At 36.4% G+C, this 72,089-nt stretch overlaps 2 protein-coding genes across 3 annotated transcripts; one reads left to right on the top strand and one right to left on the bottom strand.

Moving 5' to 3' along the window:
* The first annotated feature begins 15,575 nt into the window (after positions 1 to 15,575).
* Positions 15,576 to 21,834, top strand: LOC149851256 (sugar transporter ERD6-like 7). 2 transcript variants are annotated; one of them, XM_089999519.1, is made up of 18 exons: positions 15,576 to 15,780; positions 15,900 to 15,962; positions 16,197 to 16,286; positions 16,404 to 16,463; positions 16,577 to 16,642; positions 16,859 to 16,924; positions 17,157 to 17,232; positions 17,856 to 17,920; positions 18,018 to 18,110; positions 18,400 to 18,480; positions 18,676 to 18,760; positions 18,990 to 19,036; positions 19,125 to 19,187; positions 19,264 to 19,323; positions 19,431 to 19,484; positions 19,572 to 19,631; positions 19,720 to 19,834; positions 21,406 to 21,834. In XM_089999519.1, exons 1-18 carry the CDS (start codon positions 15,670 to 15,672, stop codon positions 21,537 to 21,539), a joined length of 1,389 nt encoding a protein of 462 aa, XP_089855645.1. In that variant the 5' UTR covers positions 15,576 to 15,669; the 3' UTR covers positions 21,540 to 21,834. The 2 variants fall into 2 exon arrangements, with proteins under 2 accessions (XP_089855645.1, XP_089855654.1); XM_089999528.1 differs by lacking the exon at positions 21,406 to 21,834 and adding an exon at positions 21,150 to 21,241.
* A 9,070-nt stretch (positions 21,835 to 30,904) lies between these two features.
* LOC149851255 (eukaryotic translation initiation factor 3 subunit C-like) lies at positions 30,905 to 46,296 on the bottom strand. The gene is made up of 4 exons (XM_089999540.1): positions 46,183 to 46,296; positions 45,806 to 45,864; positions 43,844 to 45,673; positions 30,905 to 32,091 (listed from the first exon to the last, which is right to left on the bottom strand). The coding sequence occupies exons 2-4, from the start codon at positions 45,827 to 45,829 to the stop codon at positions 31,093 to 31,095; spliced, it is 2,853 nt and encodes a 950-aa protein (XP_089855666.1). The 5' UTR covers positions 45,830 to 45,864; positions 46,183 to 46,296; the 3' UTR covers positions 30,905 to 31,092.
* Positions 46,297 to 72,089: the final 25,793 nt, after the last annotated feature.

The following is a 72,089-nucleotide window of genomic DNA, read 5'->3' as shown; positions in this document are numbered from 1 at the left end:
CTCAGATTCAATATGATATTTCCTTCTCTATCTGCCAGTTATCTTGTGCTAACTCAATTGCTTTGCAGGAAACACATGGAAAATGCCACTTTCTCTCCTAAGTTAGAGACTTTTCAATTTCAATTTCACGGCTGTAATAGTTAGGTATTAATGAAAATTTTATATTGCCAGTATTAGAACAGAATGTATGAGCATGTATCATTAATCACTTGTTTCATATCATTTTTCTCTTTTCTTTTAAAATTTCACGAATGGGAACATGAATGGCACGTGCACCATTTTAATAAAAGGTGGTTAAATCCTAAGTTGATGATTCACATCAATGGCCATAGTCAAGGTGTGAACAAGACTTAGGATTTTCATCTTTTATGGAATACCACTAGGTCCACATTGATTCTCCTTCAATAATCATCATATTTTCTAAATATTTTCTTCCTTTATTAAAGTTTAATTTAAAATTAACTCGAAATATATATTAATGGCCATAGTCAGGATATATTGAGAGTTAATTTCATTTTAAACTCTATAAAGGCACCATAATATATTTTATTCTTCATATGAATTTAAACACAGATTATTATATAATACATTCAATGACCATAGTCAGGGATGTATTATATCTTCAATCCTATTTCAATTCATCTAAAGAATGAAATATGCTTTTCAAATCCAATTTCAAATTCTTTAAATTTATTCATCCTTTAGGATAGAATTACATCATATTTTCAAAATTCTCTTTCAAAACTCCAAGTGATTTTGAGCATTTTCTTCATTTCTCAAATCAATGCTTATTTATAGATTCAAAATTCAATTTCAAAGTCCAATTTGACTTTGAAATTTCAAAATCATATTGTATTCAAACTTCAAATTTTCAATTCAAATCCAAATAAACTTTGAAATTCCAAAATTCATTCTCAAGATTCAAATTCAAACTCAAATCAATATCTCAAATTCAATTTCAAAGTTCAATTTAACTTTTTGAAATTTCTGATTCATCTTCTGATTTCAAATTCAAAATCAAGTTTGTTTCTTTATCTTCACATTCAAAATCAAAGTTTGAGATTGATTCTGAATCTCAAAGATTCGATTTTTTTTAAGTTTTAAATTTAATCTGGGTTTTCAAAACCCACATCCATCTTCAACAATCCCATTTGGGCTTTCTGATTAGAATCTAACTCCATTTAGGGATCCAGATTTCCAAATCCAATCTCTATTTTGGATCCCAGACTTCAGATCCAATTCCATTTAGGATCCCAGAATTCAACTTCATTTTGGATCTTAGACTTCGGATCCAATTTCATTTAGGGTCCCAGAATTCAACTTCATTTTGGATCTTAGACTTCGGATCCAATTCCATTTAGGGACCAAGAATTCAACTTCATTTTGGATCTTAGACTTAGGATCCAATTCCATTTAGGGTCCTAGAATTCAACTTCATTTTGGATCTCAGACTTCAGATCCAAAATTCATTTAGGATTCCAGAATTCAACTTCATTTTGGATCTCAGACTTCAGGTCCAAATTCCATCTTGGATCTCAGCCTTTGGATCGAAATCCATTTCGGATGTTCGATTTCAAATCCAAGCCTATCTTGATTCCCAAATTCCAAAAACCAATTCCATTTTTCATATCCCATCTAGATCTCTTAAAACCCAATTCTATTCTTCAAAATCAATTTGGATTTCTCAAATCCCGTTCTGATTTCAAAAACTTCGAATCTGGAATTCAATTCCATTTCAAATATTCATTTCCTCTACTAAATTCAGGTTCAAAATTCAAATTCAAAGTTCATTTCTGACTTTGAAACTTCCTTTCTTTTCCTTTTATCTCAGCTTCAAATCATTCATTTCAAAGTCCAGATTTATTTTCCCAAACTCTGATTATTTCGAAGACTTAGAATATCTTTCCTGGTCTATCTCAAGTTCTAAGTTAGATTCAACTATTCAGAAATCATTTCTTTATTCCTTCATCACATTTTCACTTGGAAAATCTCAGATTTCCAAAATCATTTTTTTCAAAAGAGCATACATCCTTGCATTGCACAAAGATGATTCTTTGTGCATTTAGACTTAGAATAAATTTTCAGATGATATTCTAGCAAAACAAAAAGGCATAAATTCGATCCTTGGTTCGATTACCCTTGGTAAAGGCGTTAGGAATGGTCGAACCTCGTACCACTGAGCGAATCCCGTCTCTCAATTTTCCTGCAAATATTTCAAAAATGGAGGCGAGTAATTTTCTAAAATATTTTCAAAATTAAGGTCAAGTGAGACTCTACAAAAGAGTTCCTTTCTTTCTTCCTTTTCTCATTCTCTCTTTTTTTCTATCTTTTACTCCCCTTCAAAAAAGGGGAACAGAGGTTAGAAAGGCGAAGAGAAAGAAAAAGAGGAACGAGAGAAAAAATTTTGCGATGATCACATAGGCACATACCCAAAATGTGAAACTTAGCGGCCTCTAGCATGTGTCTCAGTTGCACCTCCTCCTCCTTGAGAACGCCCCAACCAACAAGAGAAAACCAACAATCTGACAAAAAAACAAAAATAGAAGGGGAAAAGAAAGAAAAATGAAGAAGATGAGGGAGGGACCGACCTACCCCAGGTCAGTCCTTCTTCGAAGCTCTAGCTGAACAGCTCTCCACCAAGGCTGAACTCCATAAAAGCACATGGAAGAGGGGCTGAGGATGGTGGTGTAGGTGGTGGCATACCTTCGACGACATCAAGGAGGGGGACATATGGTGCAGGGGAATAGGGAGTTTGGGAGAGGAAGGGGGGAGTGTTTTAGAGCAAAGAAAGAGTGAGATAGGGTAAATCGTGGGGTTCAAATCATGAAATATGCAATAAAGATGATAAAAACTAACTACGATGCATGCCATGATTCTAAATACTACGGAGAAGGGGGAGAAGAAGTTTACCTTACGGTTTACCTCTGACGGAAGGGTTGAGAAAAAGAAGATGGTTTTTTCTTGAGTTGCACGTGCCTCCGTCGACCAAGGCAAGAAGAACCAGTGATAGAAAAATGTTAAAAGCAAGATGAATCAAAGGGAGAAAGGAAGAGATCGAGGGAAAATCGGTTGAGAACGAAGAGGAGGAGGAAGAGAAGAGAAGATGAAGAAGAGGCTTGCAATTTCTCAGAAGAGAAAAATGTGGGTTCTTGCTAAAAAAATATTATTTATACTAAGCATTAGGTTAAAACACAATTTTCTATGAAAGTCCATTTTTTTTTACAAATTCTAGAAAGGGTCTTCCTCAAAAATGTGTTTTTCAAAAGAAGCGCTTCTAAACTAATTACAATTAGTTAATTAACTCCTAATCTAATTAAACTACAAATTAGAAACTTTTAAATTAAACAAAACACTGAACAACGCAGGGCATGTTTTGAAATATGTAATTTTTTGATATTTTCAATTTCAAAGTAGTTTCTCAAAAATAATGATAAGACTGAGTTTTTAATGCAATTTTTCAATGAATCATGCATAAAATAGTCTGAATAAATTGCAAAAATATATGCATGATTAAATTCCCTCATGCTTATCATTTGCTAGTCCTCGAGTAAACTGACCCTGAACAAAAAGCAAAAGACAAACAAAGCAAAAACCTAACTCACTTTCGTAGGAATTATGGTTGCATTTAGCGTATGAAACAAGCCTTTTAAAACCTTGGGTTATCCCAGTGGACGAGTAAGGTCTCGTGAGGGTTTGCAATGATGCTACCCACAAACATCTTTGTCATGTATGCATAAAAATTTAACTTCAAAAACCATTAGGCAGTTAAGGAGTTTGCTTTCACAAATATTCAATGCCATTACATTATCAAAACATAATTAGGGTCTTTTACAGGCTACTATAGAATAAAATCTTTTATTTTACTTTTCTAAGAAAAACCATAATCATTTATGCGTTATTCTTAAAAAATCAAATATATACATGTCATTATTTAGTTATCCTCACTCATATGTTTTCTGCATAGGTTTTCTTAATACTTATTCTTAAGCAGTGAACTTTTTCTTTCTTGCTCTTAATTTTCTTTCTTTTTCTTTTTTCAGATTTTCAATTTTTCACACTTTTTCTTTTTTTTTTTTAGCACTATTTCAAATTTCCAGTTTTTGTGACCCATGTAACGAGCTTTGGGTCAGTAACTCCCAGGCCAGACGACCTTAGGGCACCAGATACAAAGTATCCCTCAGACTTAATTGCTTAAGTCAATAGACCTTCTATTTTCATAGTTTTACGTATAGCTTGCTTCATAGTTTTCAATGTCAACATCTATTAGACTCTCTATAAAGTCTATGTAACGAGCCTTTCGGGCCGGTGGCTCCCAAACTAGATGGCTTTAGAGCACCAGGTGTAAACACCCCTTAGGCTCTACTTGCTTGAACCAAATAGGCTACAGATATTAACTTGGGAAAAGAGGTGACTTCCTTCGTTATCCTTTTCGACATGAAATTTAAACACTTCAACTTGTGTTTGAGCTCAACTACTAAGGAATACGAAGAGATCAAACAACTAAACATATGCTCCTTTTCACTTTTTGAGCTCTTCTTTTCAACGTTGTTCATTTGCTTAGTTTTTTAAAAATAAACCATGCATATTCATACTTATGATTCAAAATAAACTCTAGCATGCATCTATCGCCATTTCTTTGAAATCCACAAAAATAACCATGTTTTTCTATATCAGTGTCAGAATTTTTTCTGTGTAGAGCTTAAAAGTCTTTAAAAGCATTAGATTATGTACAACATTCATATGAGATCAAACTCATTCCTTAAAAGTATAATTTTTATGAGTTTTCATCAATGTGCAAGTAAAAAGACAGAAAAACTTTGGGTGTGCAAACTACACCCTCCCACATACTTGAATGACACTGATCTCAGTGACACTCCCCCATGCTTGTATGAAACTATATGAATACACATGAGAAACAGAAAAAATAGGAGAAAAGTAGTAGAAGTCACCTGATCCACACTGTCAAATCTTTTCTGATGCTACCTTGTACTAGCTTTGCAGAGATTCCACCTGTCTCAATGCTTATAACTCCTAAAAATACACAAAATGCAATGCATACATGATCTAACATTCATGCTCATAAACAAAAAAATGATAGAAAATTAACAAAACTACTAATATCACAACACTAATATGGGTTGCCTCCCATAGAGCGCTAAATTTTACTTTTTCATCCAGACAAATCTCTGGTGACCCTTTATTATCAATGAGATCAATGGACACGAAGTCATGCTCAATCGGGAGGTCTGAGAAAAATGGTTTCATTTATGACCCTGCCCACAATATTTCCTCCAACTCTACTCCAGTAGGCCCTGCAATAGCTCTCTAATCTGCTAAGAACGAGCTTAGTCTTCATGTGAAGACTATTCTCACATGATGCTGAGCCATAAACCAAATTTCTATCTAAGCAAGCATCCAACAGCGGATCAAATTGCTTCTATTGAATGTTTGTCACATGAAAGCATTCAGCATTTCCTGTCGCTCTCGTGGCAACATAAAAAATGTTTATCTGCAGTCGCTTGCTGCTAAAAGAAACATCCATATCCCTAGTACGATAATCAATATGAGCGTTGGCAGTGGCCAAGAATGGTCAGCCAAGAATGATGAGGGTCTGTTGAGTGACTTCAGTGCCCTCCATGTCCAAAATGAGAAAAACAATAGGGAAATAAAAGTCTTCGACCTTGACTAACACATCTTCTAAGATTCCTCGAGAAAGTTTGGTAGACTTGTCGGCCAACTATAAGATGGTCGTGGTGGGTTTTAAATCCCCAATCCCAAAAGTATCATAAAGGAAACCCAACAGTATATTCACACTTGCCCTAAGATCGAGCAGTGCATGCTCGATGGTCATGTTCTCTATGACACAAGAGATGATCGGTGCCCCAAGATCCTTCAGTTTAGATGGGGCTTGGTGTCAAAACACAGAACTCACCTGCTCAATCAGGAAGATCTTCTTGGGCAGCGATCTTGACTTTCTTTTCTGCATGCAAAGTTTCTTAAGAAACTTTGCATAGGCGGGCACTTTTTGGATGGCATCCAACAAGGAGAGGTTTATGTGAACATGCTTGAATATGTCAAGCATTTCATATATTCTAGACCCATGCTTGCCAAAATCATTCAGTTTTTTCAAAGCATAAGGAAAATGGGCTCTAGGAATATACAAAGGAGAAGACATAGGCCGTGGGCCCTGCCCGCTTTCCTTAAGCCTAGTAGGGGAGATTGACTGGTCAATAGGTCTGTCACTAGGCTCTCTAGTCTTCTTCTAAGTAGGGAGGAGTTTCTTCTCATTCTGAAGGGTCATAACAGAGTTGGCCTGCTCTTGATGAGACTCTATGAGATGCAGGTTGTGGTGCATGGGTTTTTTACCCCTCGGGTTGATAACAGACTGATTTGGAAGGCTTCTGTTGCTTCGTCTGTTCAAAGCCTCAACCAACTATCTCATCTGGGTTTCTAGCTTCGCTATCGACTTTGTATGGGAACTGAGGTTGACCTTGATGTCAGAGAAGGCCTCAAGAAGCTTCTCTTGAAAAGACTGACTCGATGTGGGCTCTTAGAGAGAAGGCAAGTTAAGTTGGGGAGGGGCCTGTGGAAATGTGGACTGCAGGTAACCTTGTGGGAGGTTACCTCGTCTAGCCTGTGTCTAGGAAGGCAGATGGGGTGTGTTTCGTAGATTGCTCCATGCAAAGTTGGGGTGATTTCACCATCCTGGGTTATATTTGTATGTATACAAATGTATATGGATCGTGCACTAGTCTGGCGAAACCTCGGGCAACACTCACTTGCTTCTGAACAAATTAAGGACAGAGTGGCGTTGCCGGACAATCCGAAATATAGTGTGCAGGGCTAGCTCTTAGCTCATACACTTTTCCTACGTGATTTAATAAAGCTGAGTTGGCCAGTAATTGATCAACTTTTCTGGTCAACTGGTCCACTTTGATTTTGCAATTCATGTTCGGACCCAACTTCATAAATCCCTCCCTTTTTAGGACCACTAGGAATATATGTGGTCCTATCAAGTCTCGAGGATAGGGCATGGTGCATAGCATTTTCACTCAATGTTTCGAATAGGGCTCATGCCTCATCCTTGCTCTTGAGCATGAACGTGCTCCTACACGAAGAATCAACCATTTGCCTATCCTTCTCGGTCAGGCCATCGTAAAAATACTGCACCAGTTGCCAACGAGACACCTGATGGTGGGGGCACTTTCGGAGATCTTTCATCTTCTCCCAAGTCTCATGAAATTGTTCTCCCTTAATCTGAGAAAAGCTTATGATGGCTTTTCGAAACTGGTTCATCTTACCAATTGAAAAGTATTTCTTGAGAAATTCTCACTGCATGCGTTTCCAAGTGGTAATTTGAACTGTATCTAAGGCTTTCAGCCAGTGTTTGGCTTTGTCCTTGAGGGAGAACGGGAACAATGCCAACCTCAATGCATCATTCCAAAAATTATTGATCTGCACCGAAGAGCAAATCTCGAGGAACTCATCGAGATGACGGTAGGGGTCTTCGTTGCTAAGGCCATAAAATGATGGTAACATTTGGATTATACTGGCCTTGATCTCTAACTGTGGTGCTTCTAATAATAAACTCAGGGTTTTCAACACGCTCAACAAGCTCGGGGTCAAGCGAGTGTCGCCTTTGCATACACCTTAAGGTAGACCAGTGTAGCAACCATCCTAAAGCAGGGCTTTTTACCTACCTAACGCACAACGTGATCAAACCACAATAAAGCATGATGCGGGTAAAATAAAATAAGGAAAGAAAGCAGTAAACACACACCACACACTTGCAACCAAATAGATATTTTGCGAAAAGCAAACTATGAGCACGGTACCAATCATGCACAGTCACCCTTTAGGGGTAGCCTAATAGGTGGATCGTGCAGGAATAGTAAACTGATCTCTAGGGCTCACAAGCACTTGGTTATATAATTTAAGTACTGAAATAAATTAACAAGCCTAAGTAATAAGCAGAAAAATAAATTAGCAGCTCTAAATAAGTAATAAAAAGGAAACTAGCAATCCTAAGTAAAACGAGAACACACAATGGGCAATAAAGTGAATACTCTTATTTCTATCGCCGTTCTCCAGCAATGGCATCAAAAATTTAGTGCAAGTTTTATGAAATAGATTTTTAAAAGAGATATTTTTAATAAAAACATTGTGAAAGCCAGACACCAAATAATAAAAATTGGCTCGCACAAGTGGTGGAGTTCGGGTCGATCTTAGGGAATGAGAGGAAGTACTTTGTATTCCACAAAGGTTAAACTACTCTTTATTGCTAAAATAAAATTAATTAATTAAATAAATAAACTAAGAGTACAACCCTCTGTGAAGGGCTTAAACAAATAAATAAATAGTTTTATTACAGACCCAATGAATTAAATAAATAAAACCTAAACTAAAAAGAAAGGAAAAGGTCTTCAGTGCTCGGAGCTTCTAGTCCCTTTTTATCTTCACTGCTTCCCTTTTTTGTTTCTTATCATTGGTTTTTAGTCTTGAAGGGCTCTCTGAGGGCCTGAAGGGGCACTCGGAAGGGCCTGAAGAACTTTTTGAGGAGACCTTTTTGGGACCTCAGAGGGCTCTTTGGGGGTACTTTTGAGGTCTCACCGCACGTTGGAATGCTCTTCTGTAAAAATAAAAACATAAAACACAAAAATAAGAGAGAAACCCACACAAAAATTGAATGTTAGTATGAACACAAATCACAAAAACATGAAATAAACTAACATGAAATGACAAACCACGCTAAAAGACAAAATAGTAAAACTAACTCTCTAACTAACAAGAACTAAGTTATGAAACTACTAAAAGACAAATTAATAAAACAAACTAACTAATGAACAAGAAACAATTGATGAAACAAACTATGGCAAAATAAAAAGAAACAAGTAACTAATTAACTACCAAGAAGAAAACGTGAATATTGTTTAGAACTAACTAAACTAATGTATTATGCTAATCAAATAAAAATGTTAATGCTAATCAACTAATTAACAATTAGTAAATCTAATGCTAATTGAATTATAAAACTAAAACAACACTAATGATTACTAACATGCTATGTTAAACTAATAAACAAAACTGCACTTCACAGGATGATGCAACACACAATGATGTGATGGGTATGCGAACCATGAACCGAACTCAGCTCAAAAGATCACACTGGTTACTACCGAAGAATCGTCAAATTGTTGGTAGTAATGGATTGGGTACACGATCGATGCCGACCAGCTGCAAACCCAACAGACGTTTCACGTAATATGCAGTTAAGGTGCAAATTGGGTTTGCACCTTTGGGCTCTAAAAAACATAGCAGCCGATTTTGGGTGGACCAAATGCAGATCACATCTGATCTGCATGATCAAAAGATCACGCAGGTCAGATCAGAGTCGTTAGATCTGACCCAGCCGGTCGGATCTAACGTGATCTCCTTGATCGCGTGCTACTCTGAATCGATGAAAAAGAATTTATATATATAAATGTGAACCGATCCTCACTTAGTTTGTTTGATCAATGTATGCTGACAATTTCTGAGTGTGACAAGTAAAAAAACATATACGAAAAGAAAATAAATGCTAAGCAACTACACTACGCTACGATTACTCTTTTTTTTTAGAAAGCGGTAAGCAATAAACTATATAAGATGCAATATGCTGAAATTAAAACAAGATCAAATCATGAAATATGCAATGAAGATGATAAAAACTAACTATGATGCATGCCATGATCCTAAATACTATAGAGAAGGGGCATAAGAAGTTTGCCTTGCGGTTTACCTTCGATGGAAGGGTTGCAAAAAAGAAGATGGTTTTTCTTTGAGTTGCATGTGCCTCCGTCGACCAAGGCAAGAAGAACTAACTATAGATGAACGTTAGAAGCAAGATGAATCAAAGGAAGAAATGAAGAGATCGAGGGAGAACCGGTTGGGAACGAAGAGGAGGTCGAAGAGAAGAGAAGAGGGAGAAGAGGCCTGCAATTTTTCAGACGAAAAAAATGTGGGTTCTTGCTGAAAAAAATATTATTTATACTAAGCATTAGATCAAAACACATTTTTCTATGAAAGTCTAAATTTTTTTATAAATTTTAAAAAGGGTCTTCCTCAAAAATGTGTTTTTCAAAAGAAGCTCTTCTAAACTAATTATAATTAATCAATTAACTCTTAATCTAATTAAACTACAAATTAGAAACTTCTAAACAAAACAAAACACTGAACAACGCAGGGCAAGTTTTGAAATTTATAATTTTTTGATATTTTCAATATCAAAGCAGTTTCTCGAAAATAATGATAAGACTGAGTTTTTAATACCATTTTTTAATGGATCATCACATATTTTAGTTTTTTTTCAATTATTCTTGAAATAATCTTCATAACTTGAGACAAAGGTTCATAATTAATCAAAATCAAGAATATCAAGAAAATCAAGAATTTCAAAAAAATTAAGAATATCAAGAAAATCAAGAATTTACGATTATAGTCATGAATACACCAATAATTCATCATTTATTCATTTTAATTATCAAGAAAAAGTCTCAGGTTTTACATCCTACCCTCCTTAAAAAAAAAATTTGTTCCCAAAATTTGCTATAAGCATAAAACTAAAGAACTACCCAAATATAGTTCATCACGCTTCCACTACGTACTCTAATTAAATAATTTAACTTCAAAAATAAGATTCGTATGAGTTTCTAGGCTCTATAATCAAGGTTGTTGTGTGATGTACCTAGCACTTTATTTCTAGGTTCTCAATTCTCATAATATAATTCAATTAATTTTTTTTTCAATGCAACCATCAAAAGCAAATAATTTAAATAGAAAATACTTACAGCGATGGTGGTCGACTAGACGAGCTTCGAGTCATTTTTTTCTTATGCTCTAATACTAAGTTTGTGACACCTCAATTTTTATAACAAAAAAATGGTAGAATTATTTTTTTTAAACCCTTTTAAAATACTTTAACAAATATGGTAGAAAATTCATCAGGTCTAAAAGTTGGCATGCTACTTTTCTTATCCATGCATAACCATACGATTGTAGGGGTTCAAAAGGAATAGATTTCAACTTGCATAAACTATATCAATGTCCACAATCATTCAAAGAAATTAATTACTTTAGTCCATTGACATAATAATCAAATAATAAATCAGAGTTCAAAAATCTTGTAAATGCAAAAGAAAGGTAGGCTCAGTCTCCGTCGCAACCTTCTGTCTTCACATATAAGCTACTCCTCATTACTTAAAAAATATTAAACTGTATAAGGTCAGACAACACATGTCTCAGTAGAGTGAGATATACTAAACTCGTAAGATAGAAATACAAAGTAGGAATTTCAATAGTAGTTTCATAGTTTAGCATTTAAAAATTTACTGAAATAATTACATAACTATTCATGCATATTCAATCTACCAAATTAAATAAGAGAGCATCAATTCACTTATTCAAAAAGTAAAATGCATGAGCAGTTAATATGCATGACTTACCATATGCAGAAACCCTTTGATGCGTGCATATATTCTTGTCTTTAATTACATTATATTTCTTAAATGATGCATGCAATGCCTAACTAATGCACATACATCTTAAGTTATCACTTCTTAGCCCTGCTGATACGACACAGACTTGACTCACATATCAAGACCATAGTTCAAGCAGTGTTTTACATACAGTGGTGACTTTATCTTGGTCGGGCGCTTTCACTAGGACGGGGTGAGGGACGATAATATAAAAGAGATTCTCAATACCTTTCAACTCGATGCATCAGTTTTTCTCATGAGTACATTGCTCTCTACGTTGTAGTCTATTGCAGAAGTTTTCCAATAAAATCGTGGGAGGGGAGAAGCAACCTTCCATTTTTTAAACATAAGACTGAGTTTTTAATACGATTTTTCAACGGATCATGCATAAAATAGTGTGAATAAAATGCAAAAATATATGCATGATCATTTAGTCCACATATTTTAATTTTTTTTAATTATTCTTGAAATAATCTTCATAACTTGAGACGAAAGTTCATAATTAATTGAAATCAAGAATTTCAAGAATATCAAAAAAATTAAGAAAATCAAGAATTCATTATTATAGTCATGAATACACCAATAATTTATCATTTATTCATTTTAATTATCAAGAAAAAATCTCAAGTTTTACACTATCCATATTCCATAGAGGATTCGAATGAAACCAAAGTTTCATGTTCGGTTTTGAATTAGAGACGTTAAAAATGATGAATCGACATCGAGTATAACCCCTAGCCTTCCAAGCTAACGATGCAGGTTCGATTCTCGCTACCTGCTCGATATAAATCATAATACATCCATCATTGATTTGAATATGCATCTTTATTCCCTAGGACGCATACAATATGATTGTTTCTGTTTCTGTTTCTGTTTTTCTCTAAACAGAGAATGGAAAGGAAGAATAAGAAAGAAGAGAAAGTCTACATAAAATATGTGCAAACTTCTTCAAGTCCATATATATTTTATGTAGGCTTAAAGAAAGTCCACACAAAATATGTGTGGACTTCTTCAAGTCGGTATATATTTTATGCAGACTTGAGAAAGTTCACACATATTTTATGCAGACTTCAAGTTTTAAGAATGTCATCACGGTTGTATCTCAGCGCTCCTTCATCGTTTTTCAACAAATCATGTATCGTTGAAAATATATTTGTATCTAGTTTTTTTGTTCTTTTCTATATTTTCATAATTATTTATTTTTTGGGTCAAAACGTTCTCTAAAAGTAATTATTTAGTTGTTTTAACTTGTAGAGCATGTTTCTATTCCGGTATTAAAACTCGCTAATGAGAACCTTATAAGGGTTTTCAGTTCGTTATGAGGTTATGTCTGAGCTTTCCAACGATTGTAAAAATAAAAGTTTTCAATGTCAAATTGAAAAGATACAAATATGAGAAGAGAGACTGTTCGTACATGCAAAGGGCAAAAAGTTTGTTTTTTAAATCCAGATTTTGAAGATGAGAAGAACATAAAAAATGGTAGGTTTTTAAGAAAATGTATGAAATTAACCGTACAGATCATTTTACCTTGAAAAATGTCATTGAGTTTTTTTTAATAGGCTAACCTGGTTTATCAGGTTATCCCTTCCAACAACCTCCTCCCATCCCCACCCCTCGCATGCACTTATTAAACAACCTCATGCCGACCATTTCTTGCCAGCCACTAAACAAAAAATTGTCAGCCCGACACTGCCTAGTATGGGCGATACCTCATCGGTTCTTTTTGGCCGGTTACCAGCATGAAATCGCTGAAAATAATTTTTCATTTATTTTTGTTTTTAAGTTTTTGAATGGCCATTTTTAAACCATCTATTGGCTGAAAAATGGTCCGGCCAGCCCTGGCTAGCGTTGATCTTGCTAGCCTGTACAGGCCTGGCTATTTTATGGCCAGTAGATGACTAGGCGTCATGGCTTTTACATTTTATGTTACACCTGAGCATTTTCCAGCCATCTACTGACTGGAAAATAGTCGGGATGGCACCAGCTGGTACGGCCGGTGCTAGTCTGTTTTTTGGCCATTAGATGGCTAAAAAAATTCTGACTTTTTTTCAATAATAAATGACTCTGCCAATTTTCCAGCCATTTATCGGCAAGAAAATGGTTGGGTTGACACCGGCCAGCATGATCGGTGCAAGACGGCCAGCTCAACCATTACCAAGCTTTTATTGGTTCTACCATGTCACCCAAACAGGCCCTAAAATTGATGTAGGACAACGGGTCAAGAATGATCGTGGGTTCAACCCAAGAGATTTGGCATGGTGGACCGTTTGATGGGTAATCTAAGTTCAAATCTCATGAGCGTCACTCTTTTGGCTAAGCCAATGTTTTGCTTGGTGATTCTCTGAGGTCGAAGGGTAAGCCCTGGCAGTGTTACGCTGACATGGATAGAAACAGTCAGTGCGCGGCTAGGTCTAAGCGGTCTGTCCGAGTAAAAGAAAAAAATGGTTGTGGGATGTGAAAGAGCGACCACATATGATGTGAGGTGTCCATGTTCTACCAGTCTCCCACACAAGGCTTCTTGCACCTCTTTTCAAGGCGATTGAACTGCTGTCAGTGCTGTCACCCTTCGTGGATTCTTGCTCATAGATAATTGCTACGTCCAAAATTTCTTTTGGACAAGATCGCTTATTACTCTGTAAGAGTTTGTCACCAAGTCATTAAATTGGATGGTTGATGTTTTGAGTAGGGTGGTCGTGGAGTGCCACCTAGTCACGCTGTACGGGTTCTTCTTCTTAAAGAATATATATGTATATATATATAAGAGCGATTTATTAATATAATTAAAGATATGTATGAAAGAGTAGTAACAAATGACCGCACTTGTGGAGGGGTGACAACCAATTTTTCGATAACGGTTGGGTTACATTAAGGATCTGTTGATGATATGTTGTCGTAATGTATGTTGTTTGCTGATGATATTGTTTTGATTGATGAGTCTAGAGCTGGGGTTAATGCTAAGTTAGAATTATGAAGACAGACATTGGAAGCTAGAGGTTTTAAGTTGAGTAAGAGTAAGACTGAATATTTGGAATGTCGGTTTAGTAAGCAACGAAGTAGTGATGGGAGTGTAGTGAAGCTTGGTGAGCAAGAAATACCGGTGAATGATTATTTCAAATATTTGGGATCCATCATTCAAAAGTATGGAGAAATTGATGAAGATGTAAATCTTGGGTGGATGAAATGGAAAAGTGCAACTGGAGTGTTGTGCGATCGTAGAATGCCATTGCGGTTGAAGGGAAAGTTTTATAGGACGACTATTAGACCCGCTTTACTATATGGTACGGAATGTTGGGCTGCCAAGAGACATCATATTCAAAAAATGAGTGTAGCTGAGATACGGATGCTTAGATGGATGTGTGGAAATACAATAAAAGATAAGATTCAGAACAAGGAGATACGTAAGAAGGTAGGTGTTGCACCCATTGAAAATAAAATGCGAGAGAATCATTTACGGTGGTTTGGACATATTCGGCGAAGGCCTAATGATGCTCCAGTTAGAAAGTTGAAGAAATGAGAAAATATATTAGTTAAAAGAGGTCGGTGTAGGCCTAGAAAGACTTGGATGAAGATGATAGGAAAGGATATGAATGCTTTGAACCTCACCGAGGACATGGCATTTGATAAAAATGATTGAAGGAAAAGGATTCGTGTGGAAGACCCAAAATGAATTTCTTTTGTGGTTCATGTCGCTGACCCCAATTGTTTTGGGATGAAAGCGCAGTTGTTGTTGTTGTATATATATAATAGCGATTTATTAGCTAATGTCCGAATGATCTATTAGCTAATTTCCAAAACTGTCTTGATAATAAGAAAATGGCAGCACTTACTATGCGCTAAATAGGCTGGACCCTTTTTTTTAGTTTAATAAATTATCCCAATCATATGGGCAAATCATTTTATTGGTCGTGATTTGCTCATTTTCCTTTTGCAGGAAAAAATCTAGCAAAAATACAAACAAATCGGTGAATAATTAAACAGTGGTAAAAATGCGTTAAGATGATTTTCAATGACTGAAACTCAAAGTGGCTATTTATCATTGAAGAAGATAACCGAGCCAGAGGCTATCTTTTCTGTTCTTTCATTTTTCCTTTTTGGTTCTTCTTCCATTTCAAGCAGAGAGAGAGAGAGAAAGAGAGAGAGAGAGAGAGAGAGAGAGATGGGTTCGGAGGTATCAGACTCTCTTCTTCCAAAAGAGAGGGAATCGATCAGGATGGTTCTGCTCGGCACGTTCGTGGCCGTCTGTGGCTCGTTTGAGTTCGGAACATCGGTCAGTCCGTTTCTTTAGCTTTTCAATCAGTTCTCTTGGATTTTTTACGAAGGATCTACTGAAGAGGCAGATAATCTGATATATACACAATTTGCTTGGTCTGTGATGTATATTTACAGGTGGGCTACTCTTCGCCTGCACAAGCAGGCATCACCCACGACCTCGGTCTCTCTCTTTCTCAGGTCTGCGTCGTAAACCAACATATTGAATTCTCTGAACTTTTCAGAGTCAAAAAGTATGATGTGGGGCTTTGGCTCGACCTGGTTCGAGTCTTATCATCATTTGATGCTCAACTTATAGTGTGGTGTAACTTAGCTCTGTTTTGCCCTTATGATTGTTAAACCAAACTGTAGGTTTTTTGGTTTAGTGTGGTGTAACTCCACTCTGTTTTCCCCTTTTGATTGTTGGACCAACAGTACTCAGTTTTCGGTTCGATAGTGACGATTGGTGCCATGTTTGGTGCGATAACGAGTGGTCGGATTGCTGACATCCTTGGTCGGAAAGGGGTACTACAATTCTCTCTCTCTCTCTCTCTCTCTCTCTCTCTCTCTCTCTCTCTCTCTCTCTCTCTCTCTCTCTCTCTCTGCATCCATCTGTTGATTCATGTGTGAAACTAAGAGCAGACAATGAGGGTGTCTTCTGCTTTCTGCATTGCTGGATGGATCGCCATTTTCTTTTCTAAGGTTTTGTTTCTTAACCTGTGACAATATGTTGCTATGCAATCTTTTCTAGTTGACAACAATCATGAGAAGAAGTATCTTCTTCGATTAATAGGAGGAACAATTTCTATGTACAGGGTGCTTGGTCTCTAGACCTTGGACGATTATCTATGGGATTTGGAGTTGGCATCATCTCTTATGTGGTAATTTTGTATAGCAGTCTAAATACGCTCTGTAAAAATAACCAACTTTCATGACATTCTTTTTTATGGAAAATTTATACAACTAGTGCAGAAATGTCCTTTAAATAATTTTGAATATCAGCATGGTTCAAGACTTTTGTGGCAGTTATGCAGCAGGTAATATAAATAATTGTTTCTAGGAATGACCATTTTTGTCCAATGGCAATGAATCAACAGGTACCTGTGTACATAGCAGAAATAGCACCCAAGGACTTGAGAGGTCTCCTTGCAACAGTGAATCAGGTGAGTCGAATAAATAGAGTGGACAAGTTTTGAGCAATAATACTTCCATACTAAGGTGATGCTTGGGCAACAAGTGACCATGATCTGAATTCATGAACTTGTATATATACTTGCAGTTGAAATGTTGGAACTTATGCTGTTCTATAACTTCTATGAGGTTACATAGCTCAAGCTGCCGAGTATTAGTGCTGTATGTCCATGTCTTCTCATATCCAACATGTTTATGTTGCAGCTGTTGATTTCATGTGGGGTATCTGTTGTCTACCTGCTAGGAACGTTGCTCACGTGGCGTGTGCTGGCACTAACTGGTGAGCACCACATTATTCATATCAAGATGCTAGTCTTTTTCCCTCTTGTTTTTCATGTTATAAATGTATCCATTTAAGCAATTACATTCAAATTTGAAGAACCATGCTATACAAGTTGAATTATTCTCATCTAAAACTTGCCTAAAAGCTATTAGCTCAGGATACTCACAGTAGGCCATCAACTTGACTGAGTTAAAGTGTAACTCCACAGGGTTTCAAGTGATATCCAACCCTCAAACTTGGACGTGTTCTGCTTTGATTGGGCTGTCCATGTTTGAAAGGAGTCAATGGGCTTCCAACTGATGGTTTTCATGCTGTGGATGATTGACAACTTCCTGTTGTTACTTGAAAACCTTTTCATTACTATGTTTCAGGTTTTCTGTTTCTGCTATTTAAGTTTGTCACTTTAAGTGATGCATATAATTACTGTAGAAATTTGGGTCTCGTATCTGGTTTGATATGCCAAAGCCAAAGCCAAAGCTAGTTGTTGCTTAGATTTGTTGTACACATAAACTGTAAGAAAGAAAAAGAATGGGAAAAGAAAACTAAACAATGTAATTAAGCTAGAGTTAAAAACAGAGGCATGGCTTTGTGACTTATGATTGGATTGTACATGTTTACAGGAATCATCCCATGCTTGATTCAACTAATGGGTCTCTTCTTTATTCCCGAGTCTCCAAGATGGCTGGTTGGTTACCCAAGTTAGCATATGCCAAGTTCCTAACAGCATTGTTGTACAGTTTGCAACCCTAGGTTATTTGTAACTTGTTGAATTTTTACTATAGGCAAAGGTTGGCCAGCAAGGAAAATTCAAAGCAGCATTACAAATTCTTAGAGGGAAAGGTGCTGATATTTCTCAAGAAGCAGCAGAAATTCAAGTTTGACCTCAACCCTATAAATCAATTCACATATATGGCACAGCTTTGGCTCTGGTCTTGAGCAACACAACCAAGTTTCATTCAACTCTGGCTACAAGCATCTTGTGGTTTTGAGCCCATGTAAATCCAGTGTCTTCCCGTCCATATCCCTATCTGGGTCGGCAATTGCCTGTTTTCCTACAAAAAGCTTGCAGATTTGCTTAAAGCAATATTGTAAATGAACTTTTATGCAATCCTGATGAGTAGTAGTGTGTCTTATGGCTAAGTCAAATTCTCTTCTGATGTGCAGGAGTATACAGAATGTCTGCAATGCCTGCCAAATGTCAGTTTGCAGGATCTATTTCAAAGAAAATATTCCCGTTCAATCATTGTGAGCCTTTGACTCTCTCTCTCTCTCTCTCTCTCTCTCTCTCTCTCTCTCTCTCTCTCTCTCTCTCTCTCTCTCTCTCTCTCTCTATATATATATATATATATATATATATATATATATATATATATATATATATATATATATATATATATATGGTTCAGGAAGTTATTCACTCATTATTTGGGTAACAACCAGGTAGGAGTTGGTTTAATGGTCTTCCAACAATTTGGAGGAGTTAATGGGATTGTATTCTATGCAAGCGATATTTTCGTCTCTGCAGGTTGGTTAAGCAGATTCACAAAGATATGATTCAGAACTCATGGTTCCTTGTCTAAATTGGTGCCATGTCTATGAAAATAATTATTTACAATCTCTTGGCTAGCATGTCCTGTGTAGCCAATTATCTGGTTTAGGACTAGTAGAAATATCCAATGCCCCTGTTTTATGAGCTTTAACTTTATGATACTTCCTCTAGAATGATATGATCTTATACTATAATGTACATTCAGGTTTTCCTTCTGGTAAGGTTGGCACTACTATAATGGCGATCATTCAGGTGCTTCTCTTCATATTCATAGGTCTGCTTTCTTTCTTGCCACAAAAATGGTAAAAGCCAGCTACTGATTTGCTGATGTTTTTCACAGGCACCATTGACCTTATTAGGTGCCATTTTGTTGGATATATCTGGAAGGAAACCGCTTCTGGTGGTAGGTAACTCGTACAGTATTCTGGTACTTAATCAAGTAAAGAATGCTATACAGTTTCTCATGCCAAAAACAAAAGATTTCTGCTGCAGGGACATGCATAGGATGCTGTATTGCTGGAGTGTCTTTTCTCTTCAAGGTAACCTCAAGCTATTTTAAATATGAATATGATCCGAATGTGAGAGAGAGTATGTGTTTGGATGCATGCTTCAAGCTAAGGTATTCTGTACTTTTCTGGTGAAATAGGGCCATGGTTGGTTGAAAGAGTTGGTTCCAGGAATAAACTTGGCAGGCATATTGGTATTTGCATTTGGATCCTCTTACACTTTGTTCATGTCTATTTTGTAAACTTGCAATATTTAATAGCCATTTCTGTGTATAAATCAGGTGTATTCTGCTTCCTTCTCAGTAGGCATGGGTGCAGTTCCTTGGGTAATCATGTCTGAGGTGAGACCCAGTTCATGTGCTAACCAAAAACGATGAAAACATTAAGGTTATCCTTTGATTATTAATACTCTCTCTCTCTCTGCTTCAGATATTTCCCATAAACATAAAGGGCATGGCAGGAAGCCTTGTGACCTTGGTGAATTGGTTTGGTTCTTGGGTTATTTCCTACACTTTCAACTTCATGAAGAGATGGAGTGCTACAGGTGATTAAAAGTCACCTATACAAATTCTTGTTAGTTCTATTTATTTATCGGCTATGCCTTGCCTAGAGTTAGGTTTAGTTCTACTCAATCTTTGAAATTGGATCCAAGAAGCTACATAGAGAACAATGATCTCATGTTCAACCAACAAATCAATCCGTAGAATGGGGTACTGTAACCATAGTTGGCAAACCTGGCAAGTTGACTCGGGAATCTACCTTGACCCATATCGGACCCCAACTGGGTCACCAATTCAGGACAGCCGATCCACATGCCTCTTATGTGTTTTTTTCATGCATTTTGTGATTTTAATGCATAATTCCTATAAAAGAATACTTGTTATAAAGAATTATATGTTTTTAAATCATAAATATTAACAATTATGTATAGTTGAATACTTATATGGCTTAGTCATTGATGTCATGTGCTAAATTTAGTGATTATACAATATGAATTTTGATTTTTTTATATCTTAACACTAGAAAGTGCATAGTCCTAACTCGTCCGTGTTACCGAGTCGACCCGCTGACTCGCGAGTCAAGGGTTGGATGATCCGACTTCGAGTCACGAGTTTGCCAACTCATCCATGAAGTCAGCTTTAAGTTGGGTAAGAAAAAGGATGTTTGAGAAAGTATTGGTTAGATCTGGACCGGAGTTACCAGAAGCTTCTTAGGTTGGTGGGAAGCAAGTTTCCTAGAAACTCGCTTTGGAAGCGCGATACTCATCGCTTCCGAAACTTCACGGGAATCTTGATTCCCCTATGCTTCCCACATGCATTATCTATGCTTCCTATATGCTTTTCTCATGTTTCCACTCACTTCTCATGTACTTTATCTAAATTGGTAACCGTCATTGTTAGATTTTAACAAAAAATTAACTCTTTTACGAAAAATCTTGAAATATAAGAATGAATTATTTTATTTTATTTTTTATTTGTTTCTTGTTCGATTCCTATTCAGTTGCTATATTTTTTTATTTTTTATTCATATTTCGCTTTCAAATTGATACTTCGCTTTCCGCTTACTATAAATTTTAAAATGCCTCGCTTCTCGCTTCTCGCTTCCGCTTCCTGTATCGTTTCTCGCTTCTGCTTTATAGTTTGACAACCTTGATCTAGACCCACATATATAACAATGGGGGCTTGAGCTTGAAACACAACAGGGGTGATCATGCTAATCATTGCTTCCATTATAGAAGTAGAAATGGATTCTTTCCTGTTATGATTGCAAAACAAGAGCTTGCATGCTGCTGCCACCCGTAAAGAGTTTCTTTTTCGATTTCCCTTTTTCTGTTTGATTTTCTTCCAAAACTGTTTCAGCTTGATGGGTTGGCCATCCCTCTTACTAGTCTACCAAGGAAGCTGTTGGATATAGGTTAATACCTGGGGATTGGCAGCCTTATGAGATGGCATTCAATGTGAAATCATATGAGATTTGTCTGCTCCATCTATTTAGTTGCACGCATGGTTTGTGATCCTGTATCTTTTGGTTGTTGTTTTGAATCTTTCTTCATTGTCCACGGTTGTCATACGTGCCATCAGCTAGAATGACATGCATTTTGTTTGTTGTTTGTAGGAACATTTTTCATATTTGGCGGGATTTGTGCGGTAACTATCCTGTTCGTGATAAAGCTAGTCCCAGAAACCAAGGGGAGGACCCTGGAAGAAATTCAGGAATCCATGACCTCATTGGGTTCAACTGATTCCTGAATTAGCCTGAATTGGATCATTGGTTTTAACATGTACCATCAGCAAGGTGTATCAGTCTCCTGCAAATGCAGCTGCAGAGGCAGAACCAAGAGGGCTGCATTTCTCTCCTTGCTAGTTGCTTATTATTTTTCTTCAAATTTATTACCTTTGTTTTAACTTCTTATTCTGCACCTCCTATTAAATGTTAAAGATATTATATAAATGCCACCAAGGTGGTATCCCATGTGGTAAGCGGGGTCCTGTGCCAAACTGAAGGCCCAGGTTCGAATTCCTCTGCCACATGGGGCTTATGAGATAACTGGTAGGGGTCTGATAACCCCAGCTTGCCTTCCAAAAAAAAAAAGATATTACATAAACACATATTGGCTGCATGAAATATGAACTGAAGGAGCTTAAAAAATGCACATTCAAGTCATCAGCAACAGTTATGTCCATGGTTATAAAGACAAAGCCACAGTTAAGTTGACTAGCCCTGCCTCCAAAAAGCCTAACATTTTATCAATATATGAACTATAAACTAACAATGATTCATCCTTCAATATGGGAGCGAAACTAAATAAGTTTGAAATGACAAGGAGAGAGAAGTTTTTCCTTTAAAACCGATAATGGTACAAACTTGCAGAAGCGGTACAAAGAAATGCTTGATCTTAAATAATAACCACAGAATGACATAATTTTGAAATATAATTCTATGGGCTTAAACAAGTTTTAAGAACCTGGTTTCATACAAGTGTTTTTCTTGCATATTTAGGATTTATTTGTAGCATTGTTGATCCATCCATGTTTGTTAGTCACAAAAGTTGTGGCACTCTTATCTTGCTCATATATGTTAATAATATGATTTTAACTGGAAGCAATACTGAACTCATGAAAAGATTTATTAAAAAATTTAGACAAGAATTTCCTATTAAGAATTTGGGGCATCTATATTTTTTTCTTAGGTATTAAGGTTGACTATAATACTCAAGGAATATTCTTGTACCAAGAAAATATGCCAAGGACCTTTTGGAGTGGGCACACATGAAAGATTGTAAGGCCATCATCAATCCTTTGGCCAAAAAACAACAAAATAATCTCATCGAAAAATTTCATGATCCCACCATGTATAGAAGTTTAGTGGGAGCCCTATAGTATTTGTCCATTACTCGGCCCGAAATATCTTTTAGTATGAACTATGTTAGCCAATTTATGCATGATCCCAATATTGCTTATTTTAAAGTTGTTAAAGAGATTCTGATATACATCAAAGCTACCATGGGCTTTGGGTTATGGATTTTAAAACAAAACACATCCGATGCGGATTGGGCCGGATACCCAGATACTAGAAGATCCACCACTAGTTTCTGTACTTTTCTTGGTAGTAATCTCATTTCTTAGAGTGCCAAGAAGCAAAGCACAATGGCTCAATCTAACATCGAAACAGAATATAGATTCATGGCCTCCACTACTGCTGAAGTTACATGGATATCCTTTGTTCTTTGATATATTGGGATCATTTATACAACATGCATCTTCTCCATTATGACAACATTAGTACCCTTCCCATGTCAGCAAATCCAATTATCATATTCGAACCAAATATATTCAAATTGATTGCCACTATGATCATGAGAAAGTGGCTCAGGACACTTTGGTCATCAAGTATGTTTAATCTAAATGTGAGGTTGCAGACAAATTCACCAAGCCTTTAACTAAGTTTCAGTTTATTGATCTGCGAGACAAACATGGCCTCTGTTATCGGCATCATTTGGGGATCAGCAGCTTAAACATCTTAAAGAAAAGTTAGATTTGAGTCAACAATCTCAAGGAAAGTCATTTGATTCAACAACTTCAAGGAAAGGGAAGTATTAATACAGGATAGAATTATAATTTTGCTCAAATGATCCAACAACTTAAAGCTCACACTTCTATTATCAAATAAGGAAAGTATAAAACCAGTAAATTTTGAGAGTTATAAATAAATAAAGTAAGCATCTTTATGATCAAGTTGGAAATTTGTTTCTAGCTTTTAAATTCCATTTTTTGATGTATTACATGTTCATTTACTCGCTTTTGGCCAATAAGGGTATAATTGGTATTTATAAAATTATTTTAGATAATTAACTATTAAAAATATTTAATTTGTCCTTAAATATATGTAATTGAGTGTGTCTATAAATTTTTGAAGTGATTTCAAAGTGTTTTGAGCTTAATTAAGTAGCTTGTGAATGAATTTTCATCAAAAGGGTATTTTGGCCAAAAACAATTTAAGCGAATATTTTATTTCAAAATAGTGATTTAATCTAGGACTTACTAAAATAATAATTTATTAGAGTTAAAATAAATTGATTTTAGTTTAGTAAAGTTAGGATTTTTATTAGCAAAACTGGATTTTTGTATGGGCCCATAGTCTATATGGGTTTGGACCCAATGGGTAGACCGAACCGGACCCAAACCGAACTCATATTTTTTCTTGGGATTTGTGCCAATAGCAGCAGTGTTGGAGGACATCCAGCTTTGAAGAACCAGCCCATCCCTTGTCGATTTGAAGGTTTGGATCAAATTTTGAGGAAATCACCCCACCCGATTTTCAATCGGGTGTCAATTTTGTGTGGGAATATTTTTTGACATTTTCCTCGTATTTTGTGTAGCCTTGTAGCATCCCCATCAGCGTGAGAGTATCCCAATTGAACCCTTACTGTGTTGTTTTTCTTGGTATTGCATGAGCACACCAAGTGTTCGGTGAATTGCTTGGTTGCGGTTTCTCACGAAAGTTTTGAAACCCCTTGGTTTTTCGAGTTTTGCTACCTTATTTATCGAATATATGAGAGTAGGAACTTTTAATTGAATTTCTAGAATACTTATCTAGGTTATTTTTTGGCAATTGTGTGTGATTTACCGCTAAATTAGTTATGCATATAGTGTAGTCTAATTATAGCGTAAATAGGTTTTGGTTATGCCTAATCATTAGATTATGTCAATTTTGATTCATTTGTGATTATAGCATGTAATTAGAATTGTTTAGTTAATGAAATAAATTTTGTTTTACATGTCATAAATTTTGAAATTTTAGTTTTGCCTTGGGAATTATGATGCACACTATGTTCAGTAAAATGCCTAAGAGAGAAATTTTTCAGAATTGGATGCGGTATTTAACAAGTTTTTAAATGTTGATCATGTATATTTAAAACTCAGTTTTGAAGTAGTTTTTATGCACATTTAGGCCATGGTTTTGATTGTGCTTTATGTGTGTCATAAATGCATATGAGCAAGTGCGAATGTGCATAGTTAATTCGGTTAGCATGGACATCATGGACATCGTATTTTCAGTTTTGTGCTAGTGTTTGTTGATGTTAGCATTTGAATGTGCATAGATGCATGTGTTAATTCAATTTTAGACATATCAAATGTTTAAATGCTTGCACCATGCATATATATGAATTTTCATGTAGATACTGCAAAAATATGATATTTAATGCTAAGTATCACATAGCAGCTATAAGCCAAGCGCATTCAAAAAATGTAATCACCTATGAAATCAAGTAAACTACCTTTAGTAAGTGTGTATGATGCAATGTATCATGCAGATATTGAAAGAAGTTCGAACATCATGTGATGCATGATTTGAATGTACATAAATTTAAGTGTTTTTCTTGGTGTAGTACTTGTACATAAATTTAAGTGTTTTTCTTGGTGTAGTACTGAGATCATGTTTGACATGATTTTAGAATAACGAAATATAGAGTACTTTTGTAGGTACATGTTGTAAATGTATGATCATAATGAATGTATACATGACATGAATGCATGAGTGAAATGAATGCATGTGCTAAATGAATGTATACGAAGAATGCCATGTATGTTATGAATGTATAATGCATATGAGTGTATATAAATGAATCATGCATGAGAACATAAATTAAATATGATATGTATGATGCATCAAAACATAAATAAAGTATATCATGTATCATGCATGAGAGCATGGGTATAATGATGACATGAGTCATGCATAAGAGCATAGACTAATGAATCATGCATAAGAGCATGAGAGGGTTATCATATACGATAATGAAATTGAGAGTGTGACATATGACTTTAGTAAAAGATAACTCTAGGATCATAGGTCACACTCACACACATGAAATTTTATCTCCGATAACCCAAATTTATCTCAAAGAGATGGTTGTCCTTATCTCAACGAGATGGCTGGGTTCATCTTGATCTCTTGTCTTCCTTGAAGAGGAAAAGGTTGTACAAGTCTCATGGGACATAAAAATGTTTATAGAGAGATAGAGGTGCCTCTCATCCCTGTCCCAGAGAGGTTAGGGGACAAGTCTATGAGTGAGTCCTAGGTGGTAGTATAATGCATGCCCGTTGTTAGCCTGATGATAGTATCCGGTGTAGGCCGATATAAGGACCATGTATCCTTCTCTCAACCGTTGCACTACATGGTTAATCGCTCGGGATAGACCCAACTAAGCCATCGGGAAAATAATAAGGCACATAGAATAATAAACATTCAGTTGATTGTTTCTAGGCAGTTATACTTTCTATTGTACCCGAGGTTTAAAATAATTAAGAAAATAATGCATTAGATTCTTAGAATCGCTTCTAACATTTGCATAAACACATTTGTATAGACATGTAAAATTGTTAATGTTTACAAATGTCATTAGATATGAGCATACATCTGAATGAAAAAGACATGTATTGGGTCATGAAATTGACCAAGTTATTCAAGTCAAGGACTTGATGAAAGTTCATATGAAATGCATGTGTGTGTGATACGCACTGAAAAAGTCATGAGAATGGACATGTTCTTATGTTATAAAAATGCAAAAGTGTATGTTATGGTCATGAAAATTGACATGTTGCATACATAAATATAAGAATGCATATCATAATCATGAGATGTACTGGTTTATGCTTGTATAGAGAATGAATGTGTATGCTTTAAATTATTATAGACTTGTAAGTCTTGTTTACTTGTAAAGCATGCACGTATAATATATGCTGGAATAGTCAAACGGGGTTTTGACCTATTTTTTATATGCAATTTGTGAATGCATATGTTATGAATGTGAATGACACATTTGTCTTGATTTATTTGAAAAACATGTTTGTGTGTTTCATGCTGGACACGGTCAATGAGACTTGGCCTATTTGTTTTATGCAATTATATATGATTTGTTTGATTGCTTATGCATTTGAATGAATGAATGTAATGAGAATGAGTGAATGTAATGTTAATAAATGTTTTGAATATAGATTCCTTTAACCCTCATTTTATAATGATGGGAATCACATTATGGTTGTACTAATACAAACTTGATTTGTATTCTTCAAATTTGGTTTTGAGTTTTCTACGAGCATGTGTTAATGCTCTACAACATTACATATACCATTTTGGAGAACTGAGGCAAATGAGGGATTGTTGAGCACTCAAGGAACACTTTTACTTACTAAGATCCATTGGGGAATCTAGACTTCGATTTATTGTTGGAAATTTATAAAAAAAATATTAAACTTTTACTGTTCTGGATCATGACTCTTATCTTGAATTTTATTGTCGAAGACTTGTAAATATTTTGGAATAAGATGAACTTGTGAATGTTAAATTCTTTTTCATATTCAAATTAAAATTTTATTTCACATCTTAAACGTTTACGTAACTCTTCAAATGTCTTAACCCTTAACTAAATTTTGCCATTCTTATTTATTATATGAATTCTGATAGAGCAATAAATTCAACCGAGTTGTGTTTACGGATGGTTTCGTACTGTAGCTGATACTGGGAGGCTAATATACGCTCGTGCTTGCGCTAAGGCATACTATATAGTATTTGAAATAGTTGGAACGTAGTCCTAGATTAACTCATTGATGCATTACTTTTGAAAGTCATGTATAATTTTACTTGAATAAAAATTTTCAAATTTTCTTGAAATTTCAAATTTTGAAGAAAGTTTTTAAAATGTTGGTTTTTGTAGGAACGCTACCGAAAGTCTTATTTTGAAAATAATCTCACTCAAGAAAAGACAACCCAAGGTAAGGAAAATTCTCACAATGATAAGTTTGACTTCTCTATGAAAAAGAAGACTTATGGAAAGGCTAGGTCTCATCGTGCGAGAAGGATGAGAACGATCCTCCTATGTCAAGATTCCACAATGACAATGAAGGAAGAATTCAAACTCAAGGCAAGAATGATTTACCATTGAGAGCAATCAAAACAGCTTTCTCATACAGTGTAAAAGATCACTCAGTAAAGGAAACAAGAGAAGCTGTCAGAGTCAATATTGTCAATCTATGGCCACATGAAAATAAGGAAATGAAAAACACGCCAATCCTAAGTGTTTTTCATTTTGGCAAAGACGTTTTTGAAGACTTGCCTGATTTGACAAAAACGACTATCAAGGACTACCGTTTCTCGGAAGCAGATCAGGTCATGCTGAACATAAGCGTTTTTTCTCATGCTGACATCGTGGCCATCCGATTTGCATTTTAAAACGCTCAAAAGTCAACAAAACCACGTGGCATTCATCCAAAATGCAAACACACGGCCACGATGTCGGCATGAGCAAAAACGCTCATGTTCAGCATGACCTGATCTGCTTCCCTGTTTCTCTCATTTTTGTAAACCTTTTGATTTTGAACTTGCTTGTGAGAGCTTGTATAAAAACATGTGAGAGCGCTATGAATAAACTAAGCTAGAGAGAGTCTTTTTGAAACCTTAGACGTAGGACTCACAGTATCCTTTAACTCGAAGGCTTTAAATCAACACACCTAGCCAGCCGTGTGGAGCCTTTTAGGCAAACATTCTTGCTTGGTTATTAAGTACATTTTGCGGTAAATACTATAACAGACGTTGGTTTACTTGAACTGCTAGCTAGCTCTTGACAAACATGTGCTTCAACGACTAAAACTTGGAGGGATAGTCAAAAGAAAGATATAATTAATTAAAAAGTTGGAGGGCTATTCAAAAGAAACAATTCAAATGGCTGGTTGAGAATCTATGCATCCAGTAATTTAATCTATTTGCAGGAATTGTTCCATGCTTGATTCAACTCATGAGTCTTCTCTTCCTGCTTGAATCTCCAAGATGGCTGGTTTGTTGCTAGCTCAGACCATGTAAACCACATCATCATTATACACGTACAATGCTCGATGTATGTTTGTGGCGTCTTTAGGCAAAAGTTGGAGATCTAAGAGCATTTGACGCGTCACTACTGAGTCTTCCAGGGAAGGATGCTGATATTTGCAAAGAGGCAGCAGAAATCCAAGTTTGAATCTCACCCTTTTACTTTTATGTTATTATCAGTTTGAATCTCACCTTAATAAACCAATTTTACAAAGATGTGGCAATTCTATGGCTATGGTCTTGGCAACCTGACCAAGTCAGAGTCTTAGAATCTACACATTGATCTCTCAAGTCTTCAAAATTTATAACTAGGCTGATCGTTGTCACCTACATTTTAGGAATTAAAACCTTGTAGCTTATCTCAATAGCATTGATAATGTACAGGATTATACAAGAACTCTCCAATGCCTAGCAAAAACCAAAGTACAGGATCTATTTCAAAGTATGTTCATCCAGTTGCAGTATGCGTTGGCCTGCTGGCTGGCATTAGAGAAAGGATGGGATCACATTCCGTGAAAGTGAAATTTTTATCTATGCGGGTTATTAAGCAGCCTAATGATACCTGAATAAGAACATAAGCATCTTTTAGATATCAAATTCACAGTTCATGCTGTTAATGTCTTCACTATCATAGCCATCGCTGCTACTCCGGTACTCTTCTTTCTTAATTAGAATTACAGCACACCATGTCAATATCAATATCAATGTGTTTTGTTTTCCATTATTATCTGGATAACTGATAAATTTTCGAGTTTAACCATATTTTTTATCCTTTTTTTGTTGACGGTGGAGGGTGGGCTGATCTTGGAGCTGAAGTTGGTGTCATGTTTTCTTGTGTTTACTTTTTGTGAATTTATACCGTAAATTTAAAAATTGTCTGAATATCAATCATTAACTTTTTCTTTCGGTATATGTTTTTAGTCTCCTTGCCCTAAATTGGGGAGGTTCCTGCACATTATTTTCAACTTCTCCTGATATCTGTGATGCTCATTCTCAACTACCAAGGATGTTGGATATCCATGAATAGATGCTGCTTGCCCAAATATTATATGCGAGTCTGTAAATTGCATTGTTACCTCAATTGGCATCGTTGTAGCTTGATTTAGAATCAGGGGAACATTTTGAAATGTTCTTGATGGATCAGTTAAGTAGGATGAATTATGATGGCATTACCTCATATGCTTGAAAGAACAAGTGAAAGTGATGACCTTAACAGATAGGTTTTGTAATAAGATTTTACTTTTTAGGAAGGAAGATGGTCGTATTAGTGCAGTCTATCGGAGAGCAAGCAATACAGAAAAGTTATAGCAGAACCTTTTAAAAGTCTCCATTTCTTTACTAAATCCACGAATACCCATAAATTTGTAGGCATGGCAGCACAATAGTGTTGGGGTGACTTGTAAACATTATTCACTTTCACCATATCAGCTTCTGCTTTATTAGAATGCTACAGTCTTCCATCTGCTTCTTTCCATATAAAGCATTAAAGTCCCCTTTTTTCTTTTTGCATTGTCTTCATTTTGAGTCCCACAATCTTATTTGCCATCTGACGGGCACGGAGCAATGTCCTGTTGCCTCCTGGAATTGTTCATATGCAACAATTTCGTTGCAAAATTGCAAACGTGCATCTACGTGTTCAAATCAAAATCATAAAGTTTTTTGGGGTCTCTGTGCATCAACCTGGCAGTCCAGGTTATTACAAATAAGAAAGCAGTTATTTGTGTTGCAGTTGCTTGTCTATTGATCATTTGCCTCACTTGGGTTCTTCCCTTTCTGTGCAAAGTAACTTTCTTTATGGTTCCCCACGTAATGCTCTGTAAAGCTCGTTTCCTCTTCCTTTTCCGCTAGATATGAACTGAATTTGAACCCAGTTCTCTTGGTTAAGGTGCCAAAATCTTGGTCCCCACATTTAACCCTAATGTTTTTCGTTGTGTTTTTCACATTTCTTCCACTTCTGCAAATATTATCTTAAATCTAGTACACCCTATCCAGGGTTTAAGGTTCCCAATCCCAACCCGTTCACCGGACTTTACTCCTGTACAACATGGTCACACATTCAAGATATCCACATTCCAATCGACTCATAGTAAAATATAAAGATAATGAACAGCATTCCATCTGAAATTAGAATATCCAAGTTCAGCTACTAACCACAGTATCTGTACACCCTATCCAGGGTTTAAGGTTCCCAATCCCAACCCGTTCACCGGACTTTACTCCTGTACAACATGGTCACACATTCAAGATATCCACATTCCAATCGACTCATAGTAAAATATAAAGATAATGAACAGCATTCCATCTGAAATTAGAATATCCAAGTTCAGCTACTAACCACAGTATCTGTGATCCAAACCAAATAGCTTTACTTCTCAAAGTAGAAAAAGAAAAGAGAAAAACAAAAGGTCACCAAAAAATAGAGAGAGATTTTCCTCTTCAAACACGGCCTACCTTCGTAAAACTGACCATGCGAGCTGAATTGTCTAACTGTGATCCTTTAGCAGCTGAACTTGACTGATAAGGAGTCCTTCCCACATTGCTATATGCATCCTGATAGCGGGTGCTTTGATAACCAGTGGAATATCCACCTGCTCCACGGCCTCCCTGACCAGCTCGATCCTTAGAGAATGCCCCTCCAGAAGAAGCTGCTCTTCCACCCGTGCTTCCATAACCGGAACGACCACTGTAACCCGTCTGCCTTCCCTGTGCAGAAAAATCAGCCTGCCATTTCCCAGAAGCTGCACTGGCATAATCTTGGCCCTCTCTTCGTCTAATAGGAAGCCCATCCAGCCCTCCGCCTGTCCTGGCTTCGTAGGCCTTTTCATTACTGTCAACAAGAACTGTCAGTTTCTCTGCATATTGGAAGGCCAGAGCTTGGAGTCGTGTGTGCTCAACACTGTGGAAGACTATGCACCTAGTTGGCTGATCCCAACTTGCATGAAGTTCTTCCACAACTATCATCTTGCTGACAATGCTGTGGACATTCGATTCAGCAAGGTCAAACATTACAGCAAGCTGGTCTAGGCTCAAAGAGTCATAGCAAGACGAGTAGGTGAACAAGTATGTCCTCAAAGCCTCTTCCTTGATCTTAGACCTTATCATCTCAACCACCTTCTCTTTGTCACGCAGCAACTTCCACGCATCAAGTGACTCTATCACTTGGAAAGCTTTCTGGAAGTCTCCCTTGCTCAATGCTCTTGTTGCAGCCATGATATGGTCACGAACATTCTCTGGCGGACCAGTAAAAGTCTGCCGCTCACTGACTTCCAAAAACCTCCGGAATGTCTTGCTGATGACTTTGTGTTTCGCATCATGTGTATTGGCAGCCATGTTTGGTACTTCCAAAAGCATGGCACATATCAAATGAACAGCTTCTAGCAGTTCAAGATTTATGTGCATGTGGTAGGGCATCTGTCTTCTCCTCTCAAGTTTTTCCTGAATGAAAATCCAACCATTAATACCGCAACACACGAATGGAGGCAGAGGAACACTATAAAGATATTTTTATGACATTTAAGCAAATACACCAGTATCAAATTAGGCTCATCTACGGGGAAAAAAATTACTTCAAAGATTTTATTCCATAATGTTACCATGGCCACTGGTTTTAACTTATCATTGCAAGCCTATGTTACAGCTCAGCCTATGGTGACTATTAGCGGTGTCAATGGGTCAGGTCTGACCCATACCCGACCGCAACCAAACCCTATAGGGTCAGTGTTTGGTGATAAAGAATGAGGTCCGATTAGAAGCCAGTCAGACTTAAAGGATCCAATTAGTATATTGAACTGGGTATGGTTTGTGAAATTTCATACCAAACCTAGGCCCGGAGTGAGTTTCAATTAAGACCTGTGATTTTTCAATCTAAAAAATATAAAAAAATATATTATTTTATAGGGTATGGACCAGGTTTGGTTCATGTAATTCTTATAGGGTCTGGGTATGGTTTTCCATATGGAAAACCCGATTAGACCCGGTTCCAAACCCAGTACCCACACCTTTAGTCAGATCCAAGTTTGAAATCAGTTGGGTCCTAACCAGATCCAACCTGTTGACACCCCTAGTGACTATGGCCAATGAAGTGTGAGACCAGGAGGTGGGAAACCTGTTGAGTCAAGCAAGCTTGACAAGATAACAGGGGAAAAGCAAAACCAAAAATGGATTTGGCCAAAAAAAAGTTAATGCTATGGATACCATGACCGATCACCACAGAGACTAAGTTTACTAAATTTTTCGAAGCATATTAAGTTATTTTCTTTTATCATAGATAATCCAGACCAAATTTCATGACAAAATCAAGGTACTGACATTTAATAATAAAAGGAGCATTTCCTATTGTATTGGCATAAAAATATAATTGAGTCACAAACATCTTGCAACTAGACCCCCCAAACAAAACGAATTTGCTGAGAGAAAAACAGTGTCATCTCATGGAAGTCACCAGGCCCCTTAAGCTATTTGTACAACTTTATTTATCATATGCCTACTGATGTTCTTGGTGGACCCTATCACATTCTCAAACCTAACCCTTTAAATTACCCTCTTGTATAACTCCATCAGTTGTAAAAAAGGATAATCGGTCATGCTTCTATGAAATACATGTTTACTAAATGCCACGGGATTCCTAAATTTTAGAACGACAAATCCCCCCCTTCCCCAAACCCAACCCACAAAAGAAGAGAGAGAGAGTCTCTAAAGATCTAACGTTAAAAGAAATTGTACCTATTTCTTTACTCTAATGGAAGAAAGTGCTTCTTATCACCTTAGGTTTTGTGTTTAAAGGAGGCAAGTAAGCTCTAGTGGGTTCCCCTCTTCCAAGTAAGCTCTCTTATCATCCTAATGAATGTTAGAGAGGTCATCTTCAGATGGTAGCAACTGGTCGATATCAAGAATCAGTCAGAACTTAGTTTGGAACTTGGGAACGTGTAAGTGGGTGTTGGTCTTTGATATTGTCGATCTCACGGGTGGGATAGGGAGTTATCAATTGTAATGGGTGCTTTTTGGTATCAAGTGAGAATTGTGGAGGTTGGTCTACCTCGGACAAGACTGTGATCTCTCTCTCTCTCTCTCTCTCTCTCTCTCTCTCTCTCTCTCTCTCTCTCTCTCTCTCTCTCTCTCTCTCTGCCATGTTTGTCCAGCCATCCATTTGATCACTGACTTTGTCGTCTAACATCCTCCATTATCTCCATCTCAATTCTTATCAGTTGGAGAATACCCTTCAATTTAGTTCATCGGTTGAGTTGCATTCATTCTAATTGATTGTAAATCTACATCTGTCTGTTTCCACTGTAGATCATATTGTTCTCAAGAATGCTCATTCTAACACCAAGAGTAGTTTTTGTCTTCCAATGTCTACTTATTCAAGAACAAACTGGAGGGACAGAGCAAAAACTAAACACATTCTTGAAACTGCTCCCTCTAGGCTCCCACCTGCTTTTGTTCTTAGACCCAAAGGAATGCATATTTGCATGTCTGCTAAACTTAATGCCCTCTTGTACGTTCATCAGATGTACAATCCATGAAAAACCATACTTATCTCCTCCAGACTGCTTACCAAGAGTTTTTAGGAGCATTTGTTATGTGTTGCCACCATCTGCTGAAAGAAATAAACCTGATAAAGTATACAGATGAGGTAACATTTTGATAATAAAAGTTTGTCCATCTAGGCATGTACGAGTAATTTATCATAGAGGAAAGTTAATTCAACTACTTTTTTCTTGATTTATTTTCCTAATGGTAGTCCCCCTCACCTTGTTTATCATTCCACTCATTTAAACCCACAGTGGGCTATCAAAAAAACCTACAGTTGTCTAATTCTTGGTTCTAGAATTACACCTTTTCTTGAGAGACAAGTTGAGGAGGATCACATTGATGTTGAAAAGGCCAGATTGATTTATCTGACAATATTTAGTAGTGTATTATGTGATGCTCCCAGTCAGTTTTACGAGGTGCACCTAGATCAATGCATTTGGCTCTTATTATCCAGATCATGCAACATATTAAAGATACTATGAGTTGTACATTGTTTTTTAGTTCTCGGTCAAATCAGAGGACATTCGCTGTGTCACAGGGACTTGGAAAAAGGGGTTTATGTTCCACAACTCCATTTTGTTGGGTGTGACAACGCAGCTGTGTTAATAAGAAATGCCTTTTTCTTGGAGAAAATTTTGAACATCATTTGAAAAAAACTCCAATCTATTGTCAGATCTAATGCATTTAACTTGGCATTAAAATGGGTTTTCACCATTGCGATGAAGGATTGCATCATCTCTTTGGTTTGAGATTTGAACTTCATTAAAAAAAATCCATGTGGTACAACTATAATCATCGACCACTGTAGGTAAATAGTGAGCGCCCGTAATTGAGGGAATAGAGTATCCACCCCATATGTCAAAATGCACTAAATCAAATGGATGGTGGGAACAACTTTCACTAGTAGGAAAAAGAAAGTTTGGTATGTTTTGCTAGCGGACAAATTTCACATAAGCAATAATTAAAGGAAATTGAATTACGTGTTCTAGACAAAATTTCAAACAATCAAAAGAGATGTGACCCAAACACCAGTCATAAATCAAAATTGTTCGATCTAGTGATGGTAGTTGTCGCTATCTTATTTTCGTCCAAATCTAAATAATAGTGATCGAAGCAGATCAGGTCATGCTGAACATGAGCGTTTTTGCTCATGCCGACATTGTGGCCGTCTGTTTGCATTTTGGATGAATACCACGTGGTTTTGTTGACTTTTAAGCTTTTTAAAATGCAAATTGGATGGCCACGATGTCAGCATGAGCAAAACGCACATGTTCAGCATGACCTAATCTGCTTCCCATGCACTCTACCTACTCCAATCTTCTCCATCAATTGAGAGTCCTCAATATCACAATGAGAAGAACAAAAGGTTACTATGCATTTCAAGGATTAATGAGTTTACAAACAGATATTAAGTCGGATTTAAAAGAAGGAACACATAACACATGATCGAGTTTTATTTAGCGAGTCAAGGACACATTTTCAACATAGGTGACCTGACTATATGATCCATCTGAAAGTTTGACGGGTTTTGAAAAAGAATATCAAAGGAAGTAAACATGGAAGGGATGCAACACGTGTCGGTTGCTCCCATATCAAGAATCCAAAAGGATGACTGAGAAAAGGCAGAGTTAACAAGAGACTTATCTTGCCACGTTTGCCATTTGAGGTGTTTTACCCGATGACACTAAAGAAATTGCTCTATGGTCAACTGAGGAGCAAGATTAGACGGTGTAGCTTCTTCCTTTTGGGTGGCATTTTCTCTTGGAGGATATCCATGAGACTCGTAATATTTGTCTTTTATGTGACCTAGTTTTTCGCATACAATGCGACACAGGTACAGGTGCCGCACCCGGTGTGACAAACACGTCAACAGAGAGAGAGAGAGAGGGTTGCCTGCCCAGAGAGAGAGGGTTGGGGTCCTCCTCCTCCTTCATTTTGCTCTCTTGTTACGCCTCCTCCTTCAAGATTTTGCCCTTTTGATCTAGAATTGAGATTGATCCAAATAAATAGATATTTTAATATCATAAAAAAAGTAAAGAAAATTGATCGTCAGAGAGAGAGGGTCAAACCCAAATAACGAGAGCGATGTTCAGGGATTGCAGGAATGACGAAGTTGTGATTTCACGAATAGAGAGGGTTGCCTACCTATATATATATATATATATATATATATATATATATATATATATATATATATATATATATATATATATATATATATATATATATATATATATATATATATATATATATATATATGTCACATGGGTGCGGGTGCGGGTGCGGGTGCTGGGATTCGGCACTTCCAAAAAACCCGGGTGCGGGGGTGCGGCAGGGTCAAAAATGTAATATATATATATAAGGGGGGTCCGGGGGTTATCCTATTGCATCCAATTTTGAAAAAAAAAACAGTTTGCAATTGAGCCAGCTGAGTGTGGTTCATTCAACTCATGCTTGTCATGAGCTCAATCTTGATCGGATTGCTGGAGTTATAAGCCGAGTTTGAACACCCCAAGCTGGGTTGTTTATGAACACTGATTGCTGATAATAGTGACGTTATGTGGGCTATCAGCTTGGGTCCTTTGCACAATAAATGGTGGTGATTAGGGCTGTTAAGGAGAGTAATATGCAGGCGGGATTTGGGTCATGATTTTTGTCATGTACCTGACCCGATCCAAGTATAAAATGCATTATTTATAATAAAAAATCTGAAATTATGCAGGTCTGAATCTGGAATTCCACTTTTGTAACCCGATAAAACCCGAACCTGAACTCGAGCCTGTGATTTGTTATTTGGGGGGGGGGGGGGGGGGGGTCAGATATACCCTAATGGGTCGTGTACTAGACCCGTTGACAGCCCTAGATGAAGAGAACGAACAGGTGATGATCTCATAACACCGATTTGGCAAATCAACGATCTACTCAATCACAGTTAAATGCAAATAATTAAAGTTTAAGCTGCTTTTGTAAATGTTAGATAAGTTTTGGGTTTATTGAATTTACTTTAGAAAAAAAACCCGATAAATTTACTGAAAAAAAAATAAAACTGGAATAAATAAAGAACGAAATATCCGCTCCCGTCTACCCACAATTTTTCCTCTCTCTCTCTCTCTCTCTCTCTCTCTCTCTCTCTCTCTCTCTCTCTCTCTCTCTCTCTCTCTCTCATTGATGCATCCCCAAACCCTAAGATTTCCGATCGCGGAGAGCCCCATTCCGGTCGACAATCATCTCCGCTTCTACCCATCTTCCCGATTTCGCGTTTTCCCCGGTTTTTTCAGGATCGATTTTGCGAAATCCCCCGGTTTCCCATGCATCAAGCATGGGCTTCCCGCGATCAGGAACTGCGAAGATCTCGGCTCCACCACCCCGAAGAGGATCGACTCCGACTGCCAGCAATCGACGAGAGCTCGCAAAGCCAGCGACATCGAGGCGAAGAACGTCGACATCGCGACGCTCGGGAACCTCTGCGTCGACATCGTCCTCGGTGTGCCCAGCTTGCCACCCGCTTCCGCCAAGAATGGACCAAAATGACCCTTGGTGCGGTCAACGCACCCAGGGTCGGGTTGGCCACACCCGAACCCGCGTCGAGTCACGTCGACACAGGTGCGGCACCCTGCTAGCCGAATCCCTGTGACATATATATATATATATATATATATATATATATATATATATATATAGAGAGAGAGAGAGAGAGCTGGGGTCCTCCTCGCTCTCTTGTTCTACCTCCTCCTCCTACTTCTTTTCTTTCTCCTCTCCTGCTTCCTTTTGTGTCAACTTTTTTTCTGCCCCCCTCCCTCCATCTCCTTTGGTTTCCAATCTTGTATCAGTAACGTTTTGAACACAATCAATTGGTTTGGGTTGGATCTGACCCAACCATATTTTCCCAGGTGTCACATGGAGCCCAATGGCTGCCCCAGAACCCACAAACAGAAGGCAGACATGCGAAATACATATGCAAGGGAGAGGGATCCATTCTGCTACTAGGGTTTGAAAAAAAAGTAGGATATGGGCTAGGTCATAGCATATCCAAATCTGAATCATCGTAGATCCAAATATGAACTATAGCAGCATCAAGTAGATTAATCTGGATCTGAAATTTATACTGCAATAATATATACATTAAAAATGGTTGAAAACAAAAGGCTTTACATGTAAAACGTGCATAAGATCCAGAGGCAAATGCAAAAGGAATTATGATCCGAAATAAAACTTGGATTGAGGAAAAGTCCGATTATATAAGTCAGAAATTTGTTCCATATACATATTTGGATCTTACTTTAAGATCCATATCATAGAACGATGCAGCAGATTCTGATAAAAGGCTTTGGACTAAATTCAATCCATTTGCCCCAGTGGTTGGTAGGTCATGGTCTGTAAGGATGTCAACGGTTTGAATTAAACTCGGGTATGACTGAATCCAAATCCATCGGATTCAGTATAAACAACACTATTTGATTAATAATTGGATTCAAATTCAGTACAAGTATGACATTCGAACCTGAAGCCAACCTGAATGGCTGATATGCAAAGAATACTTGTAAAAAGAAAGTTATCAAACTGGGATCCAGATCAGGTGTTAGCATTGCTCATTCGAATATGAATCTGAGTCCAAATTCAATTAAGTAGGATTCATTAGTGTCCACACCCAAACGTAATGCAGCCTTTTACTTTCCAGGTCGTTGATCCTAGTCCTTAAGTCCTACTTAGGTCAGTCTGGGTATACAGTGCCTGGGTCAAAATAAACCCAGGTTTGAATAAGTCTGGGCAAACAAAGTCAGGTCTGTCCGAGATTTATGTATATATATACATATATATATATATATATATATATATATATATATATATATATATACACACCCTCTAACACCCCCGCTGTAACACCTCAATTTTTTAAATCGAAAATTTGAGGGAACTTTTTTTAAATCCCTCTACATGATTTTTAAGAACAAAGTAGAAACTCTTTTTAAATTCGGTTCAAACCTTTGGCGGGTTACAGTTACTAACACACACTTGAAAGACTATAATAATTGAATCAAATCATTAATTAAATTGCAATAAATCAAATATGAGTCTTTCAATATCAGAGTTTACGGGACTAAAGAAAAATAATAATGTAAATAAAACCGTTTAGTGCCTCCAACAAGCCTAAAAGAATGTGACCCTCTAGACACCACCCCAAGCCTCCTATCATCGCCTTCTAGCTTATTCGTTATCTGAAATATTTAAAATATAGGAGCATTAGCCAGAGCCCCAGTAGGAAAACACCCTACACGTAGGCATGGAAAGAACACAAATTCATAAAACATATATCTTTCTAAATACACTTAAAGCACATGAACTCAACAGAGTTAAATATCACAACACTAATAATTTAATCATGCAGGATTACACAATAATTCATTATTAACATTAAGTGAAGTACTTGCATAATCATTATTAATTAGAACAATAATCGAAAGGATTCATTTATGCCAACATATGCGGAAACTAAAAATTATACATGACATGCATAAAAATTTATGTCAATATTTAATGAATCATTTAACCATTGGTAAAGCTAATCTAATGCATTGTTTTTCTTTTCTTTTCTGAAAGGTACACACTCAGGACCTAATCCTAACTCAGGTGGGGATTTATTATGCTATGTATTTGAATAAAACCCATTGATTCAAAGAACCAGGTCAAATATCTATTGAAGCGATCTTTAACCAAGAGAAAAACTTACAGTGATCAAGAGAATTGATTCCTACTATGCAGAGCCTGATTGTATACCTATGATAAATTGACAACCCCAGCCCTCTACACCAACAACTAGGGTCCAAGAGGTGTCAATGCCCCTAAAACGTGTCAATGGACAAATATACCTCCTACCCTTCCAAGGTAAGCCACTAGAACAAATGAGCTATTAGATGTTATTTATATTGAGTCTAACTACAACATTAGGTGTACTCAGCACCAAGCTCAATAGCTCCAAGCTCTACTATGGGCAGCTCAATAAACCACAGCCTCACAAGGCAAAAACCCACACCTCCTACAGAATCTTGTTTCCCAAAGAAGCAGTCACCAAGCCCAATCTGAGAGGGATTTTGTCTTCCCAAATTTTCTGGTGAAATGTATGATTGTTAGCTTTTAGAATTATTTGAGTTTGTCGAAAAACTCCATCATATGAATATTCTATATTTTTTGGACCGGACCTTGTCTCGGACCGTTCCAGGTCCAGGTTTTCTGCAAAATCTTGAATCTTTCAAGATTTGTTTGAGCCTTCAAGATTTACAGAAAATGAAACGTATTTTTCTCAGATCTATTCATATGATGTGAATGACATATCCAAAAAATTAACCATTAACTAAAAATCATTGATTTATTAAATTTTCAAAAAAAACGACTATCAAGAATCGCTCTACACGCAGGACAAAATTTTTGTCTTGGGTTGCAGCAGTCATAACCCTCACTTTCGTACCACCAATAAGGCCCAATATTTTCCTGAGACACCTCCCAAATGTCAGAAAGGTCTTTATGAAAGGGTTTGGCCATTGTTGATCTGATTTGAGAGGTATAATTATTTTACTACGATGGATCGGTCAAGAAAATCAAGACAGTATGAGAAATATAATATAAATCATGAGAAAAACAATAAAACTCAAGCATCAACATGAAATATAGATTTTTAATCATGCATAAACCCATAGACAGTATCTAAACATCAACTACAGTCATAAAGAAACGTCATATAATCATTTTACATGCATTGGAATCAAAACTATCAAAATAAATCACCATTTTTGCACAAAATAACTAGTTTAAAATGCTAGCATGTGAAAACACCATGAAACACATAAAATAAAATTGCAGACACATGATTCATAATGTAAACACATGCAAGAAAGCAAATATGCATCCATTCATGCTGGAAACAAAGATTTAACCATGTAAAATTACATAGGAACACGAAACTATGCATTTCAGGTTACCCAATTTGCTGGTTTAGCAGTCTGGGCATAGATTTACAAAAAACGATTTTGTAGATCTGTTTTAAAGCAAGATAATGAATTAAAAACACTTCAAAACCTTTTCAAACATATTCCAGATATGATTCACTATGGATCAGCCGGTAGAAACGGCAAGATGCATGATTTATGCGTTTGCATTCGATCTATGCTATGTGTAGGTTGAATCCTACCTGAAACGTGTTTTCGAAACTACCAAGACCTTCGTCTCCCATCCTAGCACCTTGGAGCAGCTTCAATGGTTGCCAGAAAAACCCTAAGAGGAAGAAGATGAAAAAAAATAATATTCTAATGAGAATGGGAGAGATAGGAGAACTAACCTTATTAATTCTCCTCGTAAGGGCCTCTATTTATAGATGGGTTTAGGCAAGAGTCTCATCTCTAATACAAGATGTTAATATCTATTAATCTTTTTTATTAATCAAATAAGAAAATAAATTATGGATCCTAATTCATTAAATTTTGAAATCAATTAAGCTAGAGTAGAAAAGTGGAGACTTTTTACCCTGACTTGGGTTTTAGTGACATTATAACCTTTCGGAAGGCCTATAGACCCAAAACTCATCAGAATTCGACATTTAAATAGTTGATTCGATAGCCATCGAAACGTAGATCATCATGGTGATCTTAGATTTAATCATGTGCGCACAGATCGGCAAGAAAATTTAGTCGATGTTGAAAAATGTTAATTTTTTACCTACAATTAGGCATAAATTTTGGTCAATGATAAAACGCTCAAATCAACACCAATTTGGGCATATAGATAGTCGATTTTGGTGCCCTCGAAATGAGGAACGTCAAGATCAATTCCGATCTAATAGGTGAGCCACCGATCGACAAAAAAATTTGTCGAAACAATAATGACATTATTCAGAGCATCTGACCTATGTCACATAGTTGCAGGTTTGATTTATTGTTGAGATTCCCTCACCTAGAGACCCCAATATAAAGATGTGTGGCATTGATATTGTCTCACTTCCCAAGAGACACTTAATACCTCTATCATTTCCACCATATATTGGATCCTATGTCACATGGACTCTTCATAAGGGTCGCCAGACCCGCATCGACACGGGTGCAGTTGCTGCACCCAGTGCGGCTACCATAAGAATCAGCTGCACTGGGTGTGGTCAAACTTCTCTGGGGTAAGGGCACAATTGAGTAACCCCCCCCCATCTTCTCGGCCCCTCCTCCGCCTCCCGTCCCCCCTCTTCTTACGGCAGTGGCAGCGACACCAGTCACATCCTCTTCCTATGGCAGCGGCGGCGAAACCAAAAAGTTTCTCTCTTCTTCTTTCTCCTCTTCCACCTCTTCTCTTTCTTATTCTTCCTCCCTCCAGTGCCTCCTCTCTTTCTTCTCCTCCTCCTCTCTCTCTCTTCTTTTTTCTTCTCCTCCTACCCTCATTGCCGCAAGGGCTGAACCCAAGGTTGGATTCGGCTCCTAGATTCAGCAGCACCTAAACCCAGATCTGGGTTCGGCTATGCTGAACCCAGGCCTGCTAGGATGGGCTCCTGGGTTCAGCAGAACCAAACCCAAGGTTGTTGTGCCGAACCCAAGGCTTGGATTTGGTAGAACCTGAACCCAGATGTGGGTTCAGCAGAACTGTACCTAGGCTTGTTGGGTTCAGCAAGGCCTGGGTTCGACAGAACCTGAACCCAGATGTGGGTTCAGCAGAACTGAACCCAAGATTGTTCGATTCTGAAGAACCGAACCCAGGCTTGCTGGGTTCGGCAGAACCTGAACCCAGACCTGGGTTCAGCATAACCGAAACCCGGACCTGGGTTCAGCAGAACCGAACTCAGCTTGAGCCTGGGTTCAGCGCAGAACCTGAACCAAGCATGGGTTCAGCAGAACCGAATCCAAGTTTGGGTTGGGTTCTATAATTCTATTCTAAATTTAGCCAGCTATTTTTATGAATTATATATATATACCCTCCCCGCACCCAAGTTTTTTTTAAGTGATGCATCGCCGCACCCCCACACCCATACCTATGTGACAGATTGGATCCCTTCAAAACTTGATGCTAAAGCTTCCAAGTTTTGCCTCCATATGTGACAGCTGATAAGTATATCACACAAAATAATCACACTTTTCTTGTAATGCAATTGAGGATGAATGGTTCAGAAATTATTTGATAAGAGAAGGCAACCATGGGCACGCCTGCACATCCTCCTATGCACGAAGTGACTGCAAGTTGCCCCATGTCCCATCCAACCAAATAGTTGGGAGGAATTACATGCTAAAGGAGTTCAATAAAGAAGGAATGTCAATGGGTTCTAGAAATAAAATGAACCAAGTAAGCACCAGTTAATAAAGCTACCCCCCAACCAAATAGTTGGGAAGAATTACACATTAAAGGAGTTAAATAAAGAAGGAATGTCAATGGGTACTAGAAATAAAATGAACCAAGTAAGCACCAGTTAATACAGCTACCCACCATGACACAACTGAATAAGCTATCATGATCACAAACACATCATCTCCAATTTTATACAACTTAACCACTGGTGATAAATTCTACAGAAAAGGAATTTTGATGCATAAAGAAAAACAGAGATAATAGCCAACTTAAATAAGTGGGAAACAAATATTTTGGATAAAAAAATGCAACTTAATAAATTAGAGAAAAAGGACAAAGGACATACCTGCTCTGGAGTCTTCTCATGATAACGGCTTTGAGAAACTCCTTGGGCAAGTAACTCTTTGATCCTTCCACCAGCATAGAGTTCTGAAAGACAACTATGAGCCTCTGAAATGAGAGACACTCTAAAGGCACAGAGACCAAGTTGTGCCATTGCACGGTTGAAAAGTATTTGTGTTGAGATATCCATGTGTTGAACATTATCCTGCAAATGGCTCATCAGGAGCAGATCACGAGCAACCGAAAATTCATCCAAAATAGCATGGTGGTAGATATCACAAAGCATTGCCCTAGCCTTTGTACGCTCATCACCAGTCCTATAGATCAGAGAAACCAACATATCCATAAATTCCCTACAACTCTCAGGAAAAGTTGGTCTCCGTGGGACAAGCTCGGGAGTGACAACAAAAGCAGGAGGGCCTCTAATTTCTTCTTGGGTTTCGTTGGGCTTCCCATCCTCATCAGCATCACTATCTCCATTTTCAGGAGCAGCAGATGAAGTAGTGTCATCCCTCACCTCTGCCAACATTCTCATAGCATCATAAACTTCCTGAGGCTTGTAATAAACTAGCTCCACCCGTCTCAGTGCCACCTTCGCAGCTGCCCTCATATCTCCAATCCGCTCCAAATAGTCTTGCATATTTTGAGCTAGAACAAAGAATAAAGGCTCGTCCCTAAGCCTCTCAACGTACTCCTTGGTGTGAGGATCAAGGCTCTGCAAGCTCTTGAAAAACTCAGTATCCATCCTGTCCAAAAATGCAACTATATTTCCCCACACTCGAATTGTCCCCTTGTAATTGGCATCCTTCTGGGTTTCATTCTCATCTGGCTCCACCGATTCATCCACTACAATGTTTGGATACTGCTCGAGAATGTCAAGAACGACGAGCATATTCTGTGTGCACTTCTTCCACACATTTATCGGCATGTGCCCAAGAAGGCTTGGGTTCACATCAAATTGGGAAGAGATGACACTGAACAGAATCTCAAGCTTCTGAGCGGGGGTTTTTGCAACCCTTGTGAGAAAGGTTAGCTGCTCAACCTGTTCAATCCTACCTGTTCCCTTTCTCCCCCTGGCTGCCACAATCTCCTTTAACTTCTTATCAACATTCTCCCAAGTAATTTCGCTAGGATCCCTCATAAATTGCTTATCGATCAACTTATCCTTCTTATTCATCTTCCTCTCCCAACCTTGATGCCTGACAATGTCTTCATCATCTCCGTCCTCCTTCTCCGAGTCTGTGGCAATCTTTGTGGGGTCCTCCTCAAACTCTCCGTCGGACTCCTCATCTTCTTCTGCATCGTCAACATCTCGATCCCCTTCCTCATCGCTCTCAGGGTTACTCCTGTACTTCTCTATCAAGTCCTCAAATTGCTTGTTATTCTTCTTCAGCTTCTGCTTCATCGAGTTCAAGGCCTTGGCGTTGGTGCTGCTCATCTTCTTCTTAGCTTCCTTGTTGGAAAGTGCCTCCGCCAGGAAGTCCTCCAGCATGACCAATGCTTTTATGTAAAGAGTCGGCACCTTCTCAGATTCCGTCACGCGGATCACCTTTTCGAGTTGCTTGTTGATCTTGTCGAAGCTGTCCTGCAGGCTGACCCAGTCGTTGATCTTCATGGCGTTTCTCATCTGCTCAACCGTCGACCGCATCTCCTCAAATCTCTTGTCCTTGGCAGAGCGGACAATCCGCCGCTGGTCATCCGAATCTTCGCTGTCGCTTGCACCAGACTGAAGGTACTTGCTCCTAGCGTTAGCACCGCCAGTGTCGCCATCCTCCCTGATTTCAATCTCCTCCTCGATCTCACTCTCCTCCTCCTCCTCCTCTGTATCGCTCCCCTGGCAAATCGACGATCCATAAGAAATGAAAACTCATCCATGAAGATAGATATCCAGAAAAAAAAACGAAAAACGAAACCCAGGATCGGTGTTAGGGTTAGAGTTAAGTTAGAAGTCATAACAGAAACGCACCTGCGTCCAGAAACGAGAACCCATCCTGCTCGGTTGATGAAGAAACGAAAAAACAGAATCTGCAAACATAAATCAAAGGGAAAACGACCAATAAGACGAAAAATCCCGAAAATTAGGGTTTTTTCTTTTACGAAATCATGAATCCTAAAATTTTCAGATAAAGAAGTGGGTTAGAAGAAGGTGAAATGAAATCAGAACAAAATTAACAATTTTATACAAAAAACAATCAGAAAGGGAAAAGAGGGGCAACCTCAGGGATTGAACATGAAATCAAACCGTGAAAAAATCTAATTTGTGATTAGATCGAACTACGGATTTAAAATAAATGGGGCAATCGAATAAAAATCAGGATGCAGCTTCAGAAAGCGAAGGCTAACCTGACGACTTGCTTGCGTTTGCTTTTGCTTCTGGGGATCGCAGGAACAACGACGCCGCTCTGCCCTGCGATGGTTATCCGAAGAGAAAGAGAAGGGACGAATAGAAAAAAGAAACCCTAATAAGCAGCCGACTGTGTCTTATTCCCTACCAAGGATATCGGGTTTGACCCGAACCCGACCCATTCAATAGAGCTCTTATTGGTTGGATCCAAATCCAATTTGGATTCGGTATCCGTACCTGGATCTGCCAATGGGTCGGATACGTTTCAGGACACGAACCTGAATTTTTCCGCCTATTGTTGCATTTGAAGTGGGATTCAGGTTGGATTTAGGGAATGCCAAGTTCGGATGTAGCCTAATCGGGCTCAAATTTAAATTCAGAGTCAGATGGGATTAGGGATGGCAGTGGACCGGAGCCCCACCCCGCCTCGCCCCGTTCGGACCGGGAATGAAGAGCATGAAACGGGGATGGAGGCAGGGATGAAGGTTTTCCATCCCCCTGCGGGGATGGACTTATGTTTTCCCCTGCCCCACCCCGCCCCTGTCCTGATCTGCGCCTTGCCCCACCCCACCCCTAATCCTTCTAAGGCATGACAATAGACAGGGGGGGAAATGGGGCCCCACCCCGCCTCACCCTGTTTGGACCGGGATGGAGGACATGAAACAGGGATGGAGGTTCGGATTTTGAGACGAGATGTGGATGGAGACCTTGTCCGCCACCCCGCCCTGGTCCATTACCATCCCTAGAGGGATCAACTAAAGCTGAATCCAAATCAGACTAACTTAAAATCCTACATTTACATGCATTTAGATTCTGATTCAGATCTTAGTAAGAATCAGACTCCTATTCAAATGCAAAATCTAATATCGAGTCCAGATCTACATCCCTAACCTTGTTTTTTGTAGGAGGGTGTCAGGGGAGATGAGATGGTGTCAAAGACAGTTATTTGAGTTGGACTACACCAAAAAGAACTAAAGGATGTTTAGGAGAAGGAACTTAAAGAATCATGAATTTAGGATGGGATTTAGAAGGTTACAAATACTCACTTTTACTCTCTTTCAACTCTTTTCACATTGAAGAGGTATTTACAACTCCTTACTTCGAAGGGATTACAATGGGTAGTTACCAAAAGATGTTCACCTCCTGTGGATAGTTATTGAAAGACATCCACCTCTCTCTAATGTTAGTCGTTTCATATTCATTTGGATCTAGGTAACCCAAATCTCGCACAACAGTCAAAACATTGGATTTGAGACAGAAATAATATTGACTCCATAACATTGATGCATCTTGTTTAGATTTGGAGTCATATTTGGACCTAGAATTTTTATATAAAATCCATATTTAGGTTTAATATCAATCGGATATTTTTTTGTCAAATCTAAGTGAATGGATATATGAACCATATATAAATTATTTAGCAATCAATTTTTTTTTGTCAAATCTAACAGAATGGACTCATATTCAATTGGGTACCCATATCTAAATGTTTTGGGTTCTTAATAATAGGGTATAAAATACATTGAATTTGTTCATATCTTTGGTGTTAACCTCAATTTTGTTTTTTATATCGATTTAGATTTACATATTTAAAGTATTTTGGATTAAAATAACTGTTTGGAATCAACTATATGGTTAGATTCATATCTAATCCAATCCATCAATAGCTTATAGATGTCGGTTTTTGGCCATCACTATTAGAAAGCTTGAGGTTGATGCTTGGGTGAGCCTAACAAATTAGATAGTTGAATTGAAATAATAAGCAATCTTTTGTTTCATTTTTTAACGGCACTTATGTTTTTAGTTTGCATTTTTCAGTAATAAAACGGAATGCATCAATTATTAGGTAAAACTTAGTAGCTTTAAAAGTATAACTCATTTTTTTGTGCATGAGACTCAATCAAAGTGTAATCTATATTATATGTAAAATTATTTTTCACACAAGGCAATCATTTAAATTTTACTTGTCAAAAAAGTTTAAATGCAATTAAATATGATATTACATTCTTTATACTCAAATACCATGCTATGGGTTCACAAACAAGGTGAGGAATCATGAGCAGTTGAAAGCTTGAATCCTTGAAGGAGTTGTTTATGCTTTCAAACAAAAGAGGAGTCCCCAACTCTTTTGAAATTCATTTCTCTTTAAATTCAGTAGTTGCACTTCCCCTGACTCCTTGCAACTCTCCAACACGGGTTTTCAAACATAGCTTAATTGGAAGTAGGGGTGTCAATAGGTCAAAAGTTAGAACTTCTTCGAGCCTAGGTGTACTCATCCCTAGGTTGCTACATCGGACTCTGAGGTGCTAGGTCTGAGACCAGGTGAGGATTGGATTAAACCTACTAAAGGCTTGTTGTGTCTAGTTCAGGTCTTACAAGGGTGGACCAGAACTGGACACTCCAGCATACTAGTTTTTTATACATTTTACATAAAAAAATGCAGATCTTAGTCTAGACTTGAGTCTGACTCATATGAAATTTTATAAAACATACCTAGCTTGGTATAATTAAACCTCAAAGTCTAACCCAAACACTGAATCAAACCCTTTTTTGCACCCTATAGGATCCAGTATAGGTTGAAATCAAATCATACGATAATAATGGCACACCCTTGTTGAATGCCTTTCAAACTTATCAACCTCAGGCACTTGGTTTTAAAGCCATATGCAAGAGTCTCAAATAATAAAAAAGTTTGTCTTAATTGCTTAAGGATGTAATGGTTGAGATTTGGATTGGATGTGGTCAACACCATACCCAACTAATCAAATATTGGCTAACCGGATTTGAATTCAAATTAATAAAAGCTTATACTAAATCAGATCATTTTCATATAATTAGTTCTAGACCTCCATAAATCCGGATATCCATCGAATTCAGTAAAAAAATCTAAACCATATTCAAATCCTATTATAATTGGATATGGGTTTGCCTTACTGAATCCAATTAAACTGTGTAGGATTCTATCATATATCATAAATTTTGAAATGTTGACATCACTATCCCTATGTTTAAGAAACTTGTTCCATGTACATAAGAAACTTGTTTTAAACAATGATTGTTTTCAAAGATGTTTTCTACAAATAATATAGCAAATTGTCTTTATAAATCACATTCATACTTAAAAGTTTTATATTTTGCAAAATACCTACTGTTTTTCTTTGGCCATGGTAAGTGTCCACCCTTTAACCATGGTCAATAATTAATAAATTTCAAACTTTATGTCAATTTATCTTCATAAGATTTCCTTTTCTTTACCCATTTACCTTGTTTCTCTCTCTCTTCATTAAAGCCCCATAAGATCATTGGAAAAATTTAGAAAAGGAAAGGTTTTTTTCCATAGAAGCTTTCCTAAGTTTAATTTCACATAGACATTTTTTATGTAGGGGAAAGGTAAACAAGAATCTCAAGAAGTTGTTGCTTGCATGGTAAAGATGATGGCAGCAAAGTTCTTCCCACAAAGGCTTTTGCATAAGTGTGTTTGCATAATAAAAATAGAAGAAGAAAAGCAGGCAAATCAAGTACAACATGTGTTAATTTTGGATAAACTATATTTGGATAAAAAAAACTTGTGTCCTTACTCTAGTCTTTTTTCTTTAAAAAAAATCTAACATGATACATTTTTATCAGAATTTTTGTCTAAAATGATATGTTTTTTTAGAAAACTTTCTTCATGTTTATTAAGAATTTAAAATTCTCATAGAATTCATGTATTTTTAGAACTAGATTTTTTTCCAAAATTTTCCTCTTTAAATCGAACAAGGCTAAAAGTATAATACCAGTGGTTTTTTTTAAACATTAATTTCAACATGTAATGATGCAATGAGTCTGTCAATGGATACGCTCCAACCGTATCGAGTACTAGATAGATCCAATACAGAACCACCAAAGACAATACCTACTTTATCACATTATATAAAGAGAATATTTTAATAATCAATGAAAACATTATCTTATTTTTGCTAAAACCTTAGGGGAGTTACAGATCATACAATCAATACAACTGAATTGAATGTAGGTAATATTCATCATTTAAATCAATTGAGTCATAATAAATTAATAATTTAATAAGAGTAGTTCAAGTCCAAAATATTAATAATTGTCTTTTCAAAATGCAATCCTAAGAAAGGAAAATGATTGTCCCTCAACACCACCACAACGTCTTGTCATCATAACGGCTTTCAATCAGTACCTACATGTTTATAAATGAGGTTAGACTCATCGAGTTACAATAGGAAGTACAATAGCACAATGTATATGAATAGAGCCAGATATACACAAAACATGCATTCATTCACATATGTACAACAATTAAGCAATTAACTCAATCATAACTTGATATCAATTTCAAATACATGTCATAATTCAATTCACATGCAAATATCATAATTATGTATGACATAATTCAACTCACGTACATAAATCATACTTATGCATGAACAATTAAATAATGCATACACTTACTGGTATAAATCAAATATCTCCTTCATGGGGTGACTTAAACATCTTTTATTTTTCTTTCTTAGGTGATGCATGCAATGCATAAACTAAATACATAAACAATCATTGTTTTGATATTCAATATCTATAAGTACTAACACAAATTCATTTCTTGAATCAGTGCAATGACTTAGGAGGAGTATATTCAAATAATTTGTGGCTTAACCATGACCATGCACCATTCATCAGTATTGGGTGAGAGATGACCATCGTCAAAAAGAGCTTCTAACACTTCTAACCTGATATATCAGACTTCACTTGTGAGTTACATACCTATCACCTCACAGCTACAGTGGTAGTCAATTCTTTTATGTTTGTGGTAAGAGATAAGCAACCTTTTGTTCTTTAAATAAATTTTTTATGGAGCTAGAAGTATTATTTATCCTCTCACTGTAAGCATTAATAGAATTAATGTGCATATTCAATCTTTATTTTATTAATTATATTATCATTTATGCATAAATACAACCAATTTCAAGGTTACAAACCTCCAATTTGAAAACAATCATGCATGATTTCAATACATTAACAATATGCATGTCAAACATACCACAATATTGTGCATAAGCATAATCCTACAACATTCATATGCACATTTCAATATCATGCATTGACATATCATACATTTGTATATTTCTGATATCATGCATTGACACATTTCAATATCATGTACGAGTCATTAGCATGCATACATTTTATCATGTTTCATGCATGCACATCACATATTAATAGTTGACATGTCATCATGTCATTATGCTGGAAATCATGGCACATAGTGCATAATTATATAATGCATGCACTTCCTTCACAAAAACCGGCCAGCTCCCTTATACGAGACTGGTTATGCAGAACTTACGTTGTTGTTACAACACTTACACATTTTCATACAGTTTGAGTCCAAATTTTTATGGGAGATACTCATGTGTGCTAACTTCCAAACCACAAAAACCTTATATTAAACTTCATTATAATTTGAAAATTATAAACAAAATACCGAAACCTATTTTTCAAAATGCATGCAATAGGTTCGGTTTTTGGCATAGGACTCATCATTATAATTTCAGTCATTGTAAATTCCATAGATAGAAGAAAAATCTCATTTTTTATTGAAGTATCTCACATGCCTTAGCTTTCAGATACTATAAAACTTGCGTCCAAATTCATTATTGTTAATTAATTAAAAATCTAAGATTAGACACTACATTAGAAGCAAGACAAAATATATTTCTGCATAACCCATATTCTTACCATACTTGCATAAATTTCTGGTACTTACTGAAAATGAGAAAAATTCTAAGATTTTTATCTCGTGCATATGTGGTCTAACACATGTAAAAATTTTGTCTCAAGATCACATATACTTTAGGAGAAATAATTCATGCAAATAAACATGTCAGAACCTCCCTATAATTGAGCAATTTTTTTGTCTTATTTTGCAGCAAGCTTTTCTCTCAAACCGTGCCATCCTGGAGCCCATTTTTTTGGGGAATATTTCCTATGAAGACCCCCAAAAAATTTTGATGGGCATAAGGTCCACAGTTTGGGAGTTACAAGTCCATCTTTGGGACTGGTCAGGTCAAACACACAAGACCAAATGTAGTATTTTATTCAAGCTATTTAAACTACTACCTTAACATGTAATTTAATCAAAGTAACATGTACATTCACAAATACAAACATATACATGTTTTATAAAAGATCTAACATCATTAGAATCATGCTAAAAAAGTACTGGGTATTACAAAAAGACAACCCCCTCTTGCTTTTCTCTCAAAGTTGGATAAAGGGATAAGTCATTGGTGTGGATGTGCATATGGTATCAATGAGTTGAAATGAGCAATATCTAGCTACCCGTGTTTTCTTAAGTGAATCTAACCTTGCTCTATTTGGTGGGGATCAACTTTGAATAACTAAAATCTAGTGTATGTGCATTTTTTTTTTGTGATTCAAAAATCAATGGCTATAAATATACCAAATCTTTATAATTTAAAAAAATGTATTTCCCTTGAAAACACACGATCCAAGGGTTGATCTTTAATAAATTTACTATGTTCAACACATCTATAGGGTCAGATTGAGTCAAAACAATATGCACCTATGAGTTTCAATTCATTGATACTATATGCACCATAGTTACCAAGAAACGAGTGTTAAAAGGTAGTATGAAGTGAAGCAAGATACAATATGAAGTGATTATGCAAGTGCATAAAAAATGAAAACAAAACCCATAGAAAATAATATGAATCTCAAGTGGAAGCAAATAAGAAATGACATGAACACAAATATAAAAAGATACAAAACTAACATGCAAGTTTATTATAAAAATATTATAATTTATAATATGAAAAATATAGGATGTGAGGGGAAAACAAGTGATAAATGACAAGAAATGAGAGAAAAATGTTAAGGAAGGGAAAGAGAAATGATTTGGGGGATGAAGCGAAAGCAGGCTTCCTACTAAAGAGAATCAAGTTTTCTATATTTTGCAAGTGAATTTTTCAAAGCTTCCCTTGCTATGAGTTCTAAATAGGGGATTCCTTATCCACGAGGGTTTTATATTTATATATATATATATATATATATATATATATATACACACACACACACACACACACACACACACACACACACACACACACACACACACAACTGTGCGTAATGTTGGCATTGGGCATCAAATGTGGTCAGATGCGCCCAACATGTTCGTTTGTATTTTTGACATTTAGCAATTTAGAATCGCCGTTAAATGCCCCAAAACATAAAAAAAAATGTGTGATGTATTGGTCTAATTTAGCATCAGATGAGATGGGTGTTTGATGATACATCCATCTCTCTCTCTTTGTCTCATGTTATTGTCTATAAGGTCTCTAAAGGCATTAGGCATGCTCCTGTATAGGTTGTGCTCAAAAGTATGGTTTTCTACAAGGGTGAACTTTATATGCTAGAATGACAATATTCATTGATGAGGCATATAATCTACTTGTTTAGGTCCTCTATGGTTGTAATATGTTGGTTTACTTTGTGCACTTGGATTCCCTATAATAAAAGTATTTTGAATGAGGTAGCTAGTCCAGTGCCTTATTATAGATCCTCTTTAGTTGTGATATGTTAGTTTATTTTTTAAGTCATTAGTGCTTTGTTTGAAGTCATTGATACTTATTAGGTCCTTTGTGTGTCTTAAGAATGAAAATAAAATGAAGATAAATTTGTCATCTTTCAAATAAAACAATTTTTACATTAAAAGTTGTTATAAAATGGGAATTATAATAAAAATAAGTAAACATGTTGAAAACTTATTATTTTGAACATGTTTCGCCTAGAGAAGGGTGTTTTGGCTCAAACCAACCTTCCAAATTCTTAGGATTTCATGAACCAACCTTCTAACCCTTAGATCTAGTTCTACCAACCTTCTAAATCTCATTTCTTAGCCCCTAAGTAACTTGTTTGTCCAATAGGAGTGTGCCACCTTAGTTTTTTGGCCAATCAAATTTGCATGACAACTGGATATGGATATTGTGACTTAGAAACACCTAAACTCTGTCAATGTGAATCCAGCCTGGTGCACCTATATTGATCTCGATCCCTAACTCATCAATGCAATTTATTGTTTCATATATCAGGTTAGAGGCACAAGCCTGAGTTAGTTAAGATAATATAATTTGTTTTATTTATTTTTTCAAGTAAAGACTTCTGAATATGGGGTATTTAAAAGATTGACCTACTCATAATGTCAATATAAAAATCACTTGAGGACCTAGTAAAGACCATAAAACAAGCATTAGAACAATCGTTAACTCTTTATGCTTTTATTTATTTTGGTATAAATTATGGTTAATAATCACATTCACTAGTGACCTTTCAAATAAAATCAATTATGGGAGCTTTTGTCCTAAACAATGAAATATAATTGTTATTGACATCATATATTTATATGTTGAATTATATTTGTGTGTGTGTGTATATATAGTAGGGGTGGCAATCGGGTCGGGTCGACAGGTCAGAATACCTCAACACGAACACGACCCAATTATTAAATGGGTCGGATGTGGCAAACACGAACATGACCCGTTTATTAAATGGGTCAGATGTGGCAAACACGAACATGACCCATTTATTAAATGGGTAACCCGACAATGACACGGTTAACCCGTTTAATAAACTGGTCAGGTCGACACGACACGATTACACGACATGGTGACCCATTTATTAAACGAGTTGACCCGATAACATAGACACGATAAATGGGTTGCGGGTTGACGGGTTTCTTGTAAACGGATCTAGGTTAGGGTTAGATAAGTTAATATATATATAAATGGGTTGCGGGTTGACGGGTTCATGTAAACGGGTTGACCCACCCGCCTAACCTGTTTATTAAACGGGTCAAACAGGTTGGCGGGTTGGCATACCCCTAACACAAACACGACCCGTTTAATAAATGGGTTAGGCGGGTTGACCCGTTTACGACACGAACCTGTTTAAGCCAAACCCTAACCCGGCTAAGAAGCGAGTTGGCGGGTCAGGTGAGATTTTGCCACCCCTAATATATAGGGAGAGAGAATGGTGATTATGTTGTCATCTTTTTTATTAGGTCACCATTAGGACCCCTCCAAAAATCATAGTTTTATGTGTTTTATGTTAGATTTAAACCATTAAATGTATTTCATTGCTTTTTTATTAAGAAATAAGCCTTGTTTTGACTTGATTTGATGCAAAACTATGATTATTTAATCATCAAATTTTATGAAATATTAACCACTGAATTTTTTACCTCTTTAAAATACACATATGAGCACAAAGATGATTAATAAAAAACATGTTTTATATTGAGAAAACAATGATAAATACATCAAACAATTTAGATCTAGCATAAAACACCTAAAGGTATGATTTTTGGAAGGTCCTAATGGTGACTTAATGAAAAAAGGGGGCAGCATGATCCTCATTCTCATATATATATATATCATCTTTTCAAGAATGTCTTCTTTGAAGGATTTATATTATCAGTATCTATTTTTGTGATATTGTTTTTTTTGTTCTTAAATCCCTTTAATCTTTTCTAAGTTTTGTATGTTTTATTGGAATATGTCTTCTTTTCAAGCATTTGATTTCTTTGAAATCTAGGTAGTGATTTTTTGATGTCTTTTTCTATTTTTGTGTGGTCACAAGTAACAATTGTTTAATGTCTTGACATTATTTATTGCTTGTGAAAACACAAATTTGTAATGTCTTGCCATTCTAAAATAATTACCAACTAATAAGTTTTATGTTTGATGCATTGGTGTAGCATTTTTTTTATGCAACCCTTTTCCAATGTTAGTTAGATGTTACTTTTGAATTAATATTGTTCTCTTATCTTACTATAACATTTTAGTGGTCTTTTTTTATCTAAGAATAAAGTTTATATTTTGCAGTTTATGATATTTTAGGTTAAAAGCCAATGCAGCTATCACTAGAACTATCACAAAGTTAGATTTAGCTTTTAAAGAAATATAGATGATTTTATAATTTTAAAATTGAAAGAAAATTTGTATGAATATATTAGATAAACAATAAGTTATCTATCATAACATACTTATACACATCCATGATTAAAGAGAAGCAAATAATGCATATTATGTCCTCACATAGTGCTTAATATGAAGTTATCTTTGTTTACAAACTAATTTTATCAATTTGTTATAGTTTGACATGTTACGTTGTATGCACATTTTACTCACATAAAAAAAAAACATTTCATTCACAAGGATTCTATGGTCATAAACTAGCTTTTTTAAAAGATAACACCCAACTATTTAAAATTGAAGGTCAAACTTTGCAGCTTTTAACTGCTTTCTTTTGGATCGTTTTTACTAAGTTCACATATTGTCATGTTGTATACATTTGAGATTTCAAAGCCTTAATAATATTGCGCAACATTTTAAACCAATAGTTAGAAAATCAAGAAAATAATTGAAATATATTGCTTAACATCATCACAAAAGTGCATATATACCTTATGAGTTAAGGATTTTCTGTCACATGGATAACATTGTTTTTATCACATAGGCATGTACATCAATCCCCTCACTTTTTAACCCAATTTTGATTTTATTTGAAATTAAGAAACTTCAACACATTTTTTTTCTTTTTCATGATGAAAATAGGTATAATAGAAGACCAATGATACAATTATATCAATAAGCCTATAAACACAAAAATTCATCAAGAGCATCACAATAATAGCACCATTCATCCTTCACTATGATACTCCTTAGTTTCGGTCTTCCATGAGGCAAGTTTTGCTACAAGAATACTGCAATTTTTCAAGTCACACAAGTTCAGAAGCTTGAATTCAAAGCCGTTAAGTTTTTGAAGTAGAGAATGCTTGCAGCAAGACGAAATTGATCGAGTAATGATTAACACATCTCTAATAATAACATGCATGCAGCAAAATTTTACCATTAGTTATTTACAGAAAACTAGTAATTGGAGAGGGAGTCAACCGCTCTCTCGTGCTAATGTGAGTTGAGTTAACATTGAATCTTTTAACCCACAACTTATTAGCATAGTTCCTCAACACCCACATGTCTACCACCTATGTGGGGTTATCGATATGCAGAGCACATATTGAACCTTCATGCTCTACCATAATTATATCATAGTAGGAGGGCCTCCATCTATGGCTACAAAAACTCTCTAGCGAGCAACAATTCGGTAATGAAATAACCCAAAGGCTTTCATCCTTGATGCCAAAAGCAACTACTTGCTAAATGGGATTTCCAAAGGTGGTGTTTGAATAATTGTACATCCAATGGATGGCTCCATCAATGTAGGGGAATGTCAAGGAATCGAGGGCATGAAGTTGTTCATTTCCATGACAATGTTGCAAACCTTGCCACAACCTCTATTGAGGATCGAGGCCAGAAGTGAGAATTCAGGCTTCACAAAAACCTCTCATTCTATGGATGAAGAGCACCTTAAACAATTGAGAAGCATGATTGAAGGTGAGGTGCTTCACCTGAGAAATCAAAGAGTAAAAAAAGAACCCAAGGCTAAAAGGTCGATGATTTCACACAATGAGGGATTGGCGACACGATAAGTTAGCTCATATGGTCCACGATGGAGGGAGAGGAGGAACAAACCATTACAAGAAGATAGGAGGCAGAGGTTCTCTACCTTTTGGAGGCAAAGGTCGTCGATCACCTCTTGAATGTTTGCTCCCTCCTTGTTCTGAAAGTAACATGTTAGAGGTCGGTCATTGGTAGAGTTGGCCTCTACGAATCCCATACAACAAAACTGGCACGGGGGGAGAGAAAGGTGAGGAGATAGGGAGAGACATCTCTTCTGGCCAGTCGGTTGAGCCCATGATCAAGAGAGGTCAACAACAAGGAGGAGGGAGAAACACGTTCCCTCTTTGGCTGATGACTTGTGCAGAAGGAGCAGAGGGTGTGGGGGAGGGAGAAACATGTTCCCTCAGGCTTTGGGTTTTTCGAACAAGAATGAAGATGAGAGAATACTAAATAATCTTCATTAAAGAATAAATCAACAACAAAACACCTATATATGCAATCTACCATAGAGTCCAAAAAAAAAAAAAGAGTTCAAAGAAATAAGAAGTCTAAAAGAAATAAGAATCCAGGGAAGGGAGAGACGTCCTTCTGTCCTTGACAGACTGGGTCTCTTGGGCAAATCTGGATCCTGGGTCATTGTTGAGCGGATCTGGGGTGACAGTTCATAACAATCCACCATCTCAAACTCGCCTTGTCCTCAAGGCAAAAACTTCAGAAATTGTGTTGTGATCCATTCATCTTCTTCTCACATTGCCTCGTTGACCCCACTCTCTCTCCATTGTACTAGCACCTTTATGACTAAGAGGTCATCCTTGCTCTATCTTCTTTTTCCCAATATGTGGGATGGCTATGATGCATCTTCCGGATTGGGCATGGCTGAGAGTTTATCTGGTGGCTTCTGTTTATAAGGTTTAAGGTGCAAAACATGGAATACAGGGTGTACCTAGACTACTGCAGGGAGGTCCAAGTGATAACCCACTAACCCCACCTTCTTGAGAATAGGAAAAGGTCTGTAGAATCAAGGTGCCAACTTGTGATGATAGATTTTCTAGGCAGTGCGTTGCCTATGGGGTGGCGATCGAAGGAGAACCAGATCACCCACTTGTAACTGTTGCTGACGATGCTTCCAGTCGTATGCTCGCTTCACTATCCTGGGTGATAACCATATTCTATCGCAATAACCACAATAACTGACCTCTCTCTAATAATGAAGCTTCTACTGTATCTGCCTGTGCAGTGCCATCAACATACTTGAGAGTTTACCTAGTGGCTCTTGTTTATAGGGTTTATTGCACAAAACATGGAACAGAAGGTGTACCTGGACTCCGGCACAAAGGTCCAAATGATAAGCCACTGACCCCACCTTCTCCAGAATGGGAAAAGGTCCATAGAATCGAGGTGCCAACTTGTGATGATAGATTTGTAGGACTGTGCCTTGCTGATGGGGTGACAATCGAAGGAGCACTAGGTTGCCCACCTGTAACTATCGTAGATGATGCTTCTAGTCATACACTCACTTCATACTCTCTTGGGCGATATCCATGTTCTGTCACAACAACCATAGTAGATGATCTCTCTTAATTAACAAAGCTTCTACTATATATGCTTTTGCGGTGCCACCAACATACTCTACGATGGTTGGGGGAGACCTACCATACACAACTTAAAACGGGGTCATCTGAATATATAAATGGCAGGCCATATTGTATGACCATTCTGTCCAAGGTAGGAGTCTCACCTAGGACCTAGGTTGTTCACCCACGATCGCTCAAAGATAGTCCTCCAAACACTGGTTTAGCATCACGGTCTGTCTGTCTGTCTGGAGGTGGTAAGTGGTACTCATGGCTAGCCTATCCTCTGTAGATGGAAGAACTCCACCCAAAATATACTGATAAACAAGGCATCTCAATCACTAATAATAGTATGGGTATCCCGTGCAAATGAAACACATCCCGTATAAACATCTTTGCTATGGACTTGGCTGTATAGGGGTGGGCCATGATCAAGAAGTATCCTTACTGAGTCTCTCCTTTCTAAATATGTGTGCAAATGGTGGAGAGGAAATGGTGTACCTCATATTCCCATTGGAGATCATCCAAGAATGGGAACATTACCACGGTCATGCTGAAAATGATAGCTCATCTTTATGGCCACATTGCAAGAGCGCATCTGTCACACAATTATTGACTTCCTTGTGATACTGGATCTCAAAGTCATGGTCAAACAACTTCAAGACCCACCTATTGGGTATGATACTCTATGCTCTAATATGTGCTTGAGGCTCTGATGATCCGTCAATACCACAAAGTGTTGGCCAATCAAGTATAGCCTCCACTTGTCTATCACAAGGGTGATGGCTATGAACTCTTTCTCATAGGTCAAAAGCATATGCTTTCCTTCCGCAACCACATTGTTAAAATAGGCTAGAAGATGTTCTTGTTGCATGAGAATAACCCTTGTTCTCAGCTTGGACGTGTCAGTCTCCACTATGAAGGTCTTCGAGAAATCCAATAGAGCCAGTATTGAGCCTTGAGTTATGGCATCCTCCAAGGAAGTGAAGGCCACAACAACCAACTTGATCCATCAGAAGACACCCTTCTTTAATAGAGCATTCAGAGGCTGGCCTATCTAGCCATAGCCCTGAATGAACTTGCGATAATACCTTATAAAGCCAAGGAAACCTTGTAGTCCCTTGGGAGACTGTATCACTGGCAAGCTCTGCATAGCCTTAATTTTCTCACAATCAGCCTCCAAACCCTAATTTGAAATGATGTGTCCCAAGTACTAGACATGTGTTTGCCTTAAATTGCACTTAGAATACTTAGCATATAGGTGATGCTCAATAAGGATTGTTAGGGTAACACGTAGGTGTTGCAAGTGGTCATTCCAAGAAGGAATGTAGATCAGGATGTCATCGAAGAAGACCAAGATGATTCGTTGGAGGTAGGGCTGAAAGTCATTATTCATGAGGTCTTGACACATTGCAGGGTCATTGGTGAGACCGAAGGGCAACACCAAGCACTCATAGTTCTCGTCATGGGTCAGAAACATCGTCTTCAAGACATCCTCTGGGGCCATCCATATTTGATAATAGTCGAACCTAATATTCAACTTAGAAAGGTAGTGCGCCCCATGCAGCTCATCCAACAACTCATTAATCACAAGGATCAGGTACTTGTGCTTAATTATGAATAGAAACCAGAGAAAATCCTATATCACATCTTTTGGCATCAACGAAAGGATAAAATTTGATTAAGGGTCTTGTAATTGATACAAAACCATCAAGATTTGTCCTTCTTCTTTACCAACAGTACTGGAGAAGAATACAAACTCTTGTTGGCTTAAATGATTTCATCAATGAGCATCTCTTTAACTAGATGCTTAATCTCTATCTTTTGGGTATGTGCATATCGATAAGGTCGTACATATGTTGTTTTATCCCTAGGCTCTACGAGGATCATGTGACCATGAGACAGAGAGGAAGGAAGGCCTTTAGGCTCAAAAAACACCATACTGAACTCCTAGAATAGGGTTTCCAAGTTAGATTAGGTTTCTTCAAAGGCCATGCCCCCCCCCCCCTCTACTACTAGCATCATGAATATCTATGAAATCCCCTCTTGAACTACCTTAGCGAGTTGTTTAGATTCAACCATAATGGAAGGAGTTTGGGAAGGTAAGTGGATTTCTACCAAACGACCATCATACTCAAACTCCATGATTATGTCCTTAAAGTTCCACTATACCAAACCCAAGGATTGCATCCACTGCACGCCTAACATGACATCATAGCCTTTCATCAAAGCACAAGCATGTATGTAATGACCCCAAAATCATCCTGGATTTCTTGTATTTTTTTTTAAAAGTAAATGATGCAAGGCCTTATCAATGGCAATGCTCCAATTGGACTAAGCATTAGGGGCCCTGCCTAAGAGCATATTAACCCACTAGAGCTGTGTTCATGAATGAGACAACAAAGGATAAAAACCCTTTATATAAAAAAATAGTAATGCATTTGAAGGATTTGGGGCATATCACATATTTGAACTCAACATAAGACTGGATTCAATTCTCGTATTAGACTTGGTTCTAGGTCCAAATCGTAGATTGATTGCAAATCAATAATCTAAATCCAAGATAGAAATATATATCAATTTATGAACCAAATCAAACCATTCATCAATTAAATAAATTGTTTGTCAAAATAAATTAACAAGTTTTAATAATTCATATACTATTGTCCAAAATAAATTTTAGATCTAAAATATTGGTTCTTGACACTGCCGATAGCATCCCGTTATCGCCCCAGCATATCTACTTATTACCTAAATAGTTATGATATAGGGGACAAACTTATAGAGTCTTAGTAGGAGCACAAAAAATTGCATGTATATACATGACCAAGCATACATGAAATCATACATTCTTTCAAAAGATGTACAATATAACATAACAATCATAAGGCATTCAACTAGACAATTATAACAATTAAATCTATGCAGCACATTTCAAAACATAAACATATCCATGATTAAGTATTTGTATTATTAGGGCATGTGTCACATATGTGTAACACAAAAATAAATCTGCTCAAGGCATTACTTCTCTTCTGTCTCCTAGTGAGTATTCACAGAACTAGGCGTCAAAACAGAGAAGCTCACTCAGTGTTTATTATTCCATGCATTTTATTTTTCCTGAGTGTATCCATCAAATCGGTTCCACAATAAAAATTTCACGATTAAGAGAAATTCCTCAAGTGGCAGCATAAAATAGGATGCATCCTAAACTTTTGCATAAGACATGAATATACCTCCTTAGGACACATTGGTAATTGCCCCCTTAACTCCGAGGACTAGGGACCAAATGAGCCTTCTCACTCAAAAAGAATTTAATGTGGTCCACCAGAATGTGTACCATCTACCCTCTCTAAAGTAAGCTACATATTAAATAGGTTATTGAGTCCTATTTATTAAAGACAAATGTTCATTGCATTTTATCACATGCGTTATTTAACATTTGGCTCTTCCTGGCCAATTACCCTTGCATCTGCTCTAAGGTAGTTTTCAAACATTAACTTTCTCGACATCATGCTGCTCATTCATGGCAATTACACATTTTATTAGATTATTTATGATGATAACCCAATTATTATGCCCTTGATAAATACCTTTGCATCTGCTCTAAGGTAATAGATTGAGCATTTATATCCTCGTATCCACGCTGAGGTAATTATGTTATGTGTGAATATATATTTTTTATAATTTCATGCACTTTTGAAACCACATTGATTCTTTTCAACCATTTGCTCATTCATGAGCATCACATGTGTATTCATGCCTTTCATGCCTTATACCACATTATCATCACATGCCACAAAATATACTCATGTACTTATGACACTACATTAGTTCTTTTAAACCACTTGCTCATTCGTATGATTCACATGTACATGCATGCTTTTCATGCCTTATAGCACATCATAATCACATTATAACATCATGTTGCATATCATATCATGTTACATATTATCACATCATTACAAAATTTAAAGTTTAACATTAAAAAATACTTACAAAGAATGGCACAAGCACATAGCCTTAATAGGCCCACATATTGTTCACTAGTATGTCACATGTTCATCTGCTTTACTTCTGAAACCATGCCATATTTATCTGGTTCACTTTTGGAACTATCTCATACATGCAATCAAAATAATTCTCCAATTAGGAACTAATAACACATACTTTTATTTGTCATTATAAATTATGTCATAAATCATGTAGAACAATTTAGGCTATGAGATTTTAACAAAAGGTTCATTTCGGATCAAGAATTAAAATTCCTATAATATAGACTATTTTCTGTTCACATAACAGTCTTGTCAAATTTTGTCTCCCAAATAAAAACCAGTCATAAATTCTTCAGAATGAAATAGATGTTGATATTTTTAATGTGGGTGACTTGATATGTCTATTTCAAGCCCACAAAAACTCACAATTTAATTTGATTTCAGCAAAGAACTAAAAATCCTATAACATCTGTTGTTTTTGTTATTTGACAGAAAATATTTTTCAAAAATTATAGATTCTAGATAAACTTTTATAAATTTTCATTTTCAAACCATGAGGAATCGACCTCTAAGATTTTAAATGTGTGTTCTTCTATATCTAGACTAACATACTTTAAAATCTTAGCCCCAGATCTTTAATATTTTAGGCGATTTGTTTTTTACAAAAATCTACTATCTTCATAGAATACTATCAAGATAAAATTTCTATGTTGACTTATAAAGGGCATATCTCCTAATCCATGATCATCTAAGTCTAGAATTTGAACTGGGATTACTTCCATATATATGGAACATCCTCACAAATTTTCAAAATTTATGGGTTCACAGTTTGGGAGAAACAAAATTAGTATTCTAATTGGTCAGATTAAAATACACAGAATATAATATAAGAATCAACTAAACTTTATGTTTTCAACAAGAACACCAAAAAAACTCATTTAATAATTTTAAATTCATCAAGAACACATCAAATTTATGTATACAACCATCAAATCATGTTGTAGATAGAAAAATACAATACATACAAGAATCAAACATCCAAACTCAACTATTTTTCAAAAAGAACATGTTTTCAACATAAAAATCAAAACCTGTTTCAAAAAAGAATTTTGGCTTTTTAAAGCCTTCACATATCACATAATATCAGTTCCTATATAAATTTAAGCTGATATATGTGTTGATACACATTTGAAGATCTTTTCACGGCATGCTCATGTATCCTAGCACTATAGACACATATAAAGTTATGGAGAATTTTTTTATGACATGCTCATATATCCTAGCACTACATACACGTACAAAGTTATGGAGATCTTTTCACGACATGCTCAGTTGCACCCTTGATGGAGATGCAGCCACCCTTCTGGATGTGTTTCTCTCTTCTAGAGAGGGGCATGAGGGAGGAAAACGGAAGAGGGAGAGAGACAATAAGGAAAAGCGAAAGAAGAGAATAGGAAGGGGCGTGTGATCGGGAGGAGGAGACTCCTCTTTTTATAGCTTCTTCATATGACTTTCAATTACTTAAGGAAGCCCCGTGAAAACTTAGCTAATTAAGATTCCAACAATTTAAGGAACCCCTCATGAATCCTAGATAATTAGGATTTTCAATCAACAACTAAGCAAATTAGCTAACTAGGTCTTTTAATGAAATAAAAAAACATATTAAGTAAAATGGATTGACTTGGATTTGGCTGGAGACCTTCCCATATTTCACTCCAAGATCCAAGAGAGTCCAGATCCTATTGGGCATCCCACCCAAGAATCCAAATTTTCATTTTGGTCCACATTAAATGGCCATAACGCCCTTGAATTATAACTCCCTCAGAATGTTTAACCCAAATAAAAAGGTTGTTTTCACTGTTTTAAAAAGAAAAAAAAGGTTTAGAGATGAGACTCTTGCCTAGGCCCATCTATAAATAAAAGCCCTCATGATAGGGATCCATATATCTCTCTTCTTCTTCTTAACATCTCGTTCTTCCTCCAAGCCATTAGGAAAGTTCAAACATTAAAAGCCTGCAACCACCTTGGTGGAGGTCTAATTTAGCACGGAATGAGGTATGAGTAGAGGAAAAAGTGATAGTGTCATTGCGAAAAGCATGTTTTTGGTAGAGAATCTCTACTTTTATGATGTTCAGTTTCGAGATGCATTAGCATACCTTCTTTTTGATCCAGGGCTTGGATCTTCATGTAACATATGCCTAGAACATCTATGGCTATTAGATTTATATGAAAAAGATTTTCAAAAATTCAAAACGGTATTTTGGAAGATCAATTTTGAGAAAACGATTTGAAAAAGACTAGTTTTGAAACCCTAAAAAGCAAAAATCATGTGAATAAATAGATCTGTATTTCATTTGATTGTTCAACATGAATAATGAATGCAAAAACATGTTTTTAAGTGTTTTTCTATGGATCTTGATGCTATAAATATGTCTCTTGCATAGATCTTGGCTATAAATACGCAAAAATCATTTTAAAGAAGATTTTGGCAAAAACGTTTTAGGGTTTTGATGTTTTATGATAAAAAAAAATTCTTTAAAATTTTAGGGTTAAAATTTTGGGGCGTTACATGTATCCTATTTGCAATCGAGGGTCCATTTTTGGATCCAAATAATAAAATGCAATTATCCAATTTAAGATCCAAATCTTAGAATTGTAATTATCGAAACCCAAATTTAAATTTAAACCAAATTTGAGACATAAATTTCATCTTTATTTCTTAGAAAATTATGAATATATCTTAGGTGTTACAACCTTCCCTCTAAAATGAGATTTCATTCTTAAAATTTGATAGAATGACTACTCGAACAAACTTAGGTATTTCTCCCTTATAATAACCTCAGACTCCCATATATATTCCTCGATACCATGATGTTGCGAAGACACCTTGATGAGAGAAATGGTCTTAGATCACAATACTTGTTGCCTTCTATTAATAATCTTCATTGATTTTTCTGTAATTGTGAGGTCTTCTCGAATATCCACATCCTCATATTGAATGACATGTGATAGATCATGGATGTATTTTCTCAATGTAGATATATAGAAAACATTGTAAATCTATGTGTATTGAGGAGGTAATATCACACGGTACGCTGCTTCACTAATACATTCTAAGATTTCAAAAGGACTAACAACTCTGGGACTTAATTTTTTTTTCAAATTGAAATATACTCTTGGTCGGAGATACCTTACAAAGACAAAATCTCCCACATCAAAAGTGAGTTCTTTGAGTTGTTGGTCCGCGTAGCTCTTTTGATGACTTTGAGCTATAAGCAACCTATCTCGTATGATATGTACATGATGAGTATAATTAGTGAATCCACAATTTGCTCATCAACTTCACCACAATACGAATACCACAGAAACATGTCAAGCATGTATCCAATGCACTCTTGTACCAATTTGGTCTCCTTTGGACCATCAAAATCAACATCAATGCCTCTTAGCATAAAACCTCGAATCAGAACAAGAACGAGAAACAAATTTATTAATCTTAGCACACAAATCAGGATCACACCAAGATCCAAGAATCACAACAACATTGGGTCATAATCCTAGTTAGGTCATTTTGTGTGTCCCTAACGTTGTTGAACCTAGCTGCCCATGTTGTCTATCTGAACCAAACTATTATAGGTTTCTATGTTTTGTAGTAATGTCTATTGAGTGATGTCCCTATCAAATTTTTCTAAGTTCTCAATTGCATACACAATCAAGCAATATCACAACATACATATCAAAATCAAATGATTAAGTTGGAACATATTTATATGACGATGTTGGAGTGCTGGATGAGCCATGAACCAACATTCTTATCCTATGCTCTGATACCAACTCTATAACGACCCCAAAATCATCCCACATTTCTTGTTTTTTTTTAAAAAGTGAATGATGCGCGATCTTATCAATGGCAATGCTCCAATTCTAAAACTACATTCATAAATGAGACAACCAAGGACAATAACCATTTATATAAAAAAACAAAAATACATCCCAAGGATCTGGGGCACATCACAAATTCAAACTCAATATAGGACTGGATCCAATTCTCGTATTGGACTTGGGTCTAGGTCCAAATCATAGACCGATTCTAACTCAGGAATTCAAATCCAATATAGAAATAGATATTTTAATTTATAAACCAAATCAAATCATTCATCAATTAAATGAATTGTTTGTCAAAACAAATTAACAACTCTTAATAATTCATAGTATACTGTCTAAAACAAACCCTATATCTAAAATAGTTGGTTCTTGGCACCGTCGGTAGCATCCTGTTATCGCTCTAATACTTATCGAGTCTCAATATGAACACAATTATATTGCATGTATGTATGAAACCAAGCATGCATGAAATCATATATTCTTTCAAAACATGTATAATGCAATATAACAATCATAAGGCATTCAAGTGGACAATTATATCAATTAAATCTAGGTAGCATATTTTAAAACATGAACATATCCATAATTAAGCATTTGAATTATTAAGGCATGTTTCCACACTTGTAACAAAAAATAAATTTGCTCAAGTGTAAGGCTTTATTTTCCTTTTATGCCTCCCAGTGGGTATTTATAGGACTAGGCATCAAAACGGAGGAGCCCACCCAATGTTTATTTTCCCGAGTGCCTCCATTCAATTAGTCACATTGAAGACGGTTCATGACCGAGGAAAATCTCACCAGTGGCAGCATAAAATAGGACATACCTCTCTTGGGCACATTGGTAATTTGGCTCCCTAAACTCTGAGAACTGAGGACCAAATACACTTTTTTGCTTAAAAAGAATTTAATGGGGTCCATTAGAGTGTGTACCACCTAACCTCTTTAAGGTAAGACACATACTTAATTCCTTATGCTTCAACTACTCATGTAGATGTCCTCCTTGTTTGGCCAAGAGAGGAAATCACAAGGGAAGTGTAGGAAAAAAGATAGGAGGAAGGAGAGGAACTAAGGGAGCAAAGAGGAAAAAAGGGAAACAAGGGAAACAAGGGAGTAATAATCTTAAAGGAGCAAATAGGAGGGGCATGAGCCCCTCCTATGGTTTTATAAGTTTAGGGTGAGGTCAAGGGCTGGATGAATCTCAACCCTTGATCTTAATCAAGGCTCTCTTTCCTATTTTCTAAGATTTTTTTACCTTCCTTTTCTCTTTTATTTACTTTTTTTTGTATTTCATTTTAGCTAGCTTAGGGTATAATATTTATTACATACATATGCTATAATATATATAGTATACCATATATATAGTAAAGTCATGTGGGTTGGTCGACCCCATGGGGTTAGACCTTTCCATAATTTGGATTTTCAAACTTGCTTGCTTGCAAGCAAGCAAGTTTGACTATTCTTTTTTTTCTTTCCTTTCTTTCTTTCCTTTTCCGATTACCTTTCTATTTTTTTTTAATGCAGCCATCACCATCCTAGAACCATCTAGGAGGGGACGCCCCTCTCTTGGGAGGCTCTCTAGTTAAAAAAGGTAAGTTTTGACTTTTAAATTCCTTGTTTTTGGTTTTGGAAAACTTTCAAAATAACTTTGATTTTAAAGGTAGGCTTATTTTAATATTTTAAAGTTGAAATGGAGTGCCACATAGGATGGGATGACCCACCTATGAAATCCTACCATTTTATAAAATTCGGTTAAATAAAAATTTTCATTCTACTTGTTTATTTAATTAATTAATTAATTTATAATTTGGATTTTAATTCTTTCAAAACTAGAATGACACTAAATGAAACTTAATTTAGGTTTATATATAGCTGAGTGTCTCTACTTAGATTTCGGTTATATTTTTTATTCATTATTATTATTTTTTTTCTAACAAATATTGAATTCCTTAGAAATAAATTCTGCCAAAAAGGGTTTGACTAGGGTCGAGGGACCCCTGAGGCATGTGAGTGTAGTTCATAAAAATTGTCCTAACTCTTACATTCCCTAAAGAATAACACTCAGTACAAATCATAAATTTTTTTAATTTATCACACATAAATGAAATTGTGAAAATTTACGAAAATTCCTCAAAAAATCGCAGGTATTACATTTCATACCTTATAGCGCATTATCATCACATGCCATACAACATGCTCATGTACTTATGAAACCATATTGGTTCTTTTAAACCACTTGCTCATTCATGAGCATTCACATGTGCATGCATGCTTTTCATGCCTTATAGTACATCATAATCATATTATAACATCATGCTGCATATTATCACATCATTAGAGAATTTAAAGTTTAACATTAAAATAATGCTTCCAAAGAATGACACAACACACAACCTTAATAGGCCCACATATTGTTCATCACTATGTCACTTGTCTATGTGGTTCACTTTTGAAACTATGTCATATTTATTTGGTTTACTTCTGAAACCATCTCATACATTCAATCAAAATAGTTTCCCAATTAGGTGTTGATAACACAAAATTTACCTATCATTATAAATTTTATCATAAATCATGCAAAACGATTTAGGCTTTGAGATTTTAACAGAAGGTTCTTCCATATGTTACAAGCAAAGAGACAAAATCCCAGATCTTAACTCATTTTAGATCAAGAATTAAAATTCCTGCAACACAAACTGTTTTTTGTTCACATAATAATCTTGTCTAATTTTGTTTCTCAAATAAAAAATCAATTATAAATCATTCTGAATGAATTAGATGCTGAAATTTTTACTGTGGGTGAATTGATATATCTATTTTAAGCTCACAAAAACTCAGAATTTATTTCAATTATAGTATAAAGCTAAAAATCCTATAACATCTATTGTTTCTGTTATTTGACAAAATGTGTGGCAAAAATTATAGATTATAGATAAACTTTTATGAACTTTTATTTCCAAACCATGAAGAATCGACCTCTTAAATTTTAAGCATGTGTTCTTCCATATCTAACTTTAAAATCTCAGCCTTAGATTCTCAATATTCTGAGAGATATGATTTTTACAAGAATTTATTGTCTCCATAGAATACTGTTAAGGCAAGATTTCTCTGTTGACTTGCAGAGGGTATATCTTTCAATCCAGGATCATCTGATTCTGAGATTTTAATTGAGATTACTTTCATATGTATAGAACATTCACACAAATTTTTAGAATATATGCATTCACGGTTTGGGAGAAACAAAATTATTATTCTTACTAGTTTGATTAAAATACATAGAACAAAATACAAGAATCAACCAAGAACTTCATGCTTTCAATAAGAACATCAAGAAAACTCATCCATTGATTTTAAATTCATCCTAAACACATCAGAATCATACATAAATCACAAAACATTGTTGTAAATACTAAAATACAATACATACATAAATCTAACATCTAAACTCAATTATTTTTTAAAGAACATATTTTCTCCATAAAAATCAAAATCGACTTTCAAAAAAAGATTTTGGGTTTTTAAATCTTTTACACACTATATAATATCAATTCTTATATAAATCTAGATGATATATTTGTTGATACATATCTAGGGACCTTCCCATGACATGCTCATGTATCCTAGCACTATACACATATACAAAGTTACGGTGTACCTACCTCAAAATCATTAGATCTATAAAATGATTTTCTTTCTGAAATTGTCTCCACTCTTGATGGAGATACAACCACCCTACTGGACGTGTTCCTCTCTTCTAGAGAGGGGCATGAGAGAGGAAAAAGGAAGAGAGAGAGAGAATAAGGAAAAGAGAAAGAAGAGAATAGGAAGGGGCATGTGATCGAGAGAGGGAGGAGACTCCTCTCTTTATAGCTTCTTCATGAAACTTCCTAATTACTTAAGGAAGCCCCATAAAAATTTAGCTAATTAAGATTCTAACAATTTAAAGAACCCCTCATGAATCCTAGATAATTAGGATTCTCAAACAACAACTATGCAAATTAGTTAACTAGGGCTTTTAATGAAATAAGAAAACAAATTAAGTAAACTGACTAAGCCAAGTAGGTGAAAAAAAGGAAAGTAAGTGAAGACGTCACCCACCCCCTTGGATTGACTTGGATTTGGCTGGAGTCCTTCCCATATTGGACTCCAAGATCAAAGAAGGCCCACATCCTATTAGGCTTCTCACCCTAGGATCCAATTTTCTATTTGGGTCCACATTAAATGGGCATCCCATCCCTAGATCATATTTCCAATCTAGGGTTTGTTTTTGGATCCAGATACTAAAATGCAAGTATCTAATTTAAGATTCAAATATTAGAGTTATTATAATTATCGAAACCCAAATTGAAATTCAAACCAAATTTGAGACATAGATTTTATCTTTATTTATCAGAAAATTATAAAAAAATCTTAGGTGTTACACTGTCCCATGAATCTCTGGTCAGATTCTAGGGTAGAAGGAGGTGCACCTCAGCTTTCTACTATTCTCAACTACCACCTCGATGGGGTGCTAGGGTGTTGTCTTGTATTTATTCCTCTTGGCTGTCTATGCACACATGAAGTTGTGCAATAACCTGATGTCTATGAGAACAAAGACAAACAATTGGTCGATCCTCCCGAGTACCTGCATCGTTTGCGACACCTCCACACCAGCTAGTGCATGGTATAAAATTTCTAAGATCACTTCTTGCACATCCTCACCTAGTTCCACCAACTCGACATCGCTATTCACACCCTTTTAAGCCTCGCTGTCGCATAAATACAAGTTGAGGACCGTGCATTTGTGGCCCTTCACCCATACTTCATCATAGTTATAGCAATGACCTTTCCAGCAATGCTCCTCTATCTACTTGTGGGAGAGCCAATTCACCTGGATTGCAAGGCATTCTTTTGTTTTATGCCCGATCTGCTGG

The sequence above is a fragment of the Nuphar pumila genome, chromosome 1, assembly GCF_984573655.1.
Source record: "Nuphar pumila chromosome 1, dmNupPumi1.hap1.1, whole genome shotgun sequence".
In the NCBI taxonomy this organism is placed as follows: Eukaryota; Viridiplantae; Streptophyta; class Magnoliopsida; order Nymphaeales; family Nymphaeaceae; genus Nuphar; species Nuphar pumila.
The sequence above is the reverse complement of the archived record's forward strand: the minus strand, read 5'-3'. Positions and strand labels throughout refer to the sequence as shown.

Bases quoted from the DNA above. Each gene is read 5' to 3' on its own strand.
- LOC149851256 (XM_089999519.1), top strand. From the start codon at position 15,670: ATGGGTTCGGAGGTATCAGACTCTCTTCTTCCAAAAGAGAGGGAATCG. The intron at 16,643-16,858 runs GTAATTTTGTAT...ATGAATCAACAG, and splicing joins TTGGCATCATCTCTTATGTG to GTACCTGTGTACATAGCAGA. The intron at 17,233-17,855 runs GTGAGCACCACA...ACATGTTTACAG, and splicing joins GCGTGTGCTGGCACTAACTG to GAATCATCCCATGCTTGATT.
- LOC149851255 (XM_089999540.1), bottom strand. From the start codon at position 45,829: ATGGGTTCTCGTTTCTGGACGCAG. The intron at 45,674-45,805 runs GTGCGTTTCTGT...TCGATTTGCCAG, and splicing joins GTTCTCGTTTCTGGACGCAG to GGGAGCGATACAGAGGAGGA. The intron at 32,092-43,843 runs GTATGTCCTTTG...ATTTTCATTCAG, and splicing joins ATGAGAAGACTCCAGAGCAG to GAAAAACTTGAGAGGAGAAG.